This window comes from Theobroma cacao, chromosome 1, assembly GCF_053813885.1.
Source record: "Theobroma cacao isolate CCN51 chromosome 1, ASM5381388v1, whole genome shotgun sequence".
In the NCBI taxonomy this organism is placed as follows: Eukaryota; Viridiplantae; Streptophyta; class Magnoliopsida; order Malvales; family Malvaceae; genus Theobroma; species Theobroma cacao.
In genome coordinates, this window is record NC_142639.1 from 19,501,497 (window position 1) to 19,573,585 (window position 72,089).

At 32.6% G+C, this 72,089-nt stretch overlaps 3 protein-coding genes across 4 annotated transcripts in view; all 3 read left to right on the top strand.

The window, feature by feature from the left end:
* The window catches only part of LOC18612866 (Gut esterase (DUF1350)), a 6,402-nt gene extending 3,751 nt beyond the window's left edge, over positions 1–2,651 (top strand). The window contains exons 8-10 of the mRNA XM_018113954.2: positions 955–1,104; positions 1,766–1,936; positions 2,124–2,651. Coding sequence (XP_017969443.2) covers positions 955–1,104; positions 1,766–1,936; positions 2,124–2,357 — 555 coding nt within the window. The 3' untranslated portion in view covers positions 2,358–2,651. The remainder of the gene's footprint in view (positions 1–954; positions 1,105–1,765; positions 1,937–2,123) is intronic.
* A 33,139-nt stretch (positions 2,652–35,790) lies between these two features.
* On the top strand, positions 35,791–43,400 carry LOC18612867 (ARM repeat superfamily protein). Of its 2 annotated transcripts, none has more exons than XM_088802980.1 (8): positions 35,791–36,198; positions 36,286–36,377; positions 37,061–37,211; positions 41,890–42,017; positions 42,095–42,253; positions 42,331–42,516; positions 42,625–42,831; positions 43,038–43,400. In XM_088802980.1, the coding sequence occupies exons 1-8, from the start codon at positions 35,949–35,951 to the stop codon at positions 43,092–43,094; spliced, it is 1,230 nt and encodes a 409-aa protein (XP_088659106.1). In that variant the 5' UTR covers positions 35,791–35,948; the 3' UTR covers positions 43,095–43,400. The 2 variants fall into 2 exon arrangements, with proteins under 2 accessions (XP_088659106.1, XP_007049897.3); XM_007049835.3 differs by having other exon boundaries at positions 35,793–36,198; positions 42,901–43,400.
* Positions 43,401–64,141: 20,741 nt separating this feature from the next.
* RAD52-2 (cobalt ion-binding protein) lies at positions 64,142–70,798 on the top strand. The gene is made up of 4 exons (XM_018114312.2): positions 64,142–64,603; positions 64,700–64,737; positions 64,855–64,946; positions 70,354–70,798. The coding sequence occupies exons 1-4, from the start codon at positions 64,236–64,238 to the stop codon at positions 70,489–70,491; spliced, it is 636 nt and encodes a 211-aa protein (XP_017969801.2). The 5' UTR covers positions 64,142–64,235; the 3' UTR covers positions 70,492–70,798.
* Positions 70,799–72,089: the final 1,291 nt, after the last annotated feature.

Sequence of the window (72,089 nt, forward strand, 5' to 3'; positions counted from 1 at the left end):
CGATGGTGGTGAGGATGCCCTCGTAGAAGTCCTGATGTCTTAATGGCCATGTTAACCACATTTGATTTTTGACCATGAGAAGGCTTTTTTCACCTTTAAGCATCACCATTGGATTTGGCTCAGGAGATGTCTTATCCTTGGTCAAAGTGGAGCTAAGGGTGGGACAAATATCTCTTTGATTTTGGATAAAACAATGAAGATTTGTCTCCAGCAAGATTTTGGAGGACATGGGTGGGAAAGAACGGATCCACCATGCATGGTTGCAAAGTGAGAGAAAAGAGCATGAGGTAGAGAGAAAATTCGAAAAAGAATGAAGTTAAAGAAATGGAAAAAAATGAAAAATAAAAATAGAAAGCAGAATTTGTGTAGTGTCATAACCAATCATGTAATGCCAAATTGTAGCTACATGTCATCATTTTGGCACTAAAGGTCTCATATTGGATGACTTAAATGTTTAGTCTCAGTTGGCATGTGCTTTTATATATTTACACATGCTGTCAGAAGACAGGCTTAAAGGTTATCACTTTTATTTCGTATGTCAATTAAATAGTTATACAACAAACAAAGTGATAGTTATGGTATCGCATTAAATATATTTTTAGTTCAGGTGCCAAATTGAATAGTGGACTATACTTAAGGTACCATTTACATGATTTACTCTACTTAAAAGTGCTAGGATAATGTGGAGTTTTTCTAATTGCCTACTTGCCATTGTCTTTCCAATTTGTAAGTATGATAATTTGGAGCGTGGAGTGCCTTTCAATTGGTTTTTATTGTATCTGACCTAAAAGGATCCTATTGTGTAAGATTTGTGTCTTATGCTTCTTTTATCATTCCTCAATCATATCTTCCATCTTGAGGCAATACTTCATCATTTTTCTCAAACTTGAGTTTATTCGTTATTAGTTGTTCCAGAAGGAATGACTCATCCCATTTTACACAAACTACTTGCAGGCTGAGATGACACTGAAGCAAATAGAGAACTTTAGCCCTCCCATTATGAAGCAGGTTCTTCCTCTAGTTGAACAACTTCCTCCCTTGTACATGGACTTAGTCAAGGGAAGAGAAGATTTCAGTCCAAAACCAGAAGAAACTCGACGACTTGTATGTAAAATCTCTTAACTTATTTGTTCCTAGGTTGTTGCATTTCGCATTCTTGTTTCAGATCTTTCACTCTTATACAAAATGTGCTTGCCTAGTTGTTTGGCGCTTGGACCACATGGTAGATAGTTTGAGCCATGGCTAGACTTTGGCATCTGGCTGATTGATGTGTCCCATCAGTGAGGTGGTTTGTGGAGAGCCTCTTTTTGTATACCAATATTCTGATAAAAATAATAGTAACTATTTAAACTGGCTCAAGTTTTGCTAGAAGACCGTGGGGAAAACAATTGAGATTTATGCATTGCTGGGAGGAGGAAAAAATGCTTAAGCATCAGCATCCCTGTTTGAAAACAGTATCTTGCTAATTTTGTTACTCCATTCCATTATTCCTCAAGTTTAAGGGCAATGTAGGGAAGAGAAGCAGAGTTTATAAGATGCTAATTCTGGCGCTTGGTGCCTTTGCAGAGGGTTACTGAGTTTTACATATATGTAAATGTAGAACACTGAAGAGATACTAATTCTCACACTTTTCAAGTGGAAGATGTCAACAATTTTAAGATGGTTTACTTATTAATCGGTTTGAAAAACTGTAAACTGCAATTTTCTTCTGATATTATCTTAGACTAACTTTTATGCTTCTGTTTTTTATTCTTCACATATTCAGATAAAGTCATACTATGGCATTTCGAGGAATCTTCTAATAAAGTTCAAAGATGACTCAATTGATGAAACTCCAAAGTTGGCTCAGGTGCTAAGTTCAGACTCAGCCATCAGCTCAATGCTGGACATGTCAATTCGATTGTTGCCAGGAGATCATGGGCTTCCTCTACAACAAGTATGCTTGTAACAAATTACTTTAGAATGCTTTTGCATGAATGAATGATATACTTTTGATCATAATCTGGCTATAATTAAGACTAATGTGCTTTTGATGAAGAGCAATTCCAGCAAGCAGTCTAAGCTTGTAACTCCTTTTCGCCCTGGAAATGGCAAGCTGTTTTTCTAATACATCTATGTTGCAGGCCCTTCCAGATGTTCCACCCGCAATGGCCGATGCAGTAAATCGTGGAAGTGAGTTTTTGGCAAATCTGACTGTGGGAACACCGTGGGAGACTGTTGCCAAAGAAGTCAGCAATACATTAGGTACGGACTCGACAGTTCTTCGTGCAGAAATTTCTAAGGACATAGCCCTTCTTGTGGACGTGATCACTTCCTGGATGGCTTCAAATTCAGGTCCAAAACTTTTAAGGGGTTGATGAGTAGGATTGAACTCCAACTAAAATCAACAAGGAGCTGGTTTGTTCTTACTGGTGAGGAGCTTATAGCAATCTAGAATGTTAGAAGATTGTCCTTTTAACATTTATATAACATGCCAAGGATGTCCAGTTACAGAAATGACTTGAACATTAACTTCCTCCAATTTGTAACCAGCAATTATATATATAATTATCAATATATACACACACAAACACTAGCAAAGATCCCTCCCTCCATCTCTCATCTTTAGATGTTCCGGATTTTTTTTTCTAATTTTCATCCTATTTTGTTTCCTTCCTGATTTTTCAGATTTTCCTGTGAGAAGTTGAGAGAAAACTGAGAAATAACAAACTAATGCTGGAATCTTCATGTGTATTCTCATTAAGCAAGAAATGAATACAACTAAGAGTATTTATACTCGATCTAACAAAAAAAAAAAACTTCAGGTGAGTTAACTCTCAATTAACCAGTATTTACAATTTCGGTAAAAGAATAAAGTAACTGATTAAAATAAACAGACACATGTCTTAGAGCTCTTCAAGTCATATGGAAAGCACATGATCCTCTCTTTACTAGTTTGTTATGTTTCCTAAAGGCATTCCGTAATAGATTTATGCCTTGATCTTCATTCATATTAACTTCTTTTTAATCTGCATTCACTTATCTTGGTAGATAATCCCCTTCAAGATGAACGTTTATGTTATGAACGTGCATCGTGTCAAGTAACTTGTAGAACTGCTTTGGCTGTGAAGCCTTAGTGAACAAATCTACTACCTACTCCTCTATAGAAACATAAGCAGCTTCAATAACTTGTGTAAGCACTTTCTATTTTATAAAGTGGCAGTCTATCTCAATATGCTTTGTTCTTCCATAGAAAATTAGATTTTTACAGATGTGAATTGCTAACTAATTGTCACAGTAATGTCTCACTGTTGAGTCTTGATTCAAACCAAAATCTGCCAAAAAAATTTTTAACCAGATCACTTCACAGCATGTTGATGCCATTGACCTATATTCAGCTTCAGTAGAACTTCGAGTCACTACTGATTGCTTTTTGAATTTCCAACTAACTAAGGAATTACCAAGAAACATACTATAGCTTGTCATTGACTTTTGTGCATGAAGGCATCCAACCTAACCACCCGCCATAATAAGTAGAAATTTTAAGTCTGAATCTACCTTCATTTTTTTTTGCCTTAACCTGGTGATGATTTCAGATACTTCAATACTCTATGGGCTGCAAGCACCATCTCTTTAGTTGGCTGATCCATGAATTGCGAGAATACTTGGACAACATAGGAGATGTCTGGTTTTGTAAAGGTTAAGTATAATAACTTGCCTACCAGTTGCCGTTATCTTGTTGAATCAACCTCTTTATTTGCATCAATCTTCTTTCTCAATTTATGATTGTGGTCTATTGGAGTTGTCACTGGTTTTGAACCAAGTAAACCAAACTCTTCTAAGAGATCTAAGGCATATTTTCTCTAACACAGTGAAATACCTTCATGTGATCTTGCAATCTCAAGCCCCAAAAAATATTTTACAGCTCCAAGATCCTTAAGCTTGTATTGACAACTTAGACATGCCTTAACATCACATAATGCTTGAACTAATTTACTGCCAATCAAAATGTCATCAACATAAACTAGTAGAGCAACAAACTCACCATTCTTAGTGATCAAAGTGAACAAAGAATAATCTGATAGTGACTGCTTAAAACCAAAATGCAGAAGTGAAATAGTAAATTTTGAATTCCACTACCTTGAAGCTTTTTTAGGTCCATACAAGGACTTATGTAGCTTGCACACTAACTGATTATCAGGTGGATATTCCCCCTTGATAGAAAACTTTGAGGTAGCTTCATATACACATTTTCTTCCAAATTTCCATTAAGAAAGGCATTATTTATGTCTAGTTGGGATAAATGCCAACCTTGTGCTGCTGCCAAAGCCATAAAGACCCTCACTGTTGACTATTTAGCAACAGGACTAAAAGTCTTCTAGTAATTAAAGCCTTCCCTTTGATTATAACCCTTATCAACCAAGTGAGCCTTGTACCTTTCCAGACTCCCATCAGCATTCATGTTAACTTTATAAACCCATTTAGAACCAATGGCAAAAGAATTAAGAGGCAAAGGTACTATGGATCATGTACCATTTATCTTCAAGAGCTTTCAATTCAATAGTCATGGCATCTCTCCAATGAAGGTTAATAACAGCTTGATGGTAAGAAGTAGGCTTAGAATTTGAGATAGAGCTGCAGTGAATACCTTATGTGCAGGGGACAACTGACCGCTGGACAAATAGTCAATAATGAGATATGCAGTGACATTACTAACATGAACTTAGTAAGCCTTTAAATATTTTGGACCATGCTTAATTCTGGTACTTTTCCTAATATTGGAGGTATTATTAACATAAGGATATGAATCAACAGAACTAGAACCTGGAATTGAGTGATGAGTAGGTGAAGATGATTAAGAATTTGATGAATTATGCAAAGAAAGTGTATTTTCTGATGTGGAAGCAACATCAGTGAATGAAGAGGGTTGAGAAATAGGTGACTCAGTAGATAATGAAGCGGGAGAATTAGAATTAATGTTATTGAAGTCAAAAAAGTCAAAAACAAGATCATGCAAACCAATTGTTTGAGGAAATGCAAACTGATCTATGGTACGCTTTAGATGTAGAAAAGGGAACACGTGTTCATAGAAAACCACATTCCTCGAAATGCCTTTCGTGCATCAATGTCAGAAACTTTAAAACCTTTTGTACCATTAAGATAACCAAGAAATAACACTTACTAATAAAGGCTGCTCAATAAGTTTAAAAGTTTAAAACGAAATATTTAAATGAGGTATTTTTTATTGAAATTAAAAAAATTATTGAAAATTTATCAAATGAGGCCTAACTCTCTAAGATTATTAACTTGTTCGTTTAAGAGACATTCATTAATAATTTCTAATTCATTATTTTCATTACTTGTAAAAAAATTATCAAGTGCTCATTTTTTATATTGTATTAAACTTTCAATTCTTTTTTTTTTTTAAGCTTTGAATAACCAGATTCATATTTTTTATTTGATATACTCAAATATTTATTTTAAGGTACAAAAATATTTAGCTACTATAATTATTTTATATTTTTTAAATGGCTAATATAAAATCAACAATCAAAATTTCTAATTCAAATAAATCAACTATCACATAAAATAAAGACAATATAACAATATAATATAAACTCTAAATTAAAGTAAAAAAGTTTGTAAAGATTAAAACAATAATACCTAATTGTTGAATACTTATTACAAATCGCAAATGAAGCTCTCGGCTTTATGAAATAATAACATAACAGATTTTTGTGTATTCTTTGGAGGCAAATTAAAGTTAAAGGAAGAAAAAGCAAATGAGAAAAGAAGAATTCAAAAGTAGATATTATACATTGAAAAAAAATTAGTTTTATATATAGGAAAAAAATAACGGTTGGAAATTATTAAATACGTTGATTGGAAATAAGATAAATAAATGAAAAAAATTAACTGTTGGAGATGATTAAATATATATGATCGTTAGTTGATTGAAAATAAGCAAATATAGTTGAGAATTAATAACATTCTAGAAATTAAGAAGTGATAAAAAATTGAGATTTATTTTCATATAATTATTGAAGTGAGAGAATAAGTAATTTATTATTTTTTTTTAACCTTTTATATTTTTTAATATAATTAATTATATTATAATTATTATAAAATTATAAAGCCTTTCTAAATTTAGGGGCTTCCCCAAATTAGAGGCCTAAAGCCCTTGCTTGGGTGACTTCACCCAAGGTCAGCCCTACTTACTAGCCCTTTTGTCAAACTTTGTTTTGTGCTATGTCAATGTAGAAACATAGCATAAACTACCAAAGACTCTGAAATAGTCATAACAAGGTTGTTTATGATAGAGCCACTCAAATAGAGACTTATTTTGTAGAATCTTTGAAGGTATCCTATTAATGATGTGGGCAACAATAAGTATAGCAAAGCCCTTACCACAACAAGAAGATGTTGATGGTTGTGTTCAACAACACCATTTTGTTGTAATGTATTAGTACAATACAAGTGATGAACATTACTTGTTGAGTTGAAGAAATCAATGAGTTGGAGCTATTTACTGTTACCTAATCGCATAGACTTAATGGTAGTTGAAAACTGGTTTTTAACAAAGTTATAAAAGTATGGTACAATGACAGAAACTTCAACTTTGTTTTTCATCTAAAAAATCCAGGTAAATCTTGTAAAATCATCAACTAATGTGAGAAAATAGTGATGACCACTACCAGTAAGGATTCTATAAAGCCCCCACATATCAGCACGTAAAATTTCAAATGCAAAAATTGTGCCTTGAACATGAACATGGAAAGATAATTTTTTCTACTTCGCCAAATGACATACATCACAAATTAAATCACTTGTACAATGAATTTCTAGATACTGTTGATGTGTCATACTTATTCTATTGGAAGGTAAATGACCAAGCCTAAAATGCCATAGATCAAACTGATTATGAATTGTTTTACAACCATTAGCAAAAACTGCAGAAAGAAAATTTTCAATTTTATTAATACTAAACTTTGACAGATACTGATTATCTTGATTGTCTTGTATGAAATACAACCTTAAATTGACTTTAGTAACCCCAATCACTCTCTAAGAGGTGAGGTCTTAGATAATACAACATGTATCACTACAAATGACATAGTTTTGTTTTGAATGAGTTAACTTGCTCACTAAAACAAGTTTAAATTGGCAAGATGGTACATAAAAGGACATTTTGTAAAACCAACAAAGATGTCAACTTAATTGTTCCTATGTGTGTGACCATTGCTTAAATGTTATTAGGTAGTTGCACAAAACAGTTATGAACAAGATAAGTAGTAGTGAAATTTAAGTGGACAAGAAACATGACCACTTGCTCCAGTATCTATTATCTAGGAATTTGGCTTAATCTTGACACTATAAACACGTGCAAGTTTATTGGGATGACTATGAGTTGTCTTGGAACAAAAGTGGTTAGAAAGAATACTTGTTATTCTAGAGTTAACAAGTGAAGGTTTTAGCTACTAAGTGTTGGACAGAATTTCAATACCATGGTTACTGTTAGAATTACCTTCATTGATGAGAGGCATTAACTTGTGAAGTTGATGCTTGATGAGAGACATCTAGGACTTAGAACTAGATCCAATGAGCTCTTATTTTTGGCCTAGTTGTGTAAACACTTCTCTAGTTGAACCAAAACTAGCGTTAGCAAAAACATTGTTTGCAATAGAACTATTTTTCTCAAAATTTCCCTTACCTTTGGTGAATTTGAAATTTTTAGGAAATTTAATAAGCTTGAAACGTTTCTCCTTCACATGACCTTTTTTGCCACAATGGCTATAAGTCACATCTGATTTTTCCTTTTTTTTATTATCACTGGTTATTGCCATAGTAGAAAATTCAATTACTGAATTAGATTGAATCAGTAAGCTTCTCTAATTTTCTTCTCGCAAGACTAAGTTATACACTTTGTCCAAAATAGGAAATGGTTTCATGACAGTAACTTAAGTCTTTAAAGTTGAAAAAGTATCATTTAATCCATTTATGAACCTAAAAAGCATATCTTTCTTGTATTGATCGGAGTACTTTTTAAAGCAAGTTGGATTGCATTTTCCACACTCAAATTGTGGCAGAGGCTTAAAATTTCTAAGTTCCTCCTAAATTCCCTTGAGTTTTATGAAATAAGAATCCATAGATCTATTTTCTTGTGTGACATTACCAAGATTGTATTGTAGATTACATACTTTAGTATCGTTCAGTTGAGCAAAATTTGCCTTCAATGTACTCCAAATTTCAGTAGTTGAATCCATATAAAAAACAGTAGATGCAATAAGAGGCGTAATGGATTCTAAAAACCAAGTCACAATTTAGTTGTTACATCAAAATCCATGGTCCAAACAAGGGATCAGTAATAGTTGGCTTAGGTATAGTCCCATCTATAACTCCAACCGTATTCCTGATTGATAAAGTTAACATAAGTTGACCTATTTCAAACTTCATAGTTACTAGAATTAAGTTTAGGACTAATTACAACTAATCCATGGTGATTAGTGTGATGCAGAAAGTAAGGTGACTGTGGATCTTTAACAAAGAGCGTAGAAACTTTCTGAACAAATGTATCTCCCCTTATTAACAACAAATGATTCAAGAAACACCAAAATTGATGTCATGACTCAGAACCTCCCTCGGGTCCATGACAATCGTTGTGACGTCCCGATTGACACTCATTATCCGAAATGCGAATCGAAATCTCGCAAGGCTAACGAATCAGTTTCTTGCTTTTTCTGTGAGCAATCGTTGTTAAATATCGAGTTTTAAGAAAATATAAACTATTTTAGATCGAAAACAATCAAAATAAATTTTTTGCCACATAGGGGTATTTTGGTCATTTTTACCAGAAAATTTTGAAACCTGATAAAGATACAACGTATGGTAGAAAAATATCCAATGCCGATTAAAATTAAATTTTTGTAATCTAAATCATTCATTTAGAGTGAAAAGTTGGCTAATTAAACTAAATAAAAATATTTGATAATATATTTCATTTTCTTAAAAAACAATTTTTATAGAACTATACAAAAATAATTTTTGTAGCATGAGAATAAAATAAATTCATACATACAATAATTTACAAAGTTATAATGTACAATAATAATTACAAAGATAAGTGGCCCATAAATACACCTAGTATTGGTGATAGTAACCTACTGTCTGTGGGATAAAGGGGTCAACTGGAATCCTCAACAAAATCGGATATCTACAAGTTACCACAGGCCTGAAATGTTTGGAAAGGAGGTGAGTGAGATTTTGCAATCCCAATGAGTAAACAGATATTATCATAAATATCTAAAGGCGAGTAAAATGGAGGCAAGTTTAAACAACAAATCACAAACCATTTCATAAGGTTTTCAATTTCTTTCTTAAACCATAAAACATTTGTAATTTACCAAAACAGTTGTCAAGGCTTATAACCTTTATTAAAAACATGGCTCAAGCCAAAATCTAATCCTCGGGGATACCTTGGCCTAGGCATCTAACCGAGTCCGTCAAGGTTGTTAAGATATTTACATGTTAAACACATTCTAGTTTTGAAAACAAGCCGTTCCTTGACGTTGGCCGAGTTACACATTCACGTGGGGGTTCGACGTGAAGTGAACTCTAACACTACCCCGGGAGTTACCCTCCTCACCTCTACAACCAAAGTAACTATGAAACCGGGTTTACCATGCCCCTCTAATAGGCAGTCCACAGAAACTCGTCACTGTAGTGACTAAACCCACCAATTTTAATAAAATTTCGACAGTATAACGTGGTTTTTATTTATTTATCCAGCCTGCATAGTAAAAGATAGCTTACATTCTATTCCCAATGCAATTATAAAATATAGCAACATATACTCATATATCATAAGCCATTCATAAGAAAACATATTTTTCAAGACAATTGGTAGCCTCCAATTACTCAATTTCATAATCAACACAATATATTTTTAGTTGTCACATTTATTTCTAAAACATCAAAAATCTCGTTTTAATCTCATTTTCGTTTCATAAAATACATAAAGAGCATTTAAAAATAAACTCTAGATAATTTACAATAATAATAGGTTTGCTCACCGTTTGTACAGATGAAATGCTTCCTAGGTGCCCCGATCACTGTTGGTCGGGTACAACTTCCTTGCTTTTACCGAAAGGCTCTCCTCCTCGACACATTGCAAAATTTACCCAATTCACCACATTGATGCTAAATCACTATATAATTGACTTAAATCCTATACTAATGCATGGTATGAAATGCAATAGCCTAAAACGGCTTAAACGCGGTATTAACCTATTTTTGGCACTTTACCCGATAAATTGCTAACGTGCTCTATTTTAGCTCTAAATCGTCCCATTCTCTCTCCAACATTTCTAACCATTAAATATCAGCCAATAACCTTCTAAAATCACCAAAATCAGTTCACTTTCCTCCTTGGAAAATTCGACCAAAAATGGGACATTAACTCGGTAAATTTTCTACTTTGTTTTTCTATCACATTTAACCATTTTTCATCATTTTCTCTTTATTTCTCTTAGAATAAAAATCAGATCATCATCATTGTACCTCATTGCAGATTCAGCCAAGGGTAGGTATTGTGAAAATTTAATGCTTTCTTGCCCAATTTAATTTCTAAACACATTTAACTAATTAAAACTATCAATTTAACTAAAAATCAAAACCTAAAAATTTCAATTTCTCCCCCATTGAAATTCGACCAGCCCTTGATGTCACTTTTAGATCTCTCTCCTCAAGCATGCTAAATGGAAACAAAGGCATAGGAAAGGTAGAAATCAAGCTAAAGTCGAAAAATCTTACCGTTAGACGAGAAAACGGGCGAAAAACGTGAATTTTCCTTTGAATTTTCTTGTTTCTCTTTGGTTTTTCTTTTTTTCTTCCTTTCCTCTCTATTTTCTCTCTTGTTCTCCCTTATGGCCGGTCATCACTTAAAATGGGGTTTAAATGGGCTGACTTTTCATTAAATTAATATTAAATCATTAAAAAGTGCCATGTGTCACTTTCCCATTGGCCCATTTTTAAAATTTCGTCTTTTAAACTTCAATTTTTCACCACTTAACATACCATAGTTGTTCATACCAAAAATAAATAAATCCTATGATTTTGACAAGTTTTGGGTGGTGAAAATTACGATTTTTACCCCGGGATGACAAAATTATCGTTTTGCCCCTATGTTTCGAATATTGTCGAAATTGAAAATTCTCACTTCCTATCATTAAATTATACTCCAAATAGTTAATCTTGGTCAAAAATTTCACTCCATGATCAAATTATTATCTTAGGTTGCAAAATGATGATTTTTGCCCCTAAACATCAAAATTTTCAATTTTACCCCTAATGAACCATCGAACTCCGAACAATCATTTTTAGTCATTCTTGAACTATAAAATATTAAATTTCATACTACAATTCCTATTTGAACTAGTTCGACGTTAAATCAACTCAAGATTACCGTTAGGTACGATACCGAGTTTCGTCTATTCTTAGGTGTTTTCCTAGCATAATAACATGCTACTCAATGCATGTATATCATGACATGTGTTTATAGGGTGGGGTTTTACAATTGATATAAAGAAATACCAAAATCGGTGCAAGATTCAAGAAATTCTAATAAGAAAATAGTTTCAAACAGGAAATCTAACTCGTGTAACTATGAAATATTGTATATCAATGAATCTTCAACTCAAATCGAAACAAAGTATAGAGAAAAAATCATACCTGGAGGCTTAATTCTTGTTTTGATACCATGTGAGAAGTTGAGAGAAAATTGAGAAATAACAAACTAATGTTGGAATCTTCATGTGTATTCTCATTAAGAAAGTAATGAATACAATTAAGAGTATTTATACTCTATTCCAAACTAACTAACAAAAAAAAAAGCTTCAGGTTAATTAACTCTCAACTAACCAGTATTTACAGTCTCGGTAAAAGTAAAAGTATAAAGTAACTGATTAAAATAAATAGACACGTGTCTTAGAACTCCTCAAGTCATATGGAAAGCACGTGATCCTCTCTTTACTACTTTGATATGTTTTCTTAAGACATTCTTAACAGATATGTGCCTTGATCTTCATTCACCCTACCTTTTTTTCAATTTGCATTCACCTACCCTGGTTGGTATTTCCTTAGTCGTTCTCATCATAATTTTTTCCTTTTTCACAATTCCCCCACCATCCCTTTTTTTTTATTTTATTTTGTTTATTTTTTCCCTTAGCCTACAAAAATGAAAAAAATATTATTAATGAAATAATGAAAAAATATTTAAAATTCGCATGTTGAGCTGATCATTAATAAAAAAAATATATATGTTGAAAGTGCAAGTTTAATTTATTATAGAAATTTTAATAAAATAATAGTTTTTATAATAGTATAACACATTGATATTAAAATATAACTTTCAAGCAGTTCCTACAATCATAGCACATGAAAACTTCCCTCATATATTTATCAAATAATTTATTAAAATATTTAATGTTAAGACATGATTGAAGTCTTGTTGAAGCTTGTACTAGGTAATTAATATTTGTTCATAATGAGGTGAATATTATCTATATACTAGAAAAATGTCCTTGCGTTATGCTTAGGTAAAATCAATATTCTTAAGAGATCAGTTGTTATATTAATTATTAGATAGATTAGGGCTGGAGAAGGTATGGAAAGAAATTTATAAGAGCACATGGACTATTATATAAAGTTGTTGGTATTATATAGTGTTGAGTGCCATCTGTTACAAAAAATATGTGCCAGAGTTAAGTGATTTTGTGAATGTATTGCCACCATTGCATTTATATATAGAAGTTATGATTAAACTGTTTAGCAGAGGCTAGTGCCTTGATACAAAAAGAAGAAGGTGCTTTGTTATGTAAGTGACAATTGAATTTCAGTAACACATGTTGGTTTGGAGAACGCCTTGTATTCCAACAAAAAAGTTTGATGTTAGTATTGCGTTTTTTTGCAAGAAGACATAATTTCTATAAAAAATAAAAAAATCATTCATAACCGAGAAAAGGATTTTATGATTTAATCACAATCACTAAGTATTTTTTTATTAATGGTGAAGATAGAAAGTTTTGCACATGTATGTATAAAATTTTGCATATGTATGTATAGAGTAATGCTAATGAATCAGAAAGTAGATATGAATAAGAAAGAAATACTTCAAAGTGTGGAAACATTAATCCTCTGCATTGCTTTCAATCAATTATAGAAAGATTGATTAAATAGTGAAAAAAAAACTTATTAAATAGTCGAAATGATTGGTCATAGGATTTTCTAAGTAACTTATAGTATAGGTTGGTGTTTCCAAATGGAGAAGTAGGGAGATATAATTTGTAGGTTATAAAAAAGGGAAAGAAACCTAAGAGGTAAAGAAAAAGAAAAACGAAAAAACAATGCAAGAAAAGCTAAACAAATGTGAAAGGAAGATGAAAAATCTGGAAGCCCTATGGCCATCTGAACACGTATGGTTTAGTAGAAAATGAATTCTATCTTAGTAACTACATAGTGACTTGAGGCCTAAATGCCCCATGCACAACTTGTAAAATTATAACCATTCATCTTTTCTGTTTTTCTTTTCTTTTAAATTCCTCTCTTTAATATTTTATATTGTAAGCAACTGATGACTCTTAACTTGGAAAGTATAAATTGACTAGTAAAACTAAAAAACAATTATGTTGGCTATAAGAAAGAAATGGGAAATTTGAGGAAAATGTGTATGTGTTAAAAAGTTGGCTGCTACCTAAGCAAAACTTTAATTGCATGTTTACTTTATTGTATTAAGATGATTTTTGATTTGTTAAAATGGATAGCTGAAATTAAAAAGGGGAGCTTTGGAAGCTTTATTGAATTAAAAATTTGAGATTGGAGTCGATTTATCAATATTTTTGGTCAACAAAGATAACTAGGTATAATATAGCTTTTGTGCATATCATGCAGTAACATTAACAAACTACCTTAAACCAACCAAATGAAAAAAAATGAAATTACCTATGTCACAACCCGGTACTCCCCTCGAGCCCGTGACAACCGTCGCGGTACCCCGATAGACACTCATTTTTTGGAATACCAACCGGGACCCCGCAAGACTTTATATCAGTATCCCATTTCCCCCATCAGTAACCGTTGCCGAAAATCATGTTCTAGAAGATTTTAAGCTGTTTCCAACTCAAAACAAATAAAATAATAATTTTCGTCTCACAGGGGTATTTTAGTTATTTTTCTCCAAAAATTTCGGAACCAGCTAAAATGTAATATACGAGTACAAAACATATAATTCATAATCAAAAGTGAGTTTTAAAGTCTAAAATCTTCATTTAAAATGAAATTTCGATTATTTGGATATAATAAGAAAATAAAAGAAATGTTAAGTAAAATATTCTATTTTCTTATAAAACAATATTTTTAGAGTTATACGTAAATAATTTTTGTAGTGTAAAAGTTAAATAAATTCATACATACTGTAATACAGTAAGTCAAAGTATTTAATTTAATTTACAATAATAAGTGGGCCCCCGAATAAACAAAAGTAAAGAGGACTATAAACCTATAGTTTGAAAAATGCAAACCCAACGGTAGTCCTCAATGAGATCAGCTATCTACAGTCTAATCTGAGCCTGAAATGGAGGGAAAGAAGGGTCGTGAGATTATAAAATCCCAATGAGTAAACAAACATCATTCAAAAGATCTAAAGTCCGAGTAAAATGAGACTATTAAAACATTTCATCCAAATAAGTTTTTCATAACATAAGTATTCATTTCATTTAAATAGTCAACATGGCTTATGAGTATTTTAAAAAAAACTTGGCTCTTGCCAAAATCATTCTCGGGGATACCTTGGCCAAAGCATCTCACCGAGTCCGCCAAGGCTGTAAAAATTTCGTATACACGAAAACATATTTTTAGTTTGAAAAACACAGCCGTTCCTTGGTGTTAGCAGAGTTCATCGTCACGAGGTGGTTCGGCGTGATGTGGACTCTAACCATACCTCAGGAGATACCCTACGTGCCTCTCCGATCGAGGTACATATTTATATCCGGATTTCGTGCCCCTCTAATAGGCTGGTCCACAGAATTCGCCCACTGCAGTAAGCTAAACCCACCATATAATAAAATTTTAACAGCATGATAAGGCTAATATAATACTACCCAACCTGCAAGGGTAAAATAAAACAATTCATATAATTCATAAAACACAGCCCAACCAGTCATGCCAACACAATAACAATATAACATAAGCCATCAATTTTCAATCATAAATTTACAACATACCAGTGGTCTCCAATTACTCTATTTTCAAAATCGTTATTTCGTTTCAAGACAATTTATAAAGTCTTTGCATTTAAACATATTTTGTTTACAAAATATAAAAATTTACCATTTGAACTCATTTTCATAAAATTCACCAAAACCGAATAAAAACATATTTTAGATAATTAAAATGATGATAAGGTTACTTACAATGTCTAGAGTGGGGATTTTTTAAATACTCAGACTACTGGTCCTCGGGTACAATTCCCTTGCCTTAATCGGAGAACTCATGACCTTGACACAGTACAAAATCGAGAAATTCACCACATTGGTACTAAATTGAAATTAAACTAATTTAGACTACTAATGCATGATATGGAATGCAAAATGTCCGATTAATCGCTTAAATGTAATATTCGACCTAAGTCACACTATACTCGGTCCAATCGGCTAAAATCTCCAATTTAACTCTAAATCAATTCTTTTCACTTTCTACACTCCAATTATACCTAAATTACCTCAGTGACTGTGAATGAGATTCAATTTATCAGTCCCGGGTCAATAATCACACATGTCTATACATTGAGCAAAAATTCAAATTTTCACACCAAAATTTCCCATTTAATTTCTAGCCTCACCAAATATCAAATATCACCAAAATATCATGAAATATCATCAATTTCAGCCTCAATATTCTCCCTAGAAAATTCGGCCTCTTATGGGTAATGGGAGAAAATGAATTTTTTTTCTTGTTGTTTTGTTTCTAAATATGCTAAACTAACTAAAAACACTAACATAACTTAGAATCAAATCAATCCAACTTCATTCTCTCTCCATACCCATTTGGTCAGCCATGAATTCACCATGAAAACATGAAATTTAATCATGGAAAATAAGGAGAAATTCATGAGAAAGGTAGATCACAAGTCAAAATCAAGAAATTTTACCTTTGATTGCTTGATTCCTTGAAATCCCACACTTTTTCTTCAATTTTCCCACCTAGGTTTTGTGTTTCTCCTTTCCTCTCTTTGTTCTTACTATGGCCGGCCACATGAAGAGAAAATGGGATAAATATGGGCTAATTTTATGGAAAATAATAAAATATCCTTACTTGACACATGTCACATGCTTATTAGTCCATTTTTCTTTTTTTTTCATACTTTAATAATTATGCTTCCATTCTCCACCACATGATTAGTCAAAGGTCAAAATGAGGATAAGGGAAGACCATGTGCTGGACAGGTGTCTTGGTGGTGGAAAATTACGATTTTGCCCCTAAGGTGGCAAAATTACCATTTTACCCCTATGCTCCGAAAAATATCGGGATTACAATTTTTCACTTCTCAACCTCAAATTATACTCCAATAAGCCAAATATGATCAAAATCTTTCAAAAAGATTCTCATTTTGTCATCGAGTGGCAAAATTACCATTTTACCCCTAGATAGCGAAATTTCCAATTTGACTCCAATTTGATCCTCAAACTCCGAATTAACATTTTAAGTCATTCTCGGACTTTAAAATTCTCAATTTCACCTTAAAATCTCTATTTGATCTAGTTCAAAGCTTAGTTCAACTTAGTTATACTATTAAGTACACTACCGATTTTTAACAATTTTCGGGGCTTTCCTAGCATGCAAACATGCTATCCATCACATGCATGTCATGACAAGTATTTTATAAGGTTAGGCTTTACAACCTAATACACAAAAGAAGCCAAAAACCTCGTTTACTGACAAAAACTACTAAAACAAAAAATTTGAAGTTGTTTTCTTTTCATCATCATCATGTACTTTAGACACTACAACTTAACGTTAAAAGCTAAAAATAATTTCTTATAACATATAACAATCTTTAATAAATCAATCATCATAGTTGTCCAAAAACAAAGCAAAGGTTGAAGAGGATAGCAAAAATAAGTTAAAAATAGAAACAATAAAGGCTAAAAATGAAGTACGTAAAAGCCCCTTCAATAGCAGTTGCACCTCTTGTGAGAAGTGGAAGAAAGAAGCCTAAAAGCAAAAAAAAAAAAGCACCAATGGCAAGAGATATAAGTAAAAAAACACAACCAATGATCTGTGTCACATTCATAAAGGAAAAAAGAATAAATGAAAAATCAAAATGAAAAAAAAATAAAAGCACGAAGAATGCAAGGAAAATAAGCAAAATAAAACAAAATAAAAAATATATAAATCAATAGTGAAGAAAAGGAAGAAAGACAAAAAGGAAAACACAACCTGAGCAAAGGTGAAAAAACAAAAGAAATTAAATATAAATCAGCAGTGAAAGAGAAGAAAAACACAACTTGAATAGAGGAAAAGAAAAGAAGAAATCAGAAACAAAAAATGAAATTGGTAAATAAGTGAAGACGCAAATTACTTGAATAAAAGAACAATAAAATAAAAGTATAAACAATGCAGCAAAATAAAAATAAATAACCACCAACAGAAGAGAAGAAAAAAGACAAGAAGAGAACGCAAAAAGAAAGATAAAAGAGAAAGAAGAAAAACCTAAGAAGAAGAAAAGTCTAGAAAGATTATAGGCGTAAAGACCAAAATGCCATGCTAATTTTCTACAAATACAAATATACCCTCCATCCAAAGCAAAGATCAAAACAACCCCCTTAATGTCCAAAATACCAAAAAAAGATAAAGAGAGAGGAAAGGAAGAGAGAGGGAAAACCAAATCAATCAATACCCAAGACAGATGACACCCAATTGGGTGCCTCAATTGAAAGCTTAAACCAAGCGACACACGTCGCGAGATTGAAAGTCAATCAAAATAATAAAAGGCTCAATTAAACTACACACGATAACACCAAACCCATCCACGTAACCCTCAATTAAGCCTTCCTTGTGGCATAGTTTTCTACAAATACAAATATACCCTTTTATCCAAAGCACAAAGTTGAAATGCAAAAGACTAAACACTAACGAAAATAAGATCTTTCCTGACAGAATATTCTCTCGATGAAGACTTACAATCTGTTGGCTAAATCATACATTGATGGATTTATAGATGAAAAAGTCCTTCGACTTGTTGTCAAAAATACCCTCATTAGTAATGCTTATTTCGTCAAAGATTCAATTGGTAAATAATGAGATCCGTTAGCATTAGGATTTGTCGGTGATTCAACTTTTGGTTGATAGCTTCCATCGGTAATGATTACAAATAGAAAGCTTTTAATTAGTGATTTTGTTGGTAATCCTTTATCAATAAAGCGTTTATATCTATCAGTAATGGGATACAATTTGTGGTAAATATGTGTAAAATCAATCGACATGTTATATTATCCATTAGTAAAGCATTTTCACCTGAAACTTTTTTTATTATTTTGTATTTCTTGTATTTCCTGTATTCCTTACTCACGTTTGACATGAATTGAAAAACTAATATTGAAATGTTTTAATATGTATTAAAAGCTATTTAAATTTTATTATACAATGAAAAAGCAAACATAAATTGTATTTCAATGTAATGAATAATGAGTATAAATGTTCAAATCCATATAAAAATACATAAATCCAACTTATACAAAGGCAAAAATTAATTATACCCAAAATTTACGATCAATTGTGCCACCTCTGCATCATCAGAAAAGGGTGTGTATGGCTTTATTTGTAGTTGTGTTTGCAACTGTAGCTCTTGTGATGAAAACCTAGGTATAGGTGGAAACCTATGAAGGATCAAGTCAAGGGTTGCTTGAATACTCGATATCTTGGTATCCATATTCTTCATTGAATCCTTCAATTCTTGATAATCGTTGGGCTCATGAGGAGGAGCTCAAGCAAAATCACTAGAATTGATCAGACCATAAGCAAATACCAACATCATAGCTGGAGCAAGTAGTCTAGCAACTGTCGTTTTACTGTCAAACCCGTAGACATGAATTCATTAGTATCACCATTATCTTTTCACTATGTTACTATTTTCTAATAGAACTAAATGTAAACTTATTCAATGTATGGTGAGATATCTTTGCAATTCATTAACACATATAATTCTATTACGTAGCACTTATCTTCCTCTAGGAACCAAAGTTTCTTGAATTGACCTACATATCAATTGGGATGGGTGAAAATCGATAGACGATCAGATGCATCCACATATTTGCCATTATCATTCCATTACACTTGGTTCATTCTTTTTAAAGTTGTAGGTTCGAATACATTGAGCAAAACAATGATATTTCCTTGATAATATATGTTTCGAAAATGGATCCTTCCACAGATGCTTAATTTTTCACCTTTTTTCTTTCAAATAGTGCAAGAACTTATAGATTAAAATGATTGTTAACCTATGAACAAGATGTTTTAACCTTAAATCAAGAATAAATTGTAAAATGAAATGCCCCGCAATACCTCTAAAAAACAAACATCCATCGATAATAGATTGGTCCTCCAACCAGAGCTTCGTATGTTAAGTGGATCGGCAATGTTTCATTTAGTCGAAAAAGCTAGATAAAAAAATCTTTTCCAATTTGCATATGGTTTCAACAATTTTCCCTTCCCATGCATTTATAAGATCAACAATCAGTTCGAGTGCACATAAATCATGAAAGAAATGTGACATGTCAACAATTGGACTCCAAATAGTGTGAGGAACCATATCATGGAAAGTAATTGGAAGTAAACGTTGAATGAAAATATGATAGTCATGACTTTTCATCCCATAAATTTTGCAATTGTGCTCAGTCACACACATCACTATGTTAGAGGCAAAACCATCTGGAAGTCAAAATTGTTTCATCCAAGCACACACAACTTTCTTTTCCTCCTTAATCAAAGTTTATGAGGCTTTCGGTTTATAAAGTTTACCATTATTCACAATTAAATGCAATTTCAATCACTTGCAACACACCTCTAAATCTTTACGAGCCTTGATATTATTTTTCATCTTCCCGGAATATCCATCATCATGATGAATATATTTTCAAAGACATTATGCTCTGTTAGCCTTAAGTTATATTATGTTTTGATTTGACAAAAAATATATAATATCTTGGTTTTAATGTCAAGCATTTGAAACTGTCTCAATCATAATTTTGATCCTCTAATGTCACACAATTGTTTGAAAAGCCATGCATGATTAGAAAACATCCTAAAAGCTTTCAAACAATGAATCTTTAGCTAAGTGAATATAGAGCAAACATGCCTTGAATTAATATTTGATTATAAGAAAAAGGTAAAGAAGAAATAGCTGAAAAGAGGTGCCAAAAAATCAAGAAATCTTGAAGACACAAGGCAAGAGTCAACCCAAAAAAAGCTCAAATCGATCCAATGGTAGAATTAGTGGAAACTTGAAAAATACAAAGCCATAATTGACCTTGGCACACCTATAGTCAACCTTGAGGTAAAAAGCTCGTGGAAATTAAGTTCTTCAAACCCATTGTTGACCTCAAGCTACTATTGTTGACTACCTCAACCCAGATTTGAAAAAATACAATCTCTCAAGAATTAGATCGAGTAAAAGAAGCTTATACTCGACTATGGAATCCTAATTTGAGATTTTTAAAGAACATAGTTGACCCTAGGAGCATTATAGTCGACCCTTAAGCTTCAACAATAATCAAATTTAATTCAAACTTGTGTCTAACGGCTTCAACATTATTGCAACTATAAAAGGTCACCCTTAAGTCATTTTGAAGTAAGAAAAGATTAACACTTTATTTGAAAACCCTAAAAAGACCCCTCGAGCTTATTTTTTCTCTCTAGCCTTCATGTTAGTCTTCCAACAAGCATTCAAAAGCCATAAAAGCTCACTCACTCACTTGAAAATCCTTGAGCTGAAATTCTTGAGATTATTCTTTTTCTTTACACACAAAGCTTAAAATTTTAACGTCCAACCCTTTTAGAGGCATTCTTGCTATTCATTGTACCCATCTTGTACAAGTTCTAGCTTAATCTTGAAAAGCTACTTGTGGGTCACGTTGTTCTCATGGAAAGGCATTTTTAAGGGTTGTGTTTGCTCCCATGAAAAGGCAATTTGTGGGTTTTGGTTGAGCTTGTAAAAAATCATTGTGAGGGTTGTTGGTTGATCTCGTGAAAAGCTTTTTTTGCGAAGTAGAAATTTTGTTTATTAATAATTGCACCTATGCCTATATGCCATATATCATCCTAACATGCAAGATTAGTAGTCCTCCACCTATAATGATGATTACAAATTCTGTTATCATTTATTTGGTTATTGAATTCAATATCAAATATATCAAAATTGAATTCAAAAACAAAAATATCCCACATATCTTTGTTTCAATCTTTATATTTCACTTGCTACTCAAAATTTAGTATTTTATGAGTGTATAAATAATACAAATATTCAAGTGAATTTTAAAGCGGAATAACGTATGAATAAAATTATACTAACAAAAACAATCATTAGATGAACAAAATGGAAACCTAACACAATCCCCCAAACACCACATAAAATTTATACTTTTTGCAAACCAATCAACAATAACCAAGTGCCAAACACAATCCTTTAAACACCACAGAAAATTTATAATTTCTCCAAACCATCAACAAGAATCTAGCAATAGAACTAATACACAACAATCATATATGTTCTTCAAGAAAATAAAAGAAATCTAGCATTACATAGATAAGAGTGGGTAGCGAGAACATCGACGAAGGGTTTGCCTTTAACTGGGTGGAAACAATGGTGAGGAAAGTGGGTTAAGCGACACAAGGGATGGGTCGACGATGGATGAGTGGTAAGTCAGTGATGGGTCAGTTGAGAATGAGTTTGAATGCAGAAGGTGGGGAGAGAAAGAGAAAAAAGAAAACATAGAAAGGAAAATGAGGGGAAGGAACTCGATCAAGATAATTAATTTGAACTACAAGTGAAAATTCCGTTAGAAACAAAAAGAACGCTTTGCCGACGAAATATCCATCGAGAATTTAGTCGGGAATTAAAATAGTATTTCCAATATAAATCACTGACAAATATTTTATTGATAACCAGACTACTTTTTTAGTAAGTATCATTAACAGAATTTCTATTGGTATTTTTGTCAAAAATTTAAACAATTCACTAACTATCAATTCTGTCAGTAAATTTGTCATGAAAATTTCATCGATTAGAAATTTATTGACAGTAGGATCAATTGGTATCCTTCATGTCTTTCACTTTAAATTCTCATCAAATCATTATTAATCGATTACCGACAAAATCTTCTCTATCAGAAATTTCTGTCAGTTTTTCGTTGGAAGTTTGCTAATTTGTAATTTTAGTTGATTTTCCATCAGTAATCTATCAAAATTTATTGACAAAATTTTACTAACGGATTTGATTTCGTCATTAAAAGTCTATTTTCTAGTAGTGAAATGTCCCAAATACCAAAAGGAGATTAAGAGAGAGGAAGGGAAAAGAAAATGTGGGAAAACCAAAAAGGAGAGAAGAAAAACCTAGAAGAATGTGAGGGCCAAAAGTAAAAAATGCCATGAGAATTTTGTAAAAATCCAAGAATGCCCCTCCACTCCTTTACCACAAGGAAAACAAAAAACCATAAATACCCAAACCAAATTAATCAATACCCGAAACAAGTGGCACCCATGTGGGTGCTTCAATTGATAGTCTAAACAAAGCAACATGCATCGTGAGATTGGAAGCCAATCAAAATAGTAAAAGGATTAATTGAACTACATGCGACAACACTAGATCCATCCATGTGGCCTTCAAGTAGGCTATTCACGTGACACAAATTCGAAGCTCTCTTAGGGCTTCATTTTATATATAGGTATTGATTTTATGTAGTTTCTACATACTGAATATGAGCAATTAATGATTGAGAACTCAATAGTTATTAATTTTTAAATTTTAAATAATGATATATTTTTTATTTAATTTATTAGTGAATGAATTTTTAAAACAATCAATTATTATCAATGATATGCCATCATCAGTTATAATATGTCAATATACCAAATGATATAAAATGATAAATTTCATTTTGCCTAATAATAGTTAGTTCATCATTAGTCATAAAAGTTTCTCTAGATCAAAATCAAAGTATAAGGGGTTGATTAATGGTAATAAAAGAATAAGAATTTATTTGAATTTTCTTAAATAGTTTATGGGCTTTTTTAGGTATTATGTCAAAGAAGAAACTTTAAATGTAAAGTTTGAAAACTTGAAATCTGATTTTGAATTAAACTTGGGAGACCTTTATATAGACTATATCCTTTTACAATTATTGAAATTTACTATTGAAGCTACGTACAAGAACTTGATTAAAAGTAATAAAAAAATAAGGTTTATTTGAATTTTCTTCACTAGTTCATGAGCATTTTTAGGTATCATGCCAAAGAAAAACTCTAAACCTAAAGTTTGAAGACTTGAAATTTGATTTTGATTGATTCTTGGGAGACCCTCAAATGGACAATATCATTTTGTAATGATTGAAATTTACTATTAGGTTACATCTTTTGAGGAATTGGGAATCAGTGAGCTTGAAAGATTCTTTACATCTTTTGAGGTTGAAAATGTAAAGATTCTTTGCCAAAGGTAACTTTGTGGTCAAAAGTTATTTTATTATTTTGCCTTTTGCTTTTGAATGATTGATGAAAGGAAAGATTTTGTAGCAATCATCTTCATTATCTTTTGCTTGGTCTATTATATTACCAAAGGATGTAACAGCCCGTACTTTGCTATGTTGACTAATAGAACTTATCGGATACCAATCGAGATTAATTAGAGTGTTTAAAAGTGATGAAAGGTGAAAGGCATAGTTTGGAATAAAATATTTCGCACACGAGGAAGTAGTAATTAAACAATAATATTTTTATCGAGGATGAATTAGCAAGATAAAAAGTGATTCAGGAGTAAATCGAGGCATAATAAGACATTTTGGAAGCCAAGGAGACAAGTGAAAATTTTTTGAATAAAATAATATTAAATTATTAATATTTTATTCAGTGTCGAAATTTTCATGAAGAAGGAGTATATGGTTACTATAAGTGGGGGAGAAGAAGAATAAGTAAATTTTGGAGAAAAAAGTAAGTTAATGGGGCCCGTATATCATTATTAAATAAAGCTAGCTCGGGTAAGTAAATATTTAAATATTACGGTGATACCACGTTGAAGCATAAACTTGATATTTTATTGATACAAGTGTTAAGGAGGAAAAATGGAAAGAAATTAGAATTAAAAGATTGTGGGAGGATACAATTAAAAATGGTGAAAACCTTAAAGGGCAAAATAGTAATTTTACCATTAGTTTGGTCAAAGCTTCCAAAGGAAGCTTTAGTTCTTATCTCCACCCAAAGGATATTTTTTTCTTCACCTTCATGCTCCCACACCATTTCACCTTACCACCATGCATTTGAAAAGAAAAATAGAGAGAATCGACCAAGGAAAGAAATGAGAGGAAAGTGAAAGGCTTAGGTAGTGAGTGATTCAATAGCAATTGAATGAATATCAAGTGGGTTTCAAAATTCAAGAGACATAAGGTAAGGATTTTGATTTTTAGCTTGAGAAATTTTTGGAAATGAGTTGATAATTGTATAAGTATTTTTGTGGCAGCTATGGTGGCCATGGGTGTGAGGAAATTGTGAATTTTATTGGGTGAAATACAAGCTAAAACCAAGTGGTAAACTTAATGCTACAATTTGAAGTCTATGATTAGTTTAATATTGTGAGAATGATTGTGTGCAATATATGGTGTTATGGTGATGTCATGGGTATGGTTGGAAAGCAATTATATTAATTGGAAGCTTGGAAAAAAAATGGATTGTGTGGATATGTGTTGTTAGGAAAGGCTTAAAAGGTTATGGATGCTGGTGCGTATGAATGAATATTGATGTTAAGCTTGGTGGCAACATGTAAATGAGAATGGTAGTACATGTAGACTTAGAAAATGTTTGATGGAAGTGAAATTATAGTTGCTGCCATATGCTAGGTTATTGTTGTGGAAATGATGGTTAAACTTGATAAATATCCTTAGAAAGGATTAATATATGTATTAGAGTCATAAATAAATTACCGGTAATTATAATTTAAAGAATTACGCAAGCTAAAGGTAAAGGAAACTTTGGTAAAAAATGTGTCAAGATGTATATGAATATGCAAGGTTAAGTGAGAAAAAATGGTGATTCTAGCATAGTATGAGTTATTAACATGATGGTAATGTTTGAATAAGGAGGAAAATGGGAATGATAAACAATAAGATTATTGAATTTGGATTGTTGCTAGGAAGGATATAAGTAGAAAAGTTTACCGTGGTGGCGTGCAGGGTGAAGTAACGAGTGACCGGCAAGTAGAAATAATGAGATACACATCCGAATCAATAGCGACGAAGCGTCCCACTATTGTAAAGTGAGTAGGGGTGCCTATTTCAAAAATTTCCATAGCTATATAATGTTATACGTTTTGTAAACGTTACCGTATTTCATTAAATGCAATTATGGAAAAAGCATGAGCTATTAGCCTTGACAGAAGATTTCTAAATGGATTTACAATGATTTATACATTGTTATTATGGAAAGCATGAGCTGGTAGAGCCCGTAGGAAATTATGGATGCAAGTTGTTTTGAAAATTGTTTTGGATATATCTATAGATGAGCTACATACGTAAAGTGTTTTAAAAACCAAAAAACAAGCCTTTTATACTGTTTTGCATTCAAAATCTGTGCCTTGTATTTGTGGGTGATATGCATAGTTTAAATGAAATAGTTAAATGAATTAAGATGCAAGTTTTGAGCACCGATTTTAGTCCGATCTTTGTATAAGAGAACACACTATGCCTTTTTTATGTAAAAAGTAATTTGAAAGGTTATTGAACCTTGTTTTCAAATGGTTTTAAGCAAAAGACTTGGAAACCTCGATTTGATTTTTGAAAATGGTTTTGACAAACCAAGTGTGTCAAGAGTAGGTCGACTGTCACTTCAGTTAAGTGTGGCCCTCGTGCATGAGTGAACTCTAGCTAGAAAACCTTTGGATTGCCGACTAGCGGTTAGGCGTGGCAGGGGCCACGACCTGTGATATGTATACGTGGCTAGGCCACAAGTGATCCGGTAGAGTGAGACTTCCAAATGTGCGTTGTAACGACTACTTGATTCTCCGATGTCGACCAACATCGTGAGACTACCATGGCTATGGGAATCCGATGGAGTAAGACTCCTAGATTATTATTACATGGAAGTTGGTCCACGTGTTGATATTATACTTTCCTACTATAGAGCCTTGTGAGTTTTTCGACGCATACTCTTTTGCATGGTGGAAGGTTTAGATTTTCTTTACAGCTCCCCTGATTTAAATAAAAGCTTTCCGTGCTTACTTGACAATCATGAGTTGGTTTATGTGCCTATACACTTTGATTTCTTTACATGCCACATATTTTGGGAGCGTGCATACCTTTATATCGTATTTCATATTTCAATGGCAAATAATATTTTCAGTAATTAAAAGTCTTTCTGTTACACTTATTTTCGGTACTGTTTTGCCAAAGAAAGTATTGTATTATGATTTTACGATATTATTTTTACAAGGCACAAATATCCTTCTTGTGGTTTGGTTTATAAAATTAGCATTTTATATTCTAGTTTTATCATTCAAATGATTTGTTTATTACTTGTTTCCCATCTACTCCCTGCTCATGGAGCCGATGATCATTGAGTCTATGAGACTCACCCTTTCATTTCCCTTTTGCAGATAGTGATCGGCCTAGCATGCAATCATCGGCACTTATGGTCCATCGCAAATAGGTAAAGGCATCTCATAGCATTTCATTCCAAGTCACTCCGTTGCTAGAGGTCGAGTCATAGCACTTTGTTTTTTTAATTGTAAATGGATAATGTCCTTGGTATAAGTATTAAATTAGAGATTTTGACTTCATTGTATATACTTATGATTATATGTTTTAAAGAATGAATTCATTATTACAATTATGGTTCAAATTATGATGCAAAAGAATATGATTTAAGCACTAATATGGATTGGTGAACGAGTATAGTGAATTATCGAGAATTTCTAATAAGACTTGCTTGGGTCTGGTGGGCTATGCCTATTAGGCCCATGCGCCGATCATGGCCCAAGATTTGGACTATGACAAAGGACTATGTGGCTTGTTTAGATTCTTCCTCATAATCCACCAATTGAAGGATTTTAGACATGATCATCTTGTTTTTTTTTTATTTGTTTTGGCTTGAGCAAGAAATGGGTTGCCATTTGATTTGGCTTGCGAGAACTTTGCCACTTCTAGATTGTTTGGTAATGCAAACTTGAGAAGTGGTAGATTTTTGTTGAACCTATTAAGGATAAAGTATGATTTTATCTTTTGTCATTAACCTTTTCCCACCATTTTGATTTGAATTTTCAAATGACTAAAGAACCATTTGATTTGTTATTAGGTTATATGTGTCACGACCCGGAACCACTTTCGAGTCCGTGACAACCGCCACGATGTCCCGATAGGCAGTCATCTTCCGAGTACCCTATCGAGATCTCGCAAGGCACTCGTATCAGTTCCTTACCTACCCTGTGATTTACTGTTACAAAAATCATGTTTTAAAACAATACAAATCATTTTTTTCGTCCAAAAACAATAAAATTTTAATTTCTGCCTCACAGGGTCATTTTTGTCATTTTCGTCAAAAATTTCGAGACAGGTTAAAAATGTAATAATTAGGTGGAAAATGCATATTTCATACTTAGAAATAAGTTTTGATATCTAAAACGTTCATTTAAAAGCAAATTGTTGACAATTAGTACTATTCAAAAATAATAAATAAAATATTCTATTTTCTCATAAAATAAATTTCTATAGAAATATTCGTAAATAATTTTTTCGCACATAAAAGTAAAGTAAAAATTGTATGAATAGAAATACAGATAACCAAAATATAAGATTTGATCTGCAATGACACGTGGGCCCCAATTGACCAAGAGGATGTAAGACTGTGAACTCTTACTTTCTATAATGCAGTTCCAAGCTTAGTTCTCGTCCTACTCGACTATCTATAAACTGTCCTGAGCCTCAAAAATGTATAAGAAGAAAGGGTGAGATTTTGTAATCCCAGTTAGTAAACAGATACCATCTAAAGTATCTAAAGCCAAGTAAATGGAGACAATAAAATATCCCATCCCAATATGCCTTTCATAACTTAGAAATTTATTCCATCCCGTGAAAACAATTATAATTCAATTAAAATGATTTTCAAGGCTTATGTTTCTCATAAAATTTGGCTCATGCCAAAACTCATCCTCAGGGATACTTGATCGTCATCAAAGCATCCACTCGAATCCGCCAAGGCTGTTAAAATGACTTATTCATATAAAATAGCTGTCCCTTGACGTTGGCTGAATCTCACTTTCACGTGGTGGTTAAGCATGAAGTGGACTTAAACCCCTCCACAAGAGTTACCCTACGCGCCTCTCCCACAGAGGTAAAATAAATTAGCCAGGTTTACCGAGCCCCTCTAATAGGATGGTCCACAAAAACCAGCCACTGCAGTGTAGGTCAACCCCACCATAATCATAAAATAGTTTAATAGCATAATAAGGTAATTTTTTTATAATAACTAATTTGCACGGCAAACCACAATTCATGTAATTTCAATACAATAAACCAGCCAAGCATGCTTACACTATCATAAGCCATTTGAATTAAAAATACAATTCATACTTAACAACCACAGTCTCCAAGTACTCTATTTTAAAAAAATAACATTCATCATTAATTTCAAACAATTTATAAAACACGAAATTTATCCTTTTTAAATCCATTTTTCATAAATTTATAAAATTTCATAAAAACTACCTTAGATAAATTAAATGATAATAAGTTTACTCACAGTATTAGGAGTAGAAATACTCCTATCCTCCGCCCTCAGGTGTAGTCTCTTACCCGAAACAATTGACTCACCACCTATCCATAATCCATGACACAAAATTCAATAAATTGTGTCAATTTATCATAAATTATTTCAGGCTCTTATCCATACGTATGCACTAGATAGGGTTTGAAATATCTGGACAATCGCTTAATTGCGATGTCCGACCTAACTCGCTTATACACGGTGTAAATTCATAAAATCCCCAATTCAACTCCAATTACATCCATTTCAATTTCAATTATCCAATTATATCCACAATACCTCAATGACTGTGAATTTGGTCCAATTTATCAGTCCGAACTATAAATTACGCTTTTACCCTTAGTGAGTAAAAATTTCAATTTATTACACCGAAAATTCTCATTTAATTTCCAACCTCATAATTCATAATTTTTCCACCCAATTCTCGTAAAATAAAGTCAACCTCATCCTCACATACCATTGGCTAGATTCGGCCTAGAGAAATTCATGCAGAAAATAAATATTTTTCTTGTTGTTTTACTCATAAACATGCTAAACTAACACTAAACACTAACATATCTCAAAATCAAATTTATCTAACAACTTTCTCTCTCTAAACCCATATGACCAAAATTGAAATCATCCTCAAATCACAAGATTCAACCATGAAAAATGATGAAAAATGCATGGGAAAGGTAAAGCACAAGACAAATTTAAGAAATGTTACCTTTTTTTCACTTGATTTTTGAATTTCCACCTATTTTCCCTTTAAATTTCTTGGCTAGGGTTTTATTTTCTCCTTTCTCTCTCTTGTTTCTTGCTTGGCCGAATGTTGAAGAAGAAGAATAGGTTATGGGCTGATTTTTTTTTATGCCTTTTTATTAGTTTAATGAAATAATATTATTTTAATCATATTTTGATTATTTTATTAATTCATTTTTTTTTCTAGCCATCCACTTGTCCTACTTTTTCCACCATGCATTCCCTTTGACTTATCCAAGTCTTAAGTGAAATTTTCAGATTTTTCTAAAGTTTTGGTGGAGTAAATTTTTTAAAATTACACTTTTACCCCCAAACTTTTCAAAAATTACATTTTTACCCCAAAAATTGAAAATTTGCCATAATGCATAATTTTCACTCCTCATACTCATTTCACACTCCAAATAATTAAATTTGATCAAAATCCTTTCAAAAATTAAATTTTCGATTTCGAGTGGTAAAATTACCATTTTACCCCTATACTCTAAAAATACCGAAAACTCATATTTTTCACTACTAAATCTTCCAATTGTACTTCAATACGCATGTCATACTCAAACATGTCAAATGGGGCTAAGAAAATCTTTTCTAAAAATTTTCATTTTGTCCTCAAATTGCAAAATGACCATTTGCCCCTAACCGGTCAATTTTTCGGATTAACTCCAAATCGGACCTCGAACTCTGAATTACCATTTTGAGTCATCCCTGGACTGTGAAATTCTCAATTTCATCTTTAAGGTCTCGATTTTATCTTGTTCGATGTTTAATCGACTTAACTGTACTTCTAGGGGCAATATCGTCTTTTGTCAATTTCTCGGGCTTTCTCAACATACAAACATTCTATTGAGTATGTGAATGACACCGTAATTACTTTATAGAGCAAGGTTTGACAATATGCATATTCTAATGATATCATCCAAGAAGTACATAATTTTGAGCAAAAGTGTAATAAATTATGAATCTTGTCTTGGTGGTTTAGGTTCAAATTTTCAATTAAAGACTTGATATAATTGGTTAAGTGTTTAGGGAAAAACTTCCTTACAAGGTCCATACCAGTTATACCAATGATGAACCAAAAGCGGAATTTGGTTGTCCAAAATCCATTAATACATTAAGTTAGAATCTTACTACTATTAGATTTGTATATGTCATATACACACACACACACACACTTGTTTGTATGTATGTAAAGATTACTGCTTAGTTGGTTATAAGAATTATTAAAAAATAAGTTCTAAAACCTGAAAAAAGAAGTGTGAATCTTTTTTCAGATAAGGCACTTAAATCACTTGTTAGGTACTTAATTTATAATTTTCTTATGATAAATCCTTGACTCTAATCTTAAATAACAACTATTGATAATGAATTAAAAAGTAAACTTAAGTATCTCGTGAACGTGTAAGCATTTGATTAGCAATGAACTTCCAATGTTGTCATCTAGCTTTTGGAAAAAAAATGTTGGCAGTTCAAATGGTTGAATGTGTATGCAACTCTTCTTTAGAAATTGTCTTATACATTGAAAAGCTTAGAGTAAAAGGCCCAAAACACATTTTTAATGTTTTGATGACCTTTGATCCATTTTCCAATATCATTTTTAAATTTAGAAATTCTATTCTTAACTCTTATTCTTGTGGTTACAAATTGTGTATCTCTCACCTTGAACGATCTAGTTAGCCTTAGACTTTTGCCACCACAACAATTGTTCTTTTTTTAAGACAACTTCTGATTCTTTTCTCATTATTCTTTCCATATCAACAACTATAGCAAAATTAATGTTATTTTGTGCCTTTTGTAGTTTGTTTTGCGGTTATCTTTTCGTTTGACATAAGGATTTAAAAACCTTTCTATTCCATTTTTTGAGCGAGTGTTTGGTCACTTTTATTTTTGCTGCAAGCTGGAAGGTAAGATCCTTCAATGGAGGAGTTGCAAGCTTCCCTGATGACATTTTTGTATTGAGGGTGTATGAGCCATACAGCCAGGGGTGAAACTAGTCAATTTTTATTGGAGGGCCAAAGATGAAAAAGAATAAGGGCTAAAAATTTTTAAAACTAATAAGTTGAACTTAACCAACGATCAAAAGATTCATAATAGATAATAATTTTATATAACATGTAAATAAAAAAAAAAGAAAAGAAGGACTTATAATAGTCATATAGGAAAGTTGTGTTTAATGATGTTTCTTGGATTCAAATTCATTAATTATTGACTCTGTACTGAAAGGTTACCAATGTTTTTATCAATATAAATAACTAAATTATCTATAAGAAACTCATCATCCATTTTGTTCTAGAGTCTTGTTTCACAATTTTTACTGCTAAAAAGATTTTTTCTGTAGTAGCTGCAAAAATTGAAAGAGTCTAAACAATGCGAATAATCTATCGATCAAGTGGTAATTTCTTCACTTTCCTATTTCTGTTAATCTTTGGCACAATTGAGAAAGTGTCTAAATATCTTCAAAACCTTGGTGATGAGGTATACCAAGCTCGTAATATCTCAATTATAACCTTAAAAGAAGTTTTTCTTACTTTGTGAAATCTTGAGAGTAAAAACTCTTTGCTAACTTGCAGATATCATCAATGTTGAACAATTTGTAATTATCATTTAAATCTAAAACAGTGCTTAAAATTAAAAGTTCCACAATTTGTTCATTGAATCTCAAATTCAATTCTTATAACTAGGAATCTATTGCCACTAAGACTACATCAACTTGATAATGATGCTCCACAGTTACATTCAATTGACGAGATCGACTTCTGCCCTAGATGTATCATGCACCATGTCAGGAATTTCTATCTTATGTTTTCGACAAAATTTTTTCACATTCTCAAGCAAATTAGACCACCCATCATCTCTCAACTTCTAAAAGAGTGATTTTGTAGTAAAAACAAAATGAATTGCATTTAAAATATATTGAAAGTGTAATTGTAAGCAAGACAAAGAACATTAGTGATTGCCATGATCCCATACATCAAGTGTAATATGAAAATAAATTCAAATGAAACTATAATTTTACTAGTAGTAGAAGCATCACCTTTTTGTAAATAAGTGGCTCTTTCGTCAATAATATTTTTAATAACAGTGCAAGTAGCAACAAAACATTCTCATCAAGCTACAAATAGAATGAAAGTGTGAGCTCCATCGAATATCTCCAACTCTTTGTAGAGTTCCCACTTGATTTGCTCTTCTACATGTTTCAAGTTCGTCATTAACAATCATGTTTGCAATGTCAATTGCTTTAAGTAGCTTGTAATTGGTCATGCCTTTTGGAAGAAGCACTAACAATATTTACAATAAAAGTCAATGGTGTAAAAAATTCATGAATATGAACTACTTCTCTAAATGTTGCAACCAATGTTAATTGCAATATGTGAGCATAATAATGCATATAATATGTGTATGGACAATCGTTAAGTACCAAAGCTTGTAAACTATTCCATTCTCCACACATGTTACTAGCACCATCATATCCTTGACCTTGAATACTTGCAACTTGAAGGTTATAACAAGAAAGAACAGAAACTTAACTTTTTCTTCAAATTCATAAAACTACTATCACTAACATCTACAAGATCAAAGAAATGTTCTTGAACAAAACTACCACCATCGACAAATCTCAAAATAATAAACATTTGCTCTATTTTAGACTCATCTCAAGCTTTATCAATAATGATACAAAATTTAACATTTTCCACCTTCTCTCTAATTGACCATGTTAGCCAAAATATGCAAAATCTCCTTTTGAACATCATTGAATGTGTACTTAGCAACCTATGGAGCATTTTCCAAGACAAGCTTATGAACTTTATTATTGTAAGATCCTAACAATTTCAGCATTTTAATGAAATTTTCACTATTTTTGATGATGGACTTTCATCATGACCTCTAAATGCACAAGCTTGAAAAGCTAACCATCTAACACAATCTATGAAAGCTTTGAGCTTAAGTCAATTATTCAAGATCTTTTTTTATGTTTGTTTATTGATGAGCCTATCAATATGTTTGGACATTTTCAATAAATCCTCACAAGATTTTACAACAACATTATGTAAGAAATTTGGATTTTTCCCAACATGATTCAAAAGTGGACAATTTTCTCCATTACTTACTTTCTTCCAACTTTTGAAACCTTTTTCAATAAATGTATTTGAATCAAGACGATTTGAGGTATTCTTACCAAAAAGGTAGCATGGCAAACAAAATACAGCATCTTTGTTACAAAAATAATCCAACCAAGAAGCTTGAAAATGATGAGGATGATCATCATTTGATAAAGGATACGTCTTAAGAATGGGTTGACATGACCACGTATGAGATAAGCATAATGAATTTCATCCCTTTGATTAATAGGAAATTCCCATACATTATTTGTAATCCAAGATCAGTTTCTACAGGAACAACATCCATTTCTTCAAGATTGAGCTTTGGATGTTTTGATTCACATTGTTCTAGTTCATGAGTTGAAGTATTGAGGCTTGATGGTTTAAGTGTAGAAGAATCATTTGAACTATCTTTTCTTTTAAAGAATTTGCCAATTATTTTCAACTTACACATACTTTAATCAAACTTGAAAAAAAAACAATGCAGTTAACTTTCAATATTCTTACTTTATTTCTATTTAAACTTGAAATACTAAATATAAAACTATAATACATAAAATATATATAGTTAAATACGAAATATAAGATTTCACACAATAGTTAAATAATATAAATAGAAAGAAGAAGATAAATCTCTTTTGAAGAATGATGCGTGTTTCAATAATGAGTTACAAAGAAAAGAGTAAAGTAAAAATAAAAAGACACAAAAGACAAGAGAAAAAGAAAAAGAAAGAGAGAGAGAAGTGTGGAGAAACTTAAACTAGGGTAAAAGTGATTAGGTTTGTGGAGTTATTTTATTATTTTTTATTTTATTAATTATTAAATAAAAAAATTATTTTGAGAGGGTTTATTAAAAAAATATAATAAATAAAAATTTTTAAAATTTTTAAAATGGTCATTAAAAAATATATATAATAAATAAAAATTTTCAAAAGTTTTGGGGGTACCTTTCACTCGTGTACATAGTAAGGTCTCCTTTTGAAGATAGCATCTTTTTTAGTGGACAAGAGGACAACATCATGATATGATTGAACCATTGGAAGGTTACTGAATGTAGTAAGGAGCATACTTAAGAATTTTTCTAAATAGTGTTATAATTAAAGTAATAATTATTATTATTTAATTTATTAATTATATAAAATTTTAATATAAATAATATAATTAGTTAAAATTTTTGACATTTTAGCGGTGTCATCGACACCACTTGTATCAACGTCCTAGTGGGGATTGCAAAATGCTCTATCAAGCTTTTCCCCGACAGTATCAAATCCTTCTCTATTGTTGGCCGGAAGGTTGCATTGCTTAATGCAGGCTTGAATGTCTTCATGACGTGCAATTTTATTGGCTTTGAAGAAAAGTTTGCCTTGCTTAGAGAGAACCTTGTTGAAATCACATTCACCGATGAGCATCCAGCCTTGTTTGTTAACATGATGTGAGAGATTATTTATATGCAGATTCCAGACTTCTCTCTGTTGTAGCATACTATGGGATTGCCATGACAACAAGCAAGCCAAAAGATAAAGTTGCACTTTTCTTCATAGACTTGGCAATGGATGGATTTGTTTCTATTTATGGAAACAACTTTCACTATCACACTAGTGTCCCACATCAGAAGTAAAACCTCCTCCACTCTTCTCTTTCGCTTGACACCCTTACATTCCCATCTTCTACCCAAAGTAACCATCTAATTCTCTACATGTTTGGTCTCTATTACCAAACCCATGTCCTGTCAACTAATTTTGTCTTATCTTTTTTAACTTCGGTGGAAACAAGGAGAAGAAAGGAAAACGATGAATAAAAAAAAAAAAAAGAGTAGAAGAAAGAAAGAAAATTTAAAAGTAAAAAAGAAATTATGGATAAAAAGTAAAACTATAAATAAAATAATTAATTTAAGAAAGTAAAAAGAGTGTTTTCTCGGTCATTCCAAATAAAGGAAAAGGATCGAAGAGGAGGGGAGGAACTAGTCCTTCAACTTTCTTTTCCTCGAGTCCTTCCTAGAGACAAAGTCTTTATCTTCTTTACAAAGATCAAATCGTGGATAGTGGCGGAATTGGGTTTAGGATTGAAATGGGGCGGATTCCAGCTTCAATAGGAACAGGGATAGGGATAATATTATTATTAATTATGGGGATGGACATGGCTAGGACTTCGGCTGAGCTCGAAAATACGTCATCTTCTGCAGGGCTGTTTTGGTCAACTGCCAAAGAGGAAGGGGATCTGGTGCACAAGGCTGGACCCGCTGATGATTCCACCGCCGCCAGCGAAGACCTCGACGGCGGATTTTCTTCTCTGGATGGGATGTTGCAGTGGGCCATAGGTTTGGTGATTCGGTTCCATATCTATAACACTATGTAGAAAAACAAAAATTGATATTCCAATCTTATTCTACTCGACAATGAATCAGGTCATTCTGATACGGCCAAACTTAAGGAAACCGCACAAGATGTTCAACGTCTCTCTCCCTCGGAGCTTAAGCAGCGCCAGTTGGAATTAAAGGTACCTGCTAGTTTTGTATGAATGGCTTTTGTTTTGCTTGCTTTTTCTGCTAATTTGACATTATTGTCAAGTCAATTGTGCAGAATGTGTGATGCTAATTCTATTGACATAACTTTGAATGGTTTGAAAGGAATCCGCTCAGCTCTACTACTTCAACAATGTTACATCAGTAGAAGGATTTCTTATGTATAGATGAGTTCAACTGCTATTCTTTCCTGTTGTTATCACATCTGGGAATTATATGGATGATCTTGATCTATCTATGATCTATATTGTATGATACTTGAAATGAAACTTCTATCTGTGAAAACATATTTTGGATATTAAAGGACATCTATTTTATTGTATGTCTAAATAGTCCTTTCATAATCTTTATTTCTAAAAATATATTAGTTACTAAGTTACACACATATCCACTCAAAAATTGGATTTTTATCAGTTATGAACTTTTGCAATCCCTAATTTGATTATTATAAAAAATCTTACTTCTTTATACTTATGCTTGATATTTTAAATTTTAAGAGTGTAGCTTAAGTTTTGTGTTCATAACACAGATTATCATGTGCAAGGAATGAGAGCACATATTACTTTCTCAAAAACCTTAATTATATCATTGCATTTGCTGGCATTTTACATGTTCGTTGTGCTTTCTGATATCTGATGCCATCATTATTGTCACGCAGGAATTGGTAGAAAAGTTAAAAATGCCATCAGATGCACAGTTGATGCAAATTGCACTAGACGACTTGAATAATTCATCTTTGTCTTTGGAGGATCGCCACCGTGCTTTGCAAGAGCTTTTGATACTTGTTGAGCCAATAGATAATGCAAATGGTAAGAGGTGATTTTACTGTAGCTGATTTACATGGCAGCTTGAAGGGTTGAGATCTATCCCTTCCTTTCAAATTATTCCATAACATAGGCATATTTTCAAATATCTGAATTATTGCCATAAGTATCTATCTGCATCCAAATTTTTTAGGGCTAAAGATATAGGTTATGCCACCTTATGATTGTTGTTCACCAATCTCATCTCTTTAGTATGTTGCCGTTAATTCGACTTTAATTTTTCATTATTTCAAACGTTTGTGAGTTAGATTTTTCTCTAAGATCATGTCTCTAACATACACTATTCTCACAACAAATGCAATCTGAACTTAATGCTGCTAATAATGGAATGTTAGTGAGCTTTGCCTAATTATACTGCATTAGGTTATAACTTGTCTGGTCTTTTAGTAAAATGAAAACCCGTATAGTGAATGAAACCAGAATAATGGCCAAAATTGATGTAAAATAGAAGTTGGAATATGAAAAATAGGGTTTAGAGTTGTAGAGCCACAAACAAATAATATTCCACTATAATATGGCTGCCTAATGTCTACAAAAGACTATTTGTACTAGGATTACAGCATCTTTTAGTCCTAGCCCTTGGATACACATAATCCCCATTTAACCTATCCATTCAACCTCTTTAAGAGATCAGATGCTACTCACATGACCACCTAATAGAATAAAAAGATAATTACTAACCATTAACTAAAGTAAACCGGTAAACATAAATTTAAGGTAAACTATTGAAGTAATTTTTGGAATGCTCCAGCACCAATCTCCTCATGTTGACAAAAGGCCCTCCTCATACTGACAACTTTTGTGGCTTTAGATGGATTTCTGGATAAGTCCTTTATTGTTCATCTTCTATAATCGAAGTATTCTTACTAGGTAGTTTACTTAAGTTCTCCATAATATGGTTTAAATAAAAATCACTTGATTACTGAACTTTTGGTTCTTTGAAACCCGTAACTTGATTGCTTATTTCTATTTCTACTGGCCTCTCATCTTGACTGATAAGAGCTCCAATTTCGACAAATGATACATTACCTCCACAACAAATAACTTCTCAAAATCTGGTAGTACAATAACCAGTGCCTCTGTCATCAAAAAGCTCAAGCTGTTGAATAACTCTTTGTGCAGAATTTGGGCATCCAAAGCTGTTCCTTTTGAAGCATTTGGTAACAGGGCACATAATGCTATTGAAATTCCGTATTAACCTCCTACAAAATGAGGCTGAAAGCTTCGACTTTGATCGATTTAGGTGCTGTCTACTCTCTCAGGGTATACACTTGCTTTGAATCTGAGTTCAATCCATTTGCTTAGAGAATAGATCCCAACACAACCTCATAGCTCAAGAAGTGCAGTTCAAGGTTGTAAATATCTCTAAGGAGAACTTCTAAAACTTGCCAAAGGCGAGTTAAGTGTTTTTCCTAAGATTTACTATAAATCAAAATGTCATCAAAACAAAGTACACCAACAAGTTCAGGAAAAGCTTGAGTACCTTAATCATAACTTGCATGAATGTGCTTTAGATCATTAGACAGGCAAATAACATCACCAACCATTCATGCAGCCCACTTGGTGTCTTCAAATTTGTCCATTAATGCTGACTCTCTTTAAACCGGAATTTGTCATTGTCTTCTTCATAATCATTATAAACTGGATGTAATTCCTCATCCTCATGATAATCATCATAAACTGGATGTGATTCCTCTTTTCACCTTCTTCACAGTCTGCCTTAGAAGTACCAGTACCAGAAATATTTTGTACTCCGTGAGTTGTTGCATTCTTCCCTTGAAAGTTGTCAAACTTTATTATAACTCCATTCCAATTCAAGTCTAGAGCATGTAACAACAGCCCTTTTGATTCACTACGGAAAGCAAGATTTTGTCGTCCAACATTATGAAAAGGGTTTTCATGCTCCCCATATTCAGTTTCATCCTTAATACCACCTTTTGTAAATCCAAAGGGTCATGACCACCTTCTACATTCTCCATACAGGATCCCATTGCATCTCGTCTCTGTAAAGTTCACACAGCACACAACAAATCCTCAATCATATGTCTCAACTTGCCCAATGCTATTTGTTGGGCTTGATTTCCTCTTCCATGTCCCATACTGTGTCCTCTACCATCAAGCCATTGAAACTTATTAAGGGATCACATGCTAGTCACATGTCCACTTAATAAAATAAAAAACGTAATTACTAACCATCAACTATTGTGAAACGGTGAACATAAAGAAAACCATAGCAAGATGACCAGTTGAGATAAATTCTGAAATCCTCCTGCATCAAATTTGGTCTAGTTATTCTCCACTGAGGATTGGTGGTATTGTAACCTTCTGTTAACAAGAGCATTTTGAATTTTTTTACCCATAGCCAGGTCACACGGTTTCCTATAGCAGCATGTATCTTCTGCATTGTTTTCATTTCAGGAACTAATTAGCTTTCTCCCTTGCAATATGTCCTACCTTTTCTTCTCATATTCTTTAGAATATTCGATGGAGGATGAAAGTATGCTAGTTGAGGGATGAAGTTATTTAGGACTTTACTTTATAATTTATGGGTTTGATTGTAATCTTTACATATATTTAGTCTATTATAGATTTTTCAAGTTATTTCATATTAATTAGTATTCAACTTTGCTTTTCAAGTATTAGGGTTTTAGGGTTATATTAGGTATTTTGCATTTTATTAGGATTTTGGGTTTAGTTATGAATACCTATGTTAATTTAGTTTCGAGTAGCTTTTGGATGATGAATATTTGAGATATTAAGTGTTGTGATTTTCTCCCTCTATCATTCTTTCTGGTTTTCTTCATCCTAGCTCTTCTATTTCTCCCCCGGTTTCCTCTATTCCTCCCTAATTTCTGCTTCTTATCTCTGATTTTCCCTCTAAATTTCTATATTTCTATCTCTTTTCCCTATTTGTTCTACATCAATTTGTTATTCGAGAGCTTTCACTATTGGCCCTTCCTCTAGATCTGTAACTTGAAGTTATATCTGTGGTTATCCAGCCGTCAAAAAGGGGCACCACCACTGTAGATCAAGTTGCTAGTGTCAGATCATTCTGCATGTCATATCACATCACTGGTAGCCACCTAACATGCCCCCACACTATGGGTTGGGTTGTGCCTACCCTGCTTCATGTGCCCATGCTCTGATTGCCATCCTAGTTTGCTGACACCATCTGACTTGTCACCTACGGTGTCAGCATCTGTGTGTTGAAACCACATCAGCAATTCTTTTATAGGTCCTCCTTCCTTACAATTTTGAATTTCCTGAATCCATTTTTGGGGACCATTTTATGAGTTTTAGACTCTGACTGTCAGATTTTTCATGATAATTTATGAAACCTTTGGTTTTCAGGAGGCAATGATCACTTTGGAACATATTCAATATTTAGAAGGTGATCTTTATGATGTCTATATGTGATTGATGCTTTACTTTATTTGTGAGATAAATATAGTATCGTTTTCTCAAAAAATATATATGCCGTTGGGAAAAACTGTTGGAAGAATGGAATTTGTGTATGAGCAAGAGTTGCAAGATAGTGTTGTTTCATGGTCTTGATATTGTACTTCTAATTTTCTGGAAAGTAATCAATTAGAAGATGAGATTATTAATAAAAAGGGTGAGGGTTTGTAGAGGAGATTTAAGAGTTTCAGGAAATTAAAACCTATTTTAGATTTGGTTGTAACATAATTGAGGGAGAAAAGGGGAATGCCATTCTAGAATCAGTTGTTAACATCCTTGAGGAAGAGAAGGAGAATGCCATTATAGAGCCAATTTCTAGGAGCAACAAGTGCAACATCAGCAGCCACTTGAAGAATGAAGTAAAACATACTTTTGAATTGGAAAGGTTGAGAGCATAGAAGTTGAGCTTGAATGCTACAAATTTAGTTTCAAGTAATTCAATCAAATGAGAAACTTAGTGAGTTGCTACCAAGTGAAGATCCTTCTGTTATTTTTCTGATTAGTGAGACTAAGCCCATTGTTGTTGATGATGGTTCATCCATTGATTCATCATTCCAAGTATGCTCAAAAATGAGGTCCAAGTGGCTTTGCTATAGACTTTTGTGCCACTCATGAAGTTCATATTTAACACTGCTATTCATGGATATTGCTGGAAATTTCTTCTGCTTTGATTTTTCAAACTCAAGCTCAAGTTTTCTCCAACCAGCATAGAATTATGGAGGATGAAAATATGCTAGTCAAGCGATTAAGTTATCTAGAACTTTATTTATAATTTTATGGGTTTGATTGTAATCTTTACATATATTTGGGCTAGTTTAGATTATTTAGGTTCTTTTATATTAATTAGTATTTTACTTCTTTGAATCAGGGTTTTCGGGTTATATTTGGTATTTTGCATTTTATTAGGGTTTTGGATTTAGTTAGAAGTACCTGTGTTATTCTAGTTTCGAGTAGCTTTTGGATGATGAATATTTGAGATTTTGAGATATTGAGTTTTGTGATTTTCTCCATCTTATTCTCTCTGGTTTTCTTCCCCCTAGTTCTTTGATTTCTCTTCTAATTTCCTCTGTTCCTCCCTAATTGCTTCTGTCTATCTCTGATTTTCCCTCCAGATTTCTATTTTTATTTCGTTTTCCCCTTCTTGCTTGACATCTGTATTCTACGCCAGAAGATGTGTCTTACATAGTTACTTTTTGCCTGCCAGATCTGTGTAAACTTGGTGGGCTTGTTGCGATTATAAGGGAGCTTAATCACCCTGACACTGATGTAAGGAAAATTTCTGCATGGATACTTGGGAAAGCAAGTCAAAATAATCCATTTGTTCAGAAGCAGGTACACCACCTTCCCCTTGGGCATTTGAGCAAGGTATATTCAACATTAACTAACATACAAAATTTTACTTGTCTTAGGTCCTGGAACTTGGGGCATTGGCAACACTAACGAAAATGGTGAAATCTAGTTCTGCAGATGAAGCCATTAAGGCATTTTATGCTGTTTCAGCCTTGATCCGGGGTAATGTCGCTGGTCAGGAATTGTTTTATGCTGAAGCTGGAGACAAGATGCTTCAGGTGATCTAAGAATGAACTGAGCATTTGTGGTTGTTTATACATCCCTGCTAATTGCAATTGACAATTTCTATCTTTAGGACATACTTAGCAACCCCGGTGTGGATATTAGGCTACGCAGGAAGGGTGTATTTTTGGTTGCTGATCTGGCTGAGTGCCAGTTAGAAAATATAGATCAACCTGAGATGCCTTTTTTCAGCAATCATTTCTTCTTGAAGTCTGTTGTTGATCTGACTGCTTCAACTGACCTTGATCTACAGGAGAAGGTAGTTCTCTAGCCTCATTGTCATGTTTTATGGCTGCATACATTAGCAACTATTGATTGGAAGGTGGGTATTGCTTTTCATTGATTTATGCTGATGACATGTTTACAGGCCCTTGTTGCAATTAAGAATCTCCTGCAGCTCAGGACAACTGAAGCTCTGGTTTTCAAGGACTTTTGTGGTTTGGGTGATGCTCTGGAGAGGATGAAGCAGCAGCTGGAGGATTTGATGTTGGATGAATATCATAGAGATTATGTCATGGATGTTGAAGGCCTCCGAAAAGAAGTTGAACTCATTTTCCAGGCAAAGCTGGGAAAAGTAAGAGATTACTTCATTGGATCTTGATTTAACCTGGTAACTTTAGCTAATGAGTTTTATATTGAACAGGGAGTAAGGGTGCCAACATGACAGAGATGGTTCATACTTCACCTCAGTAATTTAAATACAGGGTTTCTCATATTGAAAGATGAGGTAGTTTTGTCGAGTCCCTTGGGCCTCACCTTGTATTTTCTGATATTCGGCAGAGAAATTTTGCCCATCAGGAATATGGCAGAAAGAAGATAGGAGGGAGAGAATTATAGCACATACAAAACTGAAGTTCATTGGTGACTTGTGGCGGGACTTGACTGAGAACGGGATTTTGAGATGTGACCAACTGTAAGTTACAAGCCATGTGACGAACGTCTCTTCTAAGTTGCGTAGTTATGTGGTTCAACTGCTTGTTTGGGAAGTGGAATAAGACCATAATTGTATAAACCTGGCTGAAAAGTAACCGTAAAAGGCAGTGGGATTATCGGTTTACCCGTTTAGTCAATGATCAATAGATGAATCAGTTATATATTTGATAGTATTTATACATTTTTACAATGAAGTAGTTCTTTTGTCAAGTGCAATGTACAAGATCTAAAGAGTTATTCCATGATTTAAAGTCAACTGATAAAACTCATATAAAGAAATAATATAAACGCACTAATTTAATATTCAGTGATGACAAATAAGAAATTAAAAGTTGGTCCAGTTAATTACCACAGCCACTTGGTCTTAACTATGCTGTTTCACAACAATGACACAAGGTGATGCAGGGTGAGGTCGGAGATTGTGATTTTGAAGTGGATATATAAATCATTATGAGTAATAATCGCAATTATTTAGTAGAAATCCAATACGACTGCAGATGCTTGAATTGGATTAAAACTTAACTACTTAAAATCAAGAAAGTTATTAACTAGTAGAAATTGTTCATTAAAAATATAATCAATAAAAAATAATTTCAAAAGGCATTTCAGAAATGTATTCCTATTTTGTTAACCAAAAGTTTTACAGAGTCATAACTTTTATATACTAGTAGTACTACTACTGCTATTATCAGCATGTAAAACATGTGAATACTTTTCTATTTATATTAAATCATAATCATATATAAACAAATGTTTCTAAAGTATATACAGTTCAAACAATAGAAAATATTTAAAATGATAATATAAAAATATAATGAATAAATATGTTTTTTTGTTAATTAAAAATTTTACTAACATCATACTTTAATATAGATTATAGTTTTGAGAAAAACCATGTAATCGAATTGTAAGCGCAATGGAAAATTATAACTTTTTCTCAAGCAAGATCATATTTTTGTTGTTTAATATAAATTATCCTTTCTATTTGATAGAACATTATTATACCTTTGTGCCTTTGATGTCGAAATCAAGAAGTCCACAACAATTTGTTTAAAGGCTTCTTCCACCAAGCTTGGGATGTTGCAAATCTCAAGTTGTCTACTTGTTCAACCTCCAATGGTGATCCACACAAGATGCCAAAATGAACAACATCGAAAGTGATTTATAATTTGCCTTTACTTGTAAGACTAGTTTTAGCTAGGAAAAGGTCTTTTCTTGTCACATCTCATTTCTGGGGATATGATCGGTGCAAGGACTTATGTGGGTATGATCTACAAGACTCAAGCAAGCCTTTTGCATGTCATACATATATTGTTCATTCATATCATGCATTTACATAATCATATAATATATTTCATATTTAATTGTATGCACCATCACACAATCATGACCTAAACTCGAGGGCCATGATCGGCGCACAAGCTCAACAGCCAAGCCCACTAGACCTGAGCAAGCCTCAGAGTTCATATTCAAACATACATAGGCCAAGGGATTTAATCATCAAATATTCATAATAAATTTGAATAAAATACAATATTTCTGGCTTAATTTCCATACAAATAGTAATAAGGCCATATGTTGGCCATCCAAACGAGTTCTTAAATATTGACCTTTAATACACCATATAACATGGCACTCAGTGCCTACATACATTATCCACAGCTGAAGGCTTTAATTGACTCAGCGGAGTGACAAAAACCGAGAACCTATTGGATGCCAAAATTGATCTATCATTGGACGACCTTTACCACAAAGCTCTATAGCCTATTTATCTGCAGATGGTATACAAATGGGTGACTACTATAATACTCAGTGAGTGGTACTGATAAACAAAATCATGTATGTTTATATAAAATACATATATATATATATATATATATATATATATAACATATGCACCTTTTTCTGCAACTGGATGTTCTATCAAACATCTCTAAATATGGAGCATATCATTATCCCTAGATCTCCAATATGAGGGCATATCATCATCCTTAGTATCTCCAAAGGTCATCACACATATTGTTAGGCTTACCTTCTAAGCCGATCAAAGTTATTCAAATCATTCCCCACGGCATACTCTAGTCGTCGGAGTATCACATCAAGATCTTATCAAATTTGTCTAAGCCTCTCCATGGCTACTTCACATCATTTACAAATCAAATCAATAAGTGGTCCTTTTCTAGACACAGCTAGATCAAGCATGGTGGTGAACCGATGCAAAATCAAATCACGTTCAGGGCAAAGCCACTAGTAGAGAAACAGATCACGCTCATGCCAAAGCAACTGGCGGAGAACAAATCACGCACAACACCAAAGTAGCTGGCAAAGAAATAGATCACGCACAACGCCAAAGCAACTAACGAAGAAACAAATCATTGACCGGAGTAAACTTCTAACATTTGTATCACCCGAAGTAATCTCAACGGATGGTATCAAAACACTATAAGTGGGAATCACAGATGGGATTAGTGCCATCGCCCTTACTTACCACCATCCTTGCAAGCACACAAATAGTCACAAGGGGGACAGAAATCCACCCAACCACAAATCAAATCAACGTCCAGAATTCATTCCCTGAATGGAACACGAGTCCACAAATAAAGCCATCATGCCTTTGTCATTCACATTTTTCCTTTTCAAACCACAAATCATATTTGTGAAGCTTTAATTGTCTTAAGCTCAGTTAAGTTCTAAGAGCTTCTAAGTCTCTAAGGCATCATTCAATCAAAGCATCTCAACATATCATTCACCTAGGGTATTCATCATAGCTTTTAAATGTCCTAGTCTAGGCACACACAACATAAGCCACCCATGTGGCTCACATCACAATACAACCACACACAATTCACATATATACATATACACATATATTGTTCTCTAGCCTAGGTTCATTCGTCTAGGCATACATATTGCATTCTAATACTGTGGCAACACACTTATAGTGCGTTATGCATTACGCGCATTTTATTTAAATCCCACTCATAGTGACAATAGGAGGGGTTCCTTGCCAAGCTTCGATCCTTAGCGTCTGATCGTCATCTAGCTTGCCAATGAGTTTATTTAACTTCATTTCCCCTTCAAACACATCAGAACATCAAAAGATTAATTATTCCTAACTTTCAAAAAATGCTAACTTTTCACCAAATAACTAAATCTTAGCAGTCCAACTATTTAAGCTCAAATCTTTCATTAATGAGCTAAACCCATATCTTAGAAGCTAGATTGCACAAGTTTTAGCTCCAAATTCCCCAATCCAAGCCAAAGAGGGAAAAATACCAAATTTGGAAAAAAGTCAAATTCGAAGTTTTTAATCGATTATATTGAAAAATAATCAATAAAAACATGAAATCTTACCTCGAGAATGGTTTTCTAAGCTCCAAATAGCTTCAAACAGCTCAGAAATTCAATTTGGAGGGTTTAGGTTTAGAACTTTTTAGAGAGAGAAAGTGAGCAAAAGAGCTAAGAGAAAGAGTTTGGTGAAATCCTTTTTATTTTTGCCTTTCCTCTTTAACGTATCGATACATTTTGGTAATATATCGATAGATTTGCCCTAATTTTCAGTGAATGTATCGATACATTGGGGTAATGTATAGATACTTTTCCCTCTAGGTGCTCTTTGCTTCAAATGTATCGATACATGTTCATCTTTGGCTAAATCTATCGATACATTTGAGAATGTATCGATAAAATATTCTTCTTGAGACCTTTGTTGTTCGTCTTGCCATGAATGTATCAATACATTGAGGTATGTATCGATACTTTCACCACTGTAGGCAAGTTTAAACTTCCCACAAACTCCAAAAATCCAAGTTTAACACTCCAATATTATTCTTGGTTGCTATTACACCTCAAATCATTCATTTAAATTAATCCCATACACATAAATCCACAAACATAACATTAAACTTAGATCAAAACCTCAAATTATGGAATTTATCACATATTTCCTCAAATTTACCTAAGTATCAATATGTACACTCTTAAACACTAGGCATACATATCCTATCATCAAAGTCCTCAAGACTCCACATATTTCATAAATCATTCTTAGTTTACATAAAAAATTGGGGGTGTTATACACACATTATGGAATTCTGCATCATTAAGTGTGGAAATATTTCCATTTACATATCAACATCCGTATATCATACAAACTGATGTAGCATATCATATAAGCATGCATATACACCCTTTGGTGCTCATGTAAGCTCTCGAGCCATCATATAAAATTCATTTGTATACAACCATGTTAGCTTTATTAGCTTTAAAATGATTATAATTTTGAAGTGACAAAAGTGATCAAAATTGCTTCAACGATCTTTGAACTTGTTTGAGTGATTCTTGAACTTGTTTGAATGATTTTTGAATTTTTTTGAATATGTTTTTGAATTTAATTTATTAACATTAAAAACTTTGATACATGTGCTTTTGAAGTCCATAAGTGTTTCCTTGTGAAAAATGATCAAAGCTACTTGAATGATCTTGAACTTGTTTGAATAATTTTTTAAGTTGTTTGAATGAGTTTTTGAACATGTTTGAATAGTTTTTAAACTTTTTCAAATAAGTTTTAAAGTGCTTAAGTGTTTCCATGTGAAAAGTTTCAAAATTACTTGAATGAGTTTTGAAATTACTTTAATCATTTTTGAACTTTTTGAATAGTTTTTTTTAAAACTTGTTTAAATTAGTTTTAAACCTTGCTAGCATTTTATTTGGAAATGTCCAAGTATTTGGCATCAAATTGGGATCAAAAAGAAGAATTTCTATGTTTTAAGCTCTAAGTACCGAAAGTTTGGTCAAAAGTATTGATACATTTTAAATAGAATGGTTCTGCCCAAAATGTATGGATACATTCCAAAATGTATCGATACATTTAGTCCATAACTATCCTTTACACATGAAAACCAAAGGAAAAATAGCTAGTTTCTTTACCGAACCTTCTTCAACGGCTCCAAAGCTTCTCTAACTATAAAAAGGACTTCTCCAACACATTTATAAGGTTAGAAGGGTGGACAAAAACATCATTTAATCAAGATTCAAATCATATGAAGAAAAAGAGAGAAACTAAGCTAAAGTTTGCAAATTCAATTCTTCCTCCAAGCTTTTAAACTTTCTTGTGCTATAATTCCTCTATGCCTTCATTCCTATTTTTTATAATCTTCGTCACTACCATACTCTTCCAACTTTGTATTTACTCAGCAAAATCCACCTTCAAGAGGTACATTTGCTTCAATCTTGTAAGAGAAAAAAAGGTTATACCTTAGCCTCCAAAAGGTAGTGTTGTAAGGGATGTGCTTAATCCATAAAAAGCATTGTGTTGAAAGGTCTTGATCCAGAAAAGGCATTGTATTGAGAGGTTGTACTTGATCCTCGAAAGGCATTGTAAAGGTTATGCTTGAGCCTCAAAAAGTATTTTTCATAGTGGATTTGAAACGTCTTAACTTGCTAAAGGAGAAGACGTAAGCACCTACAAAAGGGGCCGAACCTTTATAAATTTTTCATGTCTTTTCTCTCTGCTTTCTACTCCTTGAACTTGTGCATTTCAACTTGAAGAAGTTTTAGAAATTTGTCTACAACTTATTTATTCTTCACTTTTACACTATTGCATTTTATTTTGAAGAGTTTGAAAATTTTGTTTTCAACTTATGTGTTCATTAAGTTGCTTATTAAATTTGCTTTGGCATGTTTTAAAGTGAAAAACGAATTTGATAAATTTATCTTCAAGCTTGCCTTCATTAAAAGTTTAATTTGTTGAAAAAGATTTTTATAAATCCAATTCACCCTCCTCGTGGATATTTCCAAATTATTATTGAGCTAACATTCTTAACAATCCATATAAAGTATAATGCCAACTCTTGGCTACGTAATCATAAACATGTTTAGCAACATATAAACATAAACATAAAGACCAACTTATTAGCTCAATGTGACTCGACTCTCTAGGTTGCAATTTGGCTTCTAGAGCACCTACTAAGAAAGAGTGAGAGCTTGTCTCCGTAACAAAAGTAGCAAGCTAATCATTGATATGGAAAACAAATTCATCTTACGTGTGTGAGTCACGAAGATTCCATGAGTAGATATTAAATGGGACAAGCTAAAAGGGAAGAGCTGTTACATAAACCATAATTTAACATAAACATGTGTTTAAAGGGATTCATACAATTTGTTAGCTTTGAAATATCTTATGTTTTGATTTGACAAAATTGCATGATGATTTAAAGATTAATTGCAAGCATTTGAAATGGCACAATACATATTTTTAATCTCTTAAAGCCTTGAGAAATTGTTTGAAAAGTCATTCATACTTAGAAAATATCATAAAACTTTCAAACATTAAGTTTGCAACATTAGAAAACAAAGAGCAAACATTCCGCAGCTCAATATTTGACTACATGGAAGACATAGCTAACTATATGTGCATAAATGTTCAGGAAATAAAGACCATAGTTGACTATATGTGCATAACTATACTCGATCCTATGCTAGAATGAATGAGAATGTTGAAAAAAGTGAGGCAAGGGTAGTCAACCTTTAGGCAGAATGCATGCAAACTTGAAAAAACTCAGCCATAGTCGACTACATAGAAAGGCATAGTCGATTACTGAAACAAGAATGTGAAAATGGACTACTCTCTACAAGAGGCGACTATAAAGGTTATATAGTCAACTATTGAAGACCTAATTCAAAGTTTTAAGGAGCCATAGTTGACTACCACACTCCCAAACGTGACTACAGACACCCTGCAATGACTAAGATCAGTCATTTCTTGTGTCTAAAGGCTCTATCCTTGCTTGTGACTACAAAAGTAAGCTACACACTTTTTTTGATGTAAGAGAAGATAGAGAAAAACATTCAAACTCTAGAAAAAAGCTTAAAGATCTTTATTCCTCTCTTACACTTAATTGTTAGTCTTCTTTCAAACACGACAAGCTATATTTTGATATTTATTGAGCTGATATTCTTGTACCCATTTGATTGAAAGCTTAAACACTAGCTCATCAGCCTTAAAGAAGCATCCATTGCTTTTCCTTTGTACACACTCTTGTAAAGGTTCTAACTTAGCCGTGAAAAGTTAGTGAGGGTTGTGCTTGCTTCGATTAAAAGGCATTTGTAAGGGTTCTTCTTGCTCCCATTAAAAGGCATGTAAGGGTTTTCACTTGAGCTAATAAAAAATGATTATGTTCCCATTAAAAGACATGTAAGGGTTTTCACTTGAGCCTAGTAAAAAGTGATTGTGAAGGTTTTGCTTGATGTTGTGAAAAGCATTTGTGAGGGTTTTGCTTGATCTCGTTAAAAAGCACATTCCTTTAATGGATTTGAAACTCTTTGGGCAACAAAAGAGAGGATGTAGGCATTTGATAAAGCCGAACTTCTATAAAAATACTTATGTCTTGATTTTCATTTTAGTTTTGTCGTTTATTGCTTGGAATTTATTTGAGAAAATCATTTAGTATACTTTCAACATAAATGGTAAATTTGTTTTTGAAAGAGGCTTGATTTTTCACTAAAGTTTTAAAGAAATTTTTAAAAGCCCAATTCACCCCTTCTTGGTCTTTATTATATTCAGCTTACTATAATAACAATTGGTGGTTCAACCAACCTTTAACTATTGATAATATTCCTACATCATTCCCAATGAATAGAATGTTATCAACATAAAGGACTAAGAAAACAACCTTTTTATCTTGTATCCTTTTATAGATATAGGGTTCATCAACATTTTGTTGGAAATCTTATGATTTGATAGCAGTATCAAATCTTATGTTCCAAGACCTAGATGCTTGCTTAAGATCATAAATGGACTTATGCAATTCATAAACCTTATACTCGTGGCCCTTTTTAATGAAACCTCCTAGTTGAGCCATATAAATGCACTTTTCAATATCCTCATTTAAATGCGATCTTGACATCCATTTACCATATCTCATAATCAAGATGTGAAGCTATGGATAGGAGCATCTTGATGGATTTAAGCATAGTAACCGACGAGAAAGTTTCCTCATAGTCAATCCATCCTCTTTGGGTAAAACCCTTGACCATTAGTCTAGCCTTGAAGGTATCTACCTTCCCATCACTTCTTTTTTTTTTTTGGTAAATCCATTTGCATCCTGTGGGTTTTATCCCTTCAAATGGATCAATTAAAGTCCAAACTTTACTGGAATGCATGGAGTCTAACTCAGATTTTATTGCCTTATGCCACTCTACAGCATCTACATTGTTAATAGCTTCCTTATATATAATAGGGTCAGATTCATGCTCATTTGAGAGTGCAATCATGTTTTCTCCCAAACCCATGTATCTATTTGGTTGTCTCACAAACCTCCCACTACATTGAGGCACCACTGTTGGATGTTCAGCTTGTGTTTTTGTTTCAACCCTTGAATCAGACTATGTTATGACATCTTCAGAATTAACTCTTATATCTGAAAGATCAGACAATTCTTCTAAGACAATTTTACTTCTAGATTTGTGATTTCTCACAAACTCTCCCTTTAAGAAAGTGGCATTCGCACTAATGAAAAATTTCTTATCTAGAAGACTATAGAAGTAATAACTTCTAGTTCCCTTTGGACATCCTACAAACAAGCAGACCTAAGTCTTTGGTTCCATCTTTGTGGACTCAAGCTTTAAAACATGTGCAAGACAAGCCCAAGTTTGCAAATGACGTACAGATGATTTACACCCTGTCCACAGCTCCCTTGGTGTCTTAGGCACAGCCTTAGACAAAGCAAAATTGAGCAAGTACTCAGTAGTTTGCATACAATATCCCCATAATGAGATTGGAGGTTAGCATAGGACATCATTGATCTAACCATTTCTAAAAGAGACTTATTTCTTCTTTCAGCTACACAATTATGTTGAGGTGTTCTCAGCACTGACAAATTGGAAATTATCCCATTGCCAGTGAGTTATTGCTAAAGTTCATCAAATAAATACTCACTTCCCCGATCTAATCGAAGTTGTTTCAATGGCTTGCCTAATTGCTTTTCAATTTCGGCTTTGAATTCTTTAAACTTTTCAAAGGATTCACTTTTTCTATGCATTAAATACACAAAGCCATGTCTTGAGTAGTCATCAATAAAAGTTATGAAATATTCATAACCTCTTTTAGCTTTTGCCTTGAAAGGCCTTTTAGTCATTTTTGCTTCAATACAAGACTCATATACTAGCAAAGGACCCTCAACCAAGTCTGGTAGAGTACCATCCTTTATAATCTTATTGAGTCTATTTTGATTAATATGACCTAAATGCATAATTTTGATTTATGCTTGATTTTTGACTCTTTCGATTTTAAATCATATTGCTTTTATAGCATTTGCATAATAAGCCATAGGCGTAAGCAAATAAAGATTATACCTTACAATTCCAAAATAAATAAAATCCTTATTCAAATAAATAATGAGTGTTTCACTAAAATAAACTGAATATCCAGACTTTATTAAACAAAAGACATAAATCAAATTTCTATAAGTCTCTGAAATGTAATAAACATTTTTCAAAAATAAGCTACGACCATAAGGAAATTGAAGAATAATGGCTCCCACTGTTAATGCTAAAACACATGTGCCATTTGCCATCCTTATCCGAAACTGCCCTTTACTCAATTTTCTCTTTTGTTGAAACCCTTATAAAAAATTAAAAACATGGTTAGTGGCTCCAGAATCTGCTATCCAAGTATCTGTAGAATCAACCACTAAACAAGCTTCTAACTTGTTTAAAAAACCCATACCTTGTTTACTTTTTTAGATTTCTTCAAGGTAAATCTTGCAGCTTCTCTGCCAATGTCCTTTTCACACCATAGTGGAAACATTTTCCTTTGGTGTTCTATTTTGAAGTAGTCTTTTTCTTCATGGGCTTTTTCTTTGCTCCCACTAAGCCCTTAGCAATCTTTTTATTTCCAACTATCTTCTTTCTACCTTTGGGTTTAGTCTTAGAAATGGAAACTCCATATGCTTCAGGCTTTTTTTTCAAATCAAGAACCTCTTCCACATTTTGGAGATCATTCATTAGCCCACTTAGGGTGTAATCCCTAATATGTAGTACACAATCCAATTTAAACTATGAAAATGATGAATTCAAGCTATGAACAATCATTGATATTTGCGTTTTCGCATTTATCTCAACACCATGTAGTTCTTCCTCATTGAGACAAGAGATCACTTTCAGCATGTAATCTATAATTGGCTCTCTAGGTTACTGCTTAAGGTCCTTAAAAGCATTGATTGCTTTCACCTTAGCAAACCTTGTTTTTGTACCAAGCATCTCATGTAGGTGCAATATTATGTCAACAGCAACACCCATGCATTTGTGTTGCTTTTGCAATATACTGTTCATAAAGGCCAGTATATAACATTTAGCCAGCTTGTTTGCATCATGTCACTTTTTATGATATTCAATATATTGTGGAGTTGATTGGGGGGTCAGTATAGCTTTTGCATAAATGGAGCATTTATAATAACCATGCACATATGATCTTTCAAATTCCCCTGTAATGAACTTGTAAAGAACAGTCATGCTTTTAAACAAATTTCAAAAACTCTTTGGAAATAAATACCATTCCTTCAAATCATTAAGTAAATAATCCAAATAACCCTTTGAAACATTTTTCATGCACATTGAAAACAATTAATTCTTTAGAAACTAATTTGAATGTAAAACTTTTTGAATCATATCCAAAAGGGCTAACTTATGCATTCATCATCTCATATAATGGTACCAAGAATTACCTTAATGACTCGACAACCATGAACATGACTCAAGGAGTTTGAACTATTTGACTCCAAATCTCATACATCAACTTTACTTCTTAACTTTATAATAGACTAAGGAACCTTGTTCCAACATTCCATGGATCATACGAATAGAAACAATACACATCATATTCATTAAATAGAATCAACTACATCATTAACATTCATCAAATAACATTGCGATGGAATAACGCCCGTCAATCATGAGCCCTAACGATATATCTCCCATTAGACATGAGTACATGCAAATGGGGAAATGGAATCACACCTCACTCCTCTTTTCTCCTTAAGAGATGGTAATGGAATGTCTTTCATTACCTTATGGTAACATTGGAATGGAATCTTAGCCTCATTCCTTTTCTCAAAAAATGGTAATGGCATGTCCTTCATTACCTTATAAGATTTGTTAATGGAGTAACCTTCATTAACCATGGCATCATACAAACATTTCACATTTTATCATCATATATGTGAGACCCCAACCTCTATAGGCTTGTAACTAAGTATAGATGTAATAATACGAGCTAGGGATAATTTTGTTATTTTCTCTAATAAGCTTTCAGAAGAAAGTTTTATGATATTTTAAGGCCAAAATGGGTATAAGACTGCATAAATGACGTGTGCTGGTGAAAACATGAAGAAAACTAGAAATTTCAACAATTTTCATAACAGGGGCAAAATTATCATTTTTCACCTGGAGTTAAAATTTTAAGTTTTTATGAACCCAAATATGTCTAGACCATTATGGACCTTGTCCCAGTGTTAAAAGAGCAAAAAGATTGCATAAAAGATTGGAGGAGATTAAGTAAATTGGTGGAGGGGTATTTTCATAATTTTAAGGGAAATGATAAGATTGGCTATAAATATCTTGAAATTTTTAGCACCTTTTTGAATTTCCATCAGCTGGTCTTCTTCTTCCCTTCTTCTCTCTCACGTTTCTTCAATTTCTCCATGGGAGTTTTCTTCAAGCTTCCATAACTTTCTCTCTCTAGCTCCAATTTTCTTGCTTTTGGTGTACTCTTCCATAAACCCTTATGCTCTTTCATCCTCTCACTTTAAAACCCTTCAAAAATCTAGTTTTCATACTTTCTCTCACTAGCTAGACGTTCTAAAGAAAGAAAGAGAGAATTACACTATTTATTTGGAAGCTATTGGGAGAGAATTTGATTACAAAGGAGCCCTAGGGTAAGTGATGAATTAAGCTTGGTTTTTAGCTACAAAAAGTGGCTAGTAATTGGGATTTATGAGCTGTTTATTGTTGAGTATGTTCATTACTTTTAGTGATTAAGATAGTGAACATAGATGGCCATTTAATGTGACAATTGAAAACTAGCTAAAAGATAGCTTTTAGGGTTCATAGTGTGTAAAATTGACCTATTGCTTATGCTAATGTGATCCTAGGTTCTAAGAAAGCCCCATCATTTCATTTGGACAATTAGAGGAATTGGAGTCATCTAAAGGCTCTACAATCAATTGGTGAGTAGACTGCCTATCAAAATTATTTTGGGAATATGACTGTTTTGAACAAAGTGTTTGAATGATTTTATACAACTTTTCTCAAAAATGAATGCCTTGGGAACAAGCTCTTGTGAAATGGTTTATGTTATGATATGTGGTTATTATGGATTTCTACGTGGTTGCATTATGTTGATATACATATATGCTTGAATATAATGTTGTGTAATTATATTGACTCGGCTATGTGCGAGTAGGAAGTGCGCATAAGTCGAGGATGACCCGATTATGTGTGAGTAGGGAGTGCGCATAACCCGATGATGACCCAACCATGTGCGAGTAGGGAGTGCGCATGAGCTGGTGATGATGATGATGGGATGGTGTGCATGATGGTGATAGATATATGTATATGTATACATACGTAAACATGTGTGTTATAATACATTTATGAGTTATGTATATGGATGTAATGTATGTGAAATTAGGTATGTTAAACTTTGGAAAGTTGTTATGTATTTCTTATTGGTTTTGAACATTGCACGCAGGGTGGTTTTCTTTAGGAGAAAGGTAAATTTTCGTTTGGTGCCCTGTATTTCGCTGCAGCGAGAATGATTCTCGCTGCAGCGAAAAACTCTGTTTCATCAGTTGAATTTTGCTGCAACGAGAAAGAATCTCGCTGCAGCGAGAAACCTTCTATTTTTGGGTTACAATTTCACTGCAGCGAGAAAGAATCTCACTGCAGTGAAAAACCTTCTGTTTTGATCTCCTATCTTGTCCAATTGCTGCCCTATCTTTCACTACTTTGCTACCATATTGGAGCATGGACTTCCAACATTAAGGATTAAATGAGTTAAGTTTAAAATGGAGAGGTTTAGTGAGAAACCCTCGGCCAGTTGAGAAACCCTCATTCGACTAATAACTAAATCCCAACGTCGCTGCAACGAAAATTCATTCTCGCTGCAACGTAGCTACAGCGAGAATGCGTTTTCGCTACAGTGAAGATTCGTTGTCGTATTTGACTTGCTTGTGTAATATTGAAGCTTTCATTCTTCAAATGGTTCGTTATGTATGGGTTCATGATTTTCAAAGGATTAATCATTTAAGGGCTTAATGAGGGATTTTTAATAAAAATAGAAACAAATTGCATTATTTTGAAAAAGAATGCATCATGATTTCATTAAAGATTCCTTATGGTATGCTTGTTCCTTTTCTTATTCACTCACTGGGTTTATACTCACCGTTTTCAACTTCATGTTTTCAGATCACGAAGCAACAAGTAACTAGGACGAGGTGTCCTTGTAGACTTATATCCATCTTTTAGGTAGGTGTCTCAGCATTCAATAGCTGTACATTCATCCGAGTCCCTCTGCTGGAAGTCAAGTCTTCTTTTTGAGATGTATATTTAAACTTAATGTAAATTGTTAAAATACATGTTGTAGATAATGTATATACACTTGATCAGTATGCCAGTATGAGATGGCAATGTTTAACATTATTTTGATTCAAAGTTATGAGATATGACTTAGCAGTTTATGATGGAATAATGAACATGTTAGATTAATAGGCTTGCTTAGGCTTAATGGACTATGTCTATTGGGCCCTTGCGCCAGTCATGGCTCGGAATTTGGGTCATAACAATATACTCATTTCATAATTCATAATCATTTACTAACCATTTCATACACACATGGTATCACGATTATGCCCTCATATTCATAACAAGTGGTATGTGGAACCTACATTACATACTTGACATCACAACATTCACGTATACTCATCATCATATCGTGGGGTATGTGGAAACTACCTCATATACTATACAATATATTTCGCGTCATGTGCCTATTCTCATTCATGTGGTATATGGCAACAACATCGCATACAACTTAATATGCAAACATCATGTAGTCATTCATAACTCACCTAATATGTGGAATTTGTCATTACATAATCATAGCAATTTAGCATGCTCCAAGCATTTCGTACACATCTCATTAAAATGGTGGTTTGATACAAAACATTTGAAAGGACTTGTCCCCCTTATTGAAGACTACTACATATTAGGATATTTACATATACATGATAGATTGAAAAGTTTTTCAAAAACTTGAGTTCAATAACAACTCATTGGCATTCATGAAATAGTAATGGCAAAAACATAATCATCGTCAAACCATTCAAATCATACTTTCAACTTTATATACTAAGATAGTTTCGAAAGTGATATATCTACTCACCTTTTTGAAGCGTCTCAAACCTTTTCTCGACTTTTCCAAAATTTTTAACTTTTTCTATCATGCCTAGCAACATTTAAGTAAGTATCAATAACGTTTCTAATACCATAATTCATGTTCTAACCACACTCTTGAACATTAATCCTCAACTACTTTAGTCAAATCTTTAGACAAATTCACTAATCTATCCTACCAACCATAAACAACTCTAGAATTTACCTAAGGTTGTGGTAACACTATCTTAGTGAGTTATTCAAAGCCACAACACACATGAAACCTACCATTTGAGGTAAAAATCAAATTTTTAGAAATGGGCATATCTTAGGATGAAAACCCAAATCGTTATTATTGGAAAATATTTGGAAATTAAGATTAAAAGCTGGAAATCAAGTTTTCCCTTAAAGAAAAGAAACTTAAAGCCTAAAAAGTGTTGAAAGAGTTAAATGGGCTGAGAAAATGGTGGCTTGTGGCTAAGGAAGATGAAAAATATGATAAGGCTTGGAATTTGAAACATATTTATAGTTTAGGAGGTGAAAAGACAAGTTTAACCCTTATTTTGAAGTCTGAGGTTGAGGTATCGAGACTTTGAGCCTAGGTCTCGATACCTTTGGAAAACAATTTTGTTTTTGGGAGTTTTCAAGAAAAGTTTCAATACTTTTCTTAAAGGTATCAAGACTTTCTTTTCTGGGCAGCAAAGTCTTGTTACTTCTTGGCCAAGTCTCGATACCTTTGCTCTAGAATGTCTAGAAAAACCTATTAAGCTTATTTACATTTAATAAGTAAATGCCTGCATGTTTATACTTAAGATATTTAATGTAAATAAGCAAATAAACCCCCATTTGGATCAAATAAAAATATAAAAAAATCAAATTCCAAAAGAATAAAAATCTAAATTTTGGTTTCAAGAACAAAATAAAAAAAGTTCAACTAAAATAAAATTTTGAGCTCTTATATACCAAAGCAAACATACTTCTAAAATTATAAAAAAATCATTTTAAGCCATTTCAATATCAAAGGAATTATTATCGTCATGTTTTATTCCCATTCAATCGTTATACAACAATCACATATTTTTACCTCTTCGTAGACTTAGAAAAATTTCTGCTTCTAATAGTGTCAGCCGGCCAAGGCAACAAGCCACGAAAGATAAAAGAATATGTGGAAAGGATTATAATCAATAAACAAAATTATGCATAATTAATGATGAAAGCTCACCAAGAAATGACCGTTATACTCTTGGGTCAAATTGCCTATTTACCCTTAGGTAAAGGTCTAGGGTTCTACAATATATTGTTTAATGATTTATATATTTATATAATTTCATTCATGCATGAGCATTTGTTTATATACTATGAGTGGGATTTTTAAGCTATATCTTATGTGTAACAAAAAATTTTGGTTTACGTTTTCTTCTTTCATGTGTAACAAAAATTTTGGTTTACGTTTTCTTCTTTCCTGTAACGTCGAAGGTAGAGATAAAGAAAAATGAAGAGAATGAAAGCTCTGGCTTTGAAGGTTCAAATTTCTTAATTTTTTAAATTCTAATATTAATATTTATTTATTTATTTATTTATATTATATGCAATTATGCAAGGTTGATTAATGAGAAATTTGTGGAAAGAAGGAACTTTGAGGTATTCCTTTTAAAAGTAATATAAATTGAGGTCCACGTTGCTAAATGTTTGTCTCCTAATGTTTCTTTCGTATTGTTAGGCCTTTCAATTCTGACTTGGATCTATTGTTTCATCAATTGTTTATATATTTATAATTTCATTCATGCATGAACATTTGTTAATATAGTATGAATGGGATTTTTAACCCATGTCTTATGTCTAACATGTTAAGTTTTTGTGGCTTTCTCGATTGTGGTTTTGGTGTTTGATTTCATTTTAGCTTATTTTTCAAATATGTATTGACTTAAGGTGTTTTTTAATTAGTTTTTATTTTTTTATTTTTATTTGACTAGTGTTTATTATTTTCATTGATTGTACTCCCTTTGTTCTTTTGATTTTATTAGTGACGATTGTTTTGAATTATATTTATTTATTTTAGAGAAGATGGATGTTGATGTAGCTATCAAGATCAAGTTAGACAAAGTAGGGCTTAAAAACAAGGCAGTTACACCCTGAATGCAAGTTAAAAGAAATTGAAGGAAGTTTGAATGATTCTCTCTGCAACTCTTTATGTAAAAGATTAGGAGTTTTGCAGTAATTTTTGAAAATCTCTAAACCCTGTATTGAATAGGGTTTAATCTTTTGAATTAAATAGAATAAGGGTTCATTGTCATGTGTCTCTTATGCATTTTTCAACTCTACTTTTAAGTTTCTATTCCTTTATATGACTCTTGCTTGAATGGCACTAATGATTCTGATTGACCTATAGATGCTTATAGGAGAAGGTGGCTCATTTCCAGTTGGGGATCTAGGGAAAGGAATACACTGATGACTATGTAAGTTTTTCTGTCATCTTCCGTAAAATTCTCCTTGCTTGACAATCTAAATTTCATTTTTAACATATGCCATTTATCAAACAAAATTTGTTTTGCAGCAAACCTGCATGTAGTTGGCTGTCACCGATTTTTATCTTTCACTATGAGGCTCCTTTTTCTTACATACAATTTACCATATTATGTTTACACTGTCGTCTAAAAGATGACCAACAGGTTTATTTTTTGGCTCTACTCTGTTTCCAAGACAACATTCTACACGTAGATAGAATATGTTTTCGTTGTATAGATGTTAGATTGTACTTTTGTACTTTACAATATGATTTATTTCTTCACTTTTGCACTTTACAATCGTAATAGACAGAAGCAAAAATTTATTATTCAAGAACAAAAACATATTATAATATGTTATTTTGCACTTGCGTCCAAACAAATAAATGACCTTATTTCTTTCTCTTTATGTAACTTAGAACAATGATAATATTAAAAATTATTAAACAATTCCCGATAACCACTAACTTCAATTATTATATTCAATTTTTTACATCAATTGTTTTTAAAATTACACAAACCCATTGCGTAATGCAAGTACGATTCTAGTAATATATTGATTCTAAGGTGCAAAAGAAATGTAGGGTTTTAAGGGTATTTTTATCTTTTTATTTGAAAAGGAAATTTAAGGGAATAAGAAAGAAGAGAAAAAATTGGAAAAAAGGCCAAGAAAACAAAATAAAAAAAAAAAAGAAAGAAAGAAGAGGGAAAATGAAAAAAAAAAAAAAAAGGCAACAAAATGCTTTGATTTTTGCACCTTTCTAATTTTTATTCGTCTCTATTATTTATTTGATTTTTTTAAGAGAAAAACATATTTATGCATATATATTTAGTCATTGAATTTGTTTTTTCTTCTAAAAAATTGATCAAAAATTTTTAAGTTTATTTGGTAAAAGAAAAAGAGGAACAAGGAAGATTAATATACTTATTAAAAAAAGGAAAAAGCAAAATGAAATTTTCAATTTTATTATTCTTATTTGCTTTCTCATGTTTAACTTTAACTTCTTTATGTTTCCTTTCTTTAGATATTTCTTCTGAAAATATAATTTAGAAAAACTTTTAGAACATATCAAATTGTAAAGTTTGATAAACAAATTTGTATAAAATTAAAGAATAACATATCATGTTTTGAGCTTTACGTAGATTTTCTTTAAAAAAATATAAACCTTGTTCTTTATTATTTTCCTTTGTTTCCTCCTTTCTTTTGTTAGAAATATCAGTTCAATGAATTAAGAAACAAGAACATCCAAGAGGGGGGTGAATTGGATTGTAAAACTTTTGGAGTTCTTGAAATAAACGGCTATAGTCAACTATGGAGAAGCTCTAGTCGACTATGGTTGTGTTTCTCCTCAATAAAACCTTTTCAAAATCTATTTAAACAAATGTGTAGTCGACTATAAAGGCTTGATAGTCAACCCTAGATCAGAAACTCGTTTTGAAAGCTCATCAAAAAAATTTCAAAGAAGACTATGATGAACATGCAAATTTTAGTCAAGTCTACTCAATTAAACATAGGCAAATGATCACTTTTGAAATGCTTAAAATGTTTTTCAAGCGTAACAAAAAGAATCATAAAAAATATGTTTGAAGAAATCTTTTCAACAAGAAATGAATAAGTAATGATAGCAAAGAGGTTTTTAACAAAGAAGCAAACCAAAATGTGAATAGGATAAATCCAGACATAAGCAATTTATGAAATGGGTTTTCTTGAAATCAACTGCAGCAATTCAAGGCAAAAATAAAAATGAATATACAAGAAATATATATAGGTTCAGCTTTCTCAAATGCTTACGTCCTTTAATTTAGCAAGCTAAGGAGTTTCAAATCCACTCAAGAAGTGTGCTTTTTAACAGAATCAAGCAAACCTCATAATGGCTTTTTCCAAAAGTAACCACAAACCTTACAAATGCCTTTTAACAGGAGCAAGCACAACCCTCACAATGCCTTTTAACAGGAGGAAGCATAACCTTTACTATACCTTTTATCGAGAGCAGGCATAACCCATACAATGCCTTTTATTAAGAGCAAGCACAACCCATACAATGGTTTTAACAGAGCTCAACTACAAACCTTCACTAACTTTTTAAAGATGAGTTAAAACCTTTATAAAGAGTAGCAATAGTGCCTCTTAAAAGTAGATTTTGCTAGTTTAGTACAATAGAAGAAGAATGCCTAACAATAAGCATAAAAAAACGATGAAAAGATTGGAGTGAAGGTGCAAAGATGATTTTAGCTTAAGAAAGCTTGGTTTCACTCTCTTTTTTTTCAAGACTTTGATCCTCAAGAATTTGGCCTTTTTCTTTCTTCCTTCCTTACTTTGAAATGCTTCCAAAGTGTCCTTTTTATAGTTGAAGAAGTCTTGGAGCTATTGAAGGTAATTAAAGCAAGAAACTAGCTGTTTTCTTTTTGAATTTTGTCTAACAGTCATCTATAGTCAAGTATAGAAGTTTTCTAGTCAATCCACTTCCAAAAAAGTTTGTATTTTTGACATCAAAGCTTAGAGGATTGACTATAGTTTTGTCAAGATCAACTATGACTTCATTTCTTCACGATTTTTCATCAGTCTTGCGATAGGGTTGACTATAAAATTTAGAAGGTCGACTATGGTTGTGTATTTTTCAAGTTTCCTTGTCTGTTCTTGCCCCGTTCTGCCATAAGATTGACTTGTCTTACTCTAGGATCGATTAGAGCTTTGTTTCTTCAAGATTCCTTGACATTTTAGCATATAACTTTGGCCATGTCTTCCTTGTGATCAAATGTTGAGTGATGACTGAGTTTCTTAACTTGAAACAAGCTTGGTGTAGTGTAGATTAATAACTGTTGAATGCTTTGAGATAAACTCCACCACTTGTGAACCTAACTTGCAATTTTAATAACTCAAAGATAAATATTATAGAGATCATAAACTCATACAACTAAAACATACAAGTTTATACATATAGTTCAATAAGTTCATAATCAAGATTGTAATTATGTAAAAACAAGTATACGAGAACTAAATCATTTCAAGACTTTGTCAAGAATAACTCAAGTAATGTTCAAGAAAATTAAAATTATTTTGTCATTATCAAAACTATACTCATTTTAAAGCTAACATCTTTAACTCTTTTACCTATTTTCCTACATATTTTTAAAAAGTTATGATTTAAGATTATTTTTTTCAAAAAGTTTACAAGCATACATATTTGATCTTAGATGTTTGGATTTTAATGTGATTAATACATTTTAGATTTTTGGTAAAAGAAACAAAGGGAGAAAAGAGGAAGAAAAAAAGAATAAAATAACAAAAAAAAAAACGAAAACTTTTGACCATTACTTTTCTCAAAAAAATTATAATTTAAAAAAAAATTCTACAAAATATCAAATATAAAAAATTCTCAATTTAAATTTATAAAAATAATAAAAAAGAATATATATATATATATATATATATATATTAGTGCATTTAAAAAATGATTTATATCAATAATCTTTCCAATTTATTCAATAGAAATTAATTTCATAACAATATACAACTAATCGGCAATTTTTTTAAAAAATCGTTTGAACACTGTTCTATTGAAAACGAACCAAATAAACTAATCTTTCATGGCCTTAAAAAATCAGTGCATCGATGGAGAGGTAAAAGGGGAAAAGAAATTAAAGATACGACTGCAGGAATAACATTTGCATCCTTATCCTTGATTTAGAAAAGGATTTTCTGCATGAAAATTCAATGCCATTGCAGTCTTGTCTGACCAATAGAAAGGGCCATATTTAACCAGCAAAATAAAGAGAAGATGATGACTGCGGCTTTTCAATAATTAAAATAATTAATGACGATGATGGTGACGATGATTTTTTTTAATTACAAGTTTAATACTGAACAGAGTTCACAATGATTTTAGAAAAAGAAAAAAAAAAGAAAAATAAAATCTGTTAGTTAGTTAATAAATAAATAAATTAATTAAAAATTATAATGGTACAAGCCTACAAGCAAAGGAAAAGAAAAATAGGAGGTAGTTTTGAAGAGGGGTTGGTAGGTGTAGTGTATGACTGTAGTTGGCAAAGCGAATAAATAATAGGCAGTTGGCATCAAACGGGATTGGGATTGGGATTGGGATTTGGAAAAATGGCATTGCAATTGCGAAGCGGCAGCGTCTTCCTCTCGCAATGTTGGCCGCAGCTCTGGTGCGATGACGTCAATAATAATAGCAAGAGGAATGGGCGGTTCGTATTGCCGGCAGTGGGCAAGGGGAGAGCGCGATTCAGCGGCCTTGTCCATTGCAGCAGCAGCAGCAGCAGCAGCAGTAATAACAGCGGCGATGCTAAAAAGGGAGTCCCTAATTCGAACTACGTGGTGCCTCTGGACAAGTCCTTTTCGCCCTCCAACTCCTCCTGCATCACTCGCCCTCTGGTTGAAATTCTGCGCGATCTCAACAAGCGTATCCCTGATAACATCATCAAGCCTCCTTCCAACTCTTCCACCTTTCTCCCCTGGTTGGTACCACCGGCAGCTTTCGTTTGTTTTTAGAATTTCCGAACTCGTAATTGAAAATCCATTTGATCTCATCTCATCTCATCTGATCGCCCCAGGTACCATGCCAATCGCATGTTGAGCTTCTATGCCCCTGGTTTGCCTTTCTTCCTCCTTTCTTTGCTTTGGTTTTTGGTCTTTGCTTCAATATCCTTATGGATATCCACTTTGAATTGCAAACATTAAGAATCCGGTGATTCAATATTTCTCACAGGATGGTGCGGAGAAGTACGTGATGTTATATTCGCTGAGAATGGAACCATCACTGTTGTATACCGACTCACGATTCGAGGATCTGACGGAGAGGTCTGCTTCCTTCTCCTCACTTTTACTTCTCTATGTTACTGTTATCTATTCTAATTCGACATGGATTTTGGAGTGGATCACCGAATTATAAGTTAAGAACATCATTCTCACCGTAAACATTTAGTAATTTTACATAATGCTAGCTTTACAATCAATTTAGTTCTACTTTATAATTTTTGTTCCCCTTCCCCTCCCTTTGGCCTCATATGACACCATGTTTGGTAGGAAACATTACCATGTGTCTATTGAGCTGCTTAAAATCATTACCATGTGTCTTTCAATCTTAGTTCCATGTTACCAGACTTCCTGTTATATGATGTTGATTACTTTGGAGGTATGTTGGAGAACTCTATGGCAGAGTGGAACTTAGAGCTATGCAATTTTGCTTTTTTCTGGAACTAGTACTCATATGAAGGATCCAAATAGCCAGATAGGGACCTGGGGCTTGTTGGGAATGCTCGTGAAGCCATTTTTATATTGGAGCACAGCAAGAACCTTTTATGAAGTTGAGTGGTTATATATGCTGCAATATAGGGCAAGTAGTTTTCTAAGGTATGCTGACCAGCAACTTCTAGTCTTCACTAAAATTCAAAAATATAAGGGTATCAAAGATGCTGTGGAATTGGTTTCCCAATTTTTTCGTGTATTAAGAGTTTAAACCTACCATCGTTAATGAGGAAAACAGAATCGTTTATAGTGTAGATATTGTACTACTGTCACCATCCTTTGCCAGGAGCACATGATATTCCTGTCATACAAAATTAGATGCTGGTTTCCAGTAGGTTGCAAAACATGTGATGTAAGCAAAAAACTTGGTGAACAACATGGCTTAAGCTTCAATAAAAGCCAGCTTTAGTTGGCTTGAATTGATTATAATCAAGTTTATTGTCTCATTTCATTCAGCAAGCTTCTTCTTTATTTTGTCTGAGCTTCAGCCAAGGTGGTTTTTAAAAGCAAAGAACAAGGAATAAGAATCAGATCATGCCAAAAAGCCTGAATCAGATTACGTAATTATAGAAAAGCACAATCACTAAAAAATTTTGGATTTTTAAACATTTATTTCCAAATTATGAGGAAAACCAAGTTTGAAACCAAAAACCATATTTTCAGTTTGTATTATTTTTTTGAAAACAAGAATATTGGCAAATCTATCTTTGATCTTGTTCCTTTGGTTGGTTTGGGGAGCAACAGGGAGTGTGAGGCTAAGCTGCCACTTCAATCAGGCTATACTTATGTGGAATGACCACTCCTATTACTTGTCAACTTTCATTTTGAGTTTTGAGATTGCCTTGATGAGGAAGGAGGTTTTGGTTGTGCAACTAATAAACCTAATCTGAACAAGAAGACAATGGAGAAGAGGAATGAATAACTGTTGAAAGCAGGGTAAAAAGGTCTTGTCATACAAACAAGAAATAATGACTTCAGTAGATGTGTGATGTAGGATAGCTAGGCCACTAGGGTTTACTGCAATCTTCTTATATGAATTCTTGAGGAAAAGGAAAATTATAAAAAAGAAGAGAAAATATATCTAATCCTTACAATTAGGGTTCTTTAGGAATTACACGTAAGTGTTGATTGCATCACACAATGAAAGAAAGAAAAAAGATCCTAAGGTTCACAACTTTTGTTTCTTGGGAGTCAAACCTAAGGTTGATTGCATTAGACAATCAAAACAGTAATAGTGCTAGAAACTCTGACATTAAAAGCTGCATAGATGAAATAGCATAGGTATTTATAAGCTAAATCCTAAGTCCTAATATAGATGTAAATACTAAATATAACCTTAAAGCCCTAGTAGTTGGAAAATAAGCAAAATGCGAATTGATATAAAATAACGTAACTAATCTAAAAATCTGAAATCCATTAAAGTTAATAACAAATTCCATAAAAGACAAGAAACTAACAATATAAAAGCCTAACAGTTTAATCTCCTTTAACGGTTTTACATTACGCATCATTCTCCCCTTGTTAAAGAAAGCTTGACCTCACGTTTTGAAATTTTGGAGTGGAAAAACTTTTCAAGCATAACCCTTGAACAGCACTCTTAATGAATTAACTTTTCTTGTGGCACAAACATTATGTGCTAAGCTGCCTGCATCTCATTCTTGACCTCACCTGAAGTAATGAAATCAGTGTAAACATCTTCACTGTGCGGCACCCCACTAAAATCCTTGTTTGCTTGAATCATGGCAAATCCAGCCTCTAAGTTTTCAACTCCAACCTGTATTTTCTCAACATTTTCAGTTTCAAAAGCTGGCTGTACGTTCAGTTCTTTTAATGGCTGATCATTTTTCCACTTTGGTTTCTCACTTTTAATTTGCAACAACATTCGCCTTTTTTTCTCAAGGATCTCAACAACTGGTGGAATTGTTTCTTTAGTTTGCTGAACCTCTTGAATCTCCTTTAGACTGTTTTTACACTTACTCAGTGATGATTATTGTCACAAGTCAAATTCCATATTTCAAAATTGCAACAATTCATAACCCAAAATCCTTGGAAAATAACTTCCATTATATATTTATTGTCACAAGTCAGCATAGACTCAAATTCCGAATTATCCCTAATTAAACGATAAACACTAATAAAACCCTGAAAGCAATTCCCCTTCAGGAGCTCTTCATTTAGTGAAATGCCATAATGTTGGTAATCAACCTCGTGAAGGCCCTTACGGCATTTGGTGAACGGGTATTGTTCAGAAATTTTGTTCATAACCGGAGAAGTGTTTGTGAAAGAGAGAATCCTTTACCATACGTTTATTATACTTCTACCATCCAACTTAAATAGTTTTTCTCTATATTAAAACCAAAAAAAATTCAAACGGTAAATTACCACCACACCCTTGGGGTTTCACGCTAATTCATCTCAGGTCCATTAGTATTCAAAATAGACCCTCCATCCCAAAATTATATACTTTGTAGGGTACATAAGTCCTATCGTTAGTCCACTGTTTGAGTTTCTGTTAACTTAATGATGTGGCATGACTTTTATACTTTACCCTTCCTGCATCACAGAAACAACAAAGTTGTACTCAGAACTTCTTGGACAGAAACTAAACAAGCTAAATAATGAGAGATTACCTGCTTTCTTCCTTGTTTTGATTTTTTACCTATGATTTTGTGCTAATCTGCTTGGCACTTGGGTTTTTGGATGCTTGCTGGCGTGTTTGAAAGTGAGACTTGGTTTGGGTAAAATTTCCTAAACCTAATGTTCTAAAACGGAGCAATACTTAGATAAATACGGTTTCTATTCATCAATTTAATAAAAATAAAAATGCAGAATTAGAAAGACTAATTCAAGTAATCAGCCACTTGATTTGGCTAGGTGCTGGAAATATAATGGGATTCTAATACTAAGTTTCTAGGTGCACATGACCGTCAAGTTTGGGGCTTAGGATTGTATGTTATATTTCAGGTTGATGACTTGAGTATTGGTTTTGTATGATAGTCTCAACATTATGGGTGCCCAGATTGATTAGTGTTTAGTCTGGGTCCTGTAATTAAGGGACATTATTTCATCAATGAAATCCCATAATTTCAAAAAATAAAATAAAAAAAGGGATATCAACCACCTTCAATCCAAATACACAATAAAAGCTAAGTGAACAAGAAACGAAATAAAGAGAGGATCTTTTACCATTTTGAGAAGAAGGTATCTCAGTTGAAGTTTGATTATTCCAGAAAGATTCTGAGAAACAGTTACTAATCCCTCACAAAGCTGCAGCCGTAATTGCTTGCACCAGTTTTTTTTTTTTTCTCAATTCTGTTCAACTTCGTTTCTTGTTTAAATCTATAAATCTCAATAGTGCATTTCAACATGCAACAAAAAACAAAAAAGGGAAACCTTGGTTCTCGAGGGGTGTTGTTGAAGCTGTGACTAGTATTTCTGCAGTCCCTGCTTTGCTATTGAACCCATTTTTTCTTTCATGCTGCTTTCTTTAGAATTCAAGTGTGTGAGCAGTTGTTGTTTACCAATCAAAAAGGTCAGACAAAAGTAAAGTGATGATTGCTTTTCATGATGTCCCTCGTGATCTGGTCATGGTAGTTAGATGAGTGGATTGTCCAGTCATTTTGGAGTTAAATGAGGAACTAGTTTCGATTTTTGGTGGCTGGAGAGGATAAAGAAGAACCCCAAACAGATTAGTGAATGGTGTAATCTGGTTCTGAAAGGCACATTTTAGTATTTTTTATCTCATGGGTATTTTAGTCATTTTCTTAACATCTGTTAACAGCGTTTGGGGTTTTGGGGCGAAGTGTCCATTTTGAATACTAATGAATCTTAGATGAATTAGGGTGAAATCCTAAGGACATGTAGGTAATTTACCGAAATTCAAACCTGCATGAAAGAACCTGTTGATCTATCATTGAATTCATCAATAGTCAGCCACAGGAATTCCATTAGTTGTCATCTCACTCTCAATTTGTAGCAACTACCAAATTTTGAGGTCTTGCAAGCCCAACCAAGATCTTGTTTTGCCTTGTTGCCCTCAAGAATTTATAAACTCGGTTTATGTGCATTGTAGTCATCAGATAATTTATGGTGGAAATTTTTATTCAATTTGTTATGGCTGTTGTAATTTGAAATTTAATATATGAAAATTCCTGGATGTTAGTGACATGAAGCAGGTAAACTATTATCTGCCATGCTCATTTTGGTTGGTAGGGCACAGTAGAGATTCCCTTCCCAGCTCCTAAAAAAACGTATCACCTAGGCAAAGGCTAGCATCCCCTACAAACTAATTGCATAGTGCATTTGCATGTAATGCATTTTTTTAGTTTTTGGTTAATCTTCAATGGGGAGTTGATCCCAGAAATCTGTAAGCCTCAACTTATATGCGTGCTACAGACTTTGTTCTTTGATCCTAGTCTTTTAAGCTGCTCTCTCTCTCCCGAAGGTTTTGTTGGGTTTGTGACAATTTCTATAGAACAGAGTTGTTATAATGACTCTTTTTAGGCGTAAACTATAATCGTGTTTGGGGATGATCCATGTGAGTTTGGAAGAGGATTATGACTGTTTTTCCTTTTTCTTCAAGTGGAAGTCTACAGAGTTTACAATTTTATGAGACCATTAATTTCAAGTTTTGTTAAAGATTAATTGCAAAATATTTCCATCAATTGAAGTGAAAAATGGAGAATTTATGAAGGTTGCTAATTAAGAAATGTAAACAGCTTGGTGCTGTTAAGCCTTTACTGGTTATACTGATGAAAAACCATTGCTTGAGACTACTTGGCTATGTAATTGAGATTGTGAAAATTGTTGACAATCTTTGCCCGAGAACTCTTAGCTCTATCTATAGGTCTCGACACGAGGAGTGGAATGTTAACCAGGAAAATGTATTCTTTTCGCGTTTCTGATTCTGTTTCTAAACATGTTTGCTTCGTTAAAAACTAATGTATTAACTCTGATACAGGCACATCGTGAGTCCACTGGCACGGTATCATCCAGCGACATTAACATCGTAGATCCTGTTGCTGCAGCGGAAGAAATAGCTTTCTGCAGGGCATGTGCTCGATTTGGTCTTGGTTTGTACCTTTATCATGAAGAATAGATGCTACAGAGAGCATGGAGGGTGACCTTCCAAATATGTCTAGTTCTTTAGAACTTGGTTGTCCTTTTAAATTTCTGCTTTCCTTGATGTAAATAATCAGGTTTATGAGATTATGCAGTATGGTATGTGGAAAACCAAATGTTTCAGTCGATCAAATTTTGATGGACCAATCGCTCAATAGCTTTCCAACATAAGATGGCGATTACTGAGAAAAATAGTTGCCATTAACTGTAGTCCTGTAATTTTTGTTTTATTAGATTGCATCCTGAAATAAAGGAATCTCAAGGAATCCCTTCTCTTTTTTAAATGGAATGTAAACATGTTAATTAAAGCTTTTTAAAATTAGGTTCCTTTAACAGGCGCCTTTTGGGTTATAATATCGATTAAAGATAATTGAAATATTACGATAGGAAAGGTTTTTTTTTCATTTAATGTGAGATAAATTAAATATTTAATATTTTAATCTATAAATTTATATCTATAGTAGTATATACTAAAGATAGAGTGTTTAAAAAATATTTGATTGACTAAATTAATCATATTTGTTGATTATATTTTTAAATTATTATTTTAAATATTTATTTATCATTATAAATTTATATTTAATACATTACATGTCACCAAATGATGTCACATCATTACAAAAAATAAATTTAAAATATTAATAAATACAATTTTTTTCTCCCCAACTCTCTCTCAATATTTTTTTTTCTCTCTCCAGCTCCTTCATCTTTTCCTCTTCCTCTTTGATTGAGAGCAAATTTGATTAAAATTGTGCAATTTCAAAAATATTAAGATAATCAAAAGTTTCAAGATAACTTTTACTGGAATTAAAAAGTAAAAAGTGATCACAATTGCTAAATTCGATAAAGTCTACTCTTCATTCTAAATTGGCATTTTAAATTTTTTTTATTATAAGAATTTTAATGACATTGAATTACTTTCATTAAAAATGTTTTTCTTAATTATTATAGTATTAAATAATTTATAAATTAATATTACATATATATATATATATATATATGCGAAAGCGTAGTTATTGATAAAACTATTAACCAACAAAAACAAATATATTTATTTGTTATATTTGTAAATTATCATTTAAAACAGCTTTATTAAATTTATCCAATTAGTAAATAAAAATTGTAATTATATTGAATGACTTGCACAAAAATATTTTTCTTAATTTTAATGATATTGAATAGCTTATAAATTAATATATAAAATTTGAATTGTTTAAACTTCAAACTTTGTACTTTCACAACATTTGTATTTATATATAATTATTATTTAAAAATAATAAAAAATAAGTGTGCACGTGAAATATGTCACATGTCGGAATTTAAGCCTAACTTCATGTGATTTTAGTCTTTGAAAATAAAGCTTCAATAAACCTATAAATTACAGGCATACATTCTCAACTCAAAAGACATGCCTAATAGGTGGTAGAAGGTCCATGTTTATATACTTAAGACCCATTCTATTTTTTACTAATATGGGATTTGTGACATTCTATCCCACCACTGTGTGAAACCCTACCCTAATGTGGGATTTCCAAGTTAGAAATCCTTAGATTAGCAAGTTAAATTTGTGTTTTA

Coding starts and splice junctions, on each gene's coding strand:
- RAD52-2 (XM_018114312.2), top strand. CDS start 64,236: ATGGCATTGCAATTGCGAAGCGGCAGCGTCTTCCTCTCGCAATGTTGG. Junction 64,738..64,854: donor GTTGAGCTTCTATGCCCCTG/GTTTGCCTTTCT, acceptor TATTTCTCACAG/GATGGTGCGGAGAAGTACGT. Junction 64,947..70,353: donor TTCGAGGATCTGACGGAGAG/GTCTGCTTCCTT, acceptor ACTCTGATACAG/GCACATCGTGAGTCCACTGG.
- LOC18612867 (XM_088802980.1), top strand. CDS start 35,949: ATGGGGCGGATTCCAGCTTCAATAGGAACAGGGATAGGGATAATATTA. Junction 42,018..42,094: donor ATCCATTTGTTCAGAAGCAG/GTACACCACCTT, acceptor TACTTGTCTTAG/GTCCTGGAACTTGGGGCATT. Junction 42,832..43,037: donor TCCAGGCAAAGCTGGGAAAA/GTAAGAGATTAC, acceptor GATATTCGGCAG/AGAAATTTTGCCCATCAGGA.